Genomic DNA, 72,089 nt, shown 5'->3' on the forward strand with positions numbered 1-72,089 from the left:
CATCTACCTTGTAGAACTTGGTAAACGTGTGGACAGACGACCAGGTCGCCGCTTTACACACCTGAGCGGCAGACGCTTGGTGTGGGAAGGCCCAAGACGTTCCAATTGCCCTTGTGGAGTGGGCCGTGACCGGAAAGGGTGGCACCTGCCCCTTCAAGGCGTAGGCTTGTACTACAATCTGTCTGATCCACCTGGAAATGGTGGCAGACGAGACCGTCATGCCTTTCTTGGGACTAGCCACCGAAACAAACAGCGAGTCTGACTTCTCCTTAGGGTGTTTCAGCTTAGGACACAGAGATGGTAACACAATGTCTTCATTGATATGAAAAGCCGAAACCACTTTCGGCAGAAAAGATGGTTGCGGACGCAACACCACCTTATCCTTGTGGATAACCAGATAGGGTGACTTGCAGGACAAGGCCGCCAGTTTCAAAACCCTCCTGGTCGATGTGATGGCCACTAGAAAGACCACTTTCTGGGAAAGAGTCAACAGGAGAATCTCCTTGATGTTTTCAAACGGCGGCTTTTGAAGAACCGATAACACCAGGTTCAAATCCCATGGGGGCAATGGTGGATGCACTGGAGGGACTACATGTCATAACGCCTGAACCAGACGTGCAGAGGTTCAGAATGGAATCAGTTCGCTCAATGGAATCACGGTGCAGAAGTTTTGCCCACTCAGTCAGTGTCTGCGACACAAGTGCGGATGCCAGTACTGGTTACACGGCTGACCCCACAACCATAAACAAGGAACGAGCCACTGCCTCGGCCTTCCTGTCCATGGGATCCTTGAATGCAGGAGTCTCCTCAACCGGGATTGTGGTTACCTTATTTAACCTGGATACTGGGGGGTCCACGACCGGAGGGGCCGACCATTTTTTGAGAAGGCTCTTCTCAAAAGGGTAACACACCATCATGTATTTGGGGACCGAAAAGATCCATTGCAGGCGACCCCATTCCTTGTTAATTAACTTGTCAAAATAAGTCAGAAAAACGGGAACACCTTAGGTGAATGTGCTGGCTTGCGGGACCCAAAAGGGACCGGTACATCAGCAGAGGGATCTGCTGGCTCCTGTAGTGAGTGTGAATCTTCAGGGTATCACGCACAGCTGTGATAAATGCTCCAACAAGCGCTTTGTCGCGCACGGACCCGGACGGGGACTCATCCTCACTGTCTGAACAGTCCTGGTCAGCGTCATCTGACAAGACAGAGCAGGGGTCACCAGCCTCAGCAGGACCCGAGTCTGCATCAGAGCTCTCCCCAGAGGGCGGGGGGGCAGGGGCCACTTTATTGCACCTTTCTTCCCATGCACCGCCTCCATCTTGGCAACGAACGAATTGAGGACCCTTGTCAGGGTGTCTACGGGCACTGCACAGTCTGCAGATGACCAGGTTGCAATTGCCTGGATTTTGGGGGAAGAAACACCAGTTTCTGAAGCCATGCTGACCCTACCCTGTCTGCCACCCCGAAGGAGACTTAGGACAGTGACAGTCCCACCCTCCTTGCTGCCGCTGGCTGAGGGGCACTTTCCCGTTGCACTCACCACCCGAGGAGTTCTGGGCTATCCAACAAGCAGTGCCTGTAGTCCCTGTGGGCTCCCAGGTGCAGAGGAAACAAAAGCTGTGTCTATGGCAGCCACTGCAAATAGCACCAAACTTATCAGAAATGGCCGCCCAGCATCCAGTACAAAGACATAAAACAGAGGGAAAATGGCTGTGAGAGCACATGAGAACATGCTGCTGCTAGAGAACACTGAAAAAAGGTGTTCAGGCTTCCAGAAAATTGCCACCAGTGTCCTGTATAGGAAATCACTAGAAAATGGCCACTGAAGCCCAGGAAAGCATGCTGCCCTTGCCCACACCTAAAATGTCCGCCAGCAGCTCCATGAGGTACAGGGAGAAAACGATGGCAGTGAACACAGTGCTGTACAGGACATCAGCAAAACTTCACAGACACCTTTCAGGGACATGAAGAACAGGACCCAGGACACCGCTAGCCAGCGCAGCCCCCCCCCCCCCCCAGTTATAAGAGCCCCTGGAGAGCCCCTGCATAGGCACACACACACCACTCAGCAGCCACATGCAGAATCTCCCCAGAGAGGGGGAGGGAAGATAGGGACAGTGGAGAGAAGAGAAGGAGGTGAGGGATCCCCGAATCGACCTCCCAGGGAATGCCCAGCTGCTCAGGGAGAGCTTTACTTACCAGTCCTGAAGAGCTGGGAGACATTCCATCACAGACCCACTCACTGATCAATACAGGGTGGCTGCTGGCCTGGCATACTGTGACGCAGACAGTCAGTAGCCCGGTCATATGTATGCCCCTGGGCATAAAAGCTCACGACCACCTCTGGAGCTGAGGTTTTCGTCGTGGTCTGCCGAGCGTGTAGCTGCGGCCTGCACACGCTCGATGGCTGGACTGGGGAGACTACAAGGATAAGAGTATCCAGCCTGTCACCCAGCTGGCTGTTGATAGTAGATCACAGGATCATTCATCTTGCGCAAAAAGTCATGCTTCTGCATAAAAAAGCATGGTCCGATGGGCCTGCAGAGTTCCTAGGTCCTTCTCCTTCACTAGGCAAAATAAAACGGATGGCTGCATGGCAGGGTGGAGGGTTGTTGCCCAAGGGACCTCCCCCTGGGCATGACAAAGAGTTCTGAGTGTTGTAACACAAATAATGCCTAGTATCTCCTTGTAATAGGGCAAACAACCCAATGGCTAAGGTAGGAGCTGTGTCGGTCGGTGATTATAAGAGAAAAAAGAATGGCAGTAACTCACTGTATAAACGCTGCAAAGCTCAATGTATGAGCAAGCATAGCATCCCTTAAAGTCGCTGACTCACCAGACAAGGTATGATCCAGGTAATCAAAGCATTAAACACAAAAAGAACAAGGTGGGGAAGTACCTCACCTAAAAGAGATTACTAAAAAACCATGCAGCTTAAGATAAGTGAACTTTAATACAAAATTACAAATAGTAATACAAAAAAGTGGGTAAAAAATTCCCACCACCAGCACCTCAGCCAAAAGAGTTAAAACAAAACAACGTTGTCTAATCAAAATACAGCTGCAACACTCAGAACTGCTCACAAACACATATCACAATCATAGCCCATAGAGTAGTACACTGGCTTTATATAGCGAAATAAAGATCCACAGGATGTATGATGAATTATTGATGTCATTGCCCAGGTTTCAAACTCATAACCAAATGTGTGGATGTGTGACTCCATGAGTATATCAGTCAAGCTGAAGACAGTACCTGAATGGTTGCCATTCACAGCTGTTCCGGATTCTGTCTGCTCCAGTTTATCCATTAATATTTACCATCAAATGAAGGCTCAATTTTTCTGCATTCAGATGTTAAAGCAGAGGTGCGCCCACCACTGCAAAATTTAAAAGCCAACAGCTGCACATACTGCAGCTGCTGACTTTTAATAATAGGACACTTACCTGTCCTGGAGTCCAGCAATGTCAGCACAGCAGGTGATGTTTCCATCAGCTGTCGGGTGCATGCCGCCACCATTGCGAGTAAGGGAACCCGGCAGTGTAGCATTTTGGCTACCCTACTGCGCATGTGCAAGGCTCCGCTCCTCTCTCCTACTGGCTCAGTGACAGGGGGAGGAGGGAGCCCCATCCGTAACATCAATACCTGTGGTTGAGGTTCCTGGAAGTGGGGAAAGCATACCTGTGAAAGACAGGTATGCTGTCCCCCCCAAAAGGTGGCAAATGTGGGATCGGGGGAGGAGTACAATGAGCGGAAGATACACTTTTAGGTGGTACTCAGCTTTAAGATTTGTTTTACCTTCAGGCATTACGGGGTTAAAATGCAATGCATTCCAGCACTGTTAGTGCTTAATCACATGTTAATCCTCAGTCTTTTTTTAGTGCTTACACACAGTCTGCATGTTTTTCTATGGTACAAGCTTTATAGATACAGACACTACATACATAAATGCTTCCAGCACCTGCAGCATTATCACTATGGTTTCAGACCTTACAAGATCACAGCATGAAGCACAGCTAGACGTAGCAGTCTGCATTTATTTTGAAGAGCAGCAGAGTGACACAAAAGCATTGCAAACTGTTTGTGCCAATACAATCCATATGCTATAGGTATGATCTAGATTAGAAATCCAGGTGGCCTTGGAAGCCGCAGGAGCGAATTATCTGCATCTTAATATACAGGTAACACCACTGCACAAGACCTAATAAATATAATATATGAGCATCTATTTTAATATTGAAAAATGTGTTGCGCTATCAATATAAAGTGCATCAATTCATAACAATTAAATAAGTAAAACATTAATATATCAAAAACCGTAAATAAGAATGTGTTAAAAAAAAAATTATATATAATCCAGTCCATCCGAAAAAAGAAGAAAAGTGCTCTTGTGCAAAAAGTTAATTTCTACATGTGTATCAACAAAAATCCATATTTCCGCGCGGATAGCAAAATCTTCACACCCGAGATTGCACACCCAACTCTCAAGCAGCTTACCAGCTGCTCTGACCCCAAGATGGAAGTCTGGCTTCACTTTATCCCAGTATCACCATAGGATGGATGGATATCAAGAGCCAAGATTCCAGGATGGATTACCATACAACCAGAATGTTCAACATTGGGCTCAGCAAAAACAGAGACACAAAGGGGGAACTCATAGTGTAGTAATTAAAAAGCCAGGCTTTTTAATTAAGGTTAAACCTACTTACAAGAACGCAGGAGTAAAATTGCATATAAAACAATCAATCACATGCAGACACCCCAGCGGGTCTGATAAAGTCACCGCTATAGCTCCTCCCGTGAGTATCTATGTATGCATGGGAATGTGGGTTCATATTTATAGAGAAGTGACTGGTATATACATTAAAGGGGTTGTAAAGGTAAATGTTTTTTCACCTTAATGCATTCTATGCATTAAGGTGAAAAAACATCTCACACTGCCGGCGCCCCCAGTCCCCCCGTTTTACTAACCTGACCCCTCGAAAATCCCGCGCTCGCCCCCGCCGTCCTCTTCGCCACTCAGCCTGGCCGCTGATTGGCTGGAGTGTATGGATTGAAAGCAGCGCAGTCATTGGCTCACGCTGCTGTCAATCACATCCAATGACGCAGCGCACCAGGGGGCGGGGCCGCGTGATACAGCGAGTGGCTATAGCCGCCGGCTGTATCACGGGAGCGCGCCCGCAGGTGCTTCTCACCATGCGAGGGAGCTCGCATGAACGTGAGAAGTACCTGCGGAAGGAAGCAGAGACAGCTGCCGAGGGACCCCAGAAGAGCAGGTTCAGGGCCACTCTGTGCAAAACGAGCTGCACAGTGGAGGTAAGTATAACATATTTGCTATTTTAAAAAAATAAAAAATTTTACATTACAATCCCTTTAACCACTTTGTGCCCTTGCTATAGCCAAAAGATGGCTACAGCGTGGGCTTTCTTTGCCGGTAGCCGTCCATTTACGTCTTCCTGTTCTTGCGCCTCTCGCGTGCCCCAGGGAGCCTACTCTGTGATCGCTGAACCCTTGGGATCTATCAGTGCCCATCAGTACTGCTAATCAGTGCCCACCAGTGCCACCTATAAGTGGCACCAATCAGTGCCGCCTATCAGTGCCCATCAGTGCCACCCATCAGTGCAGCCTCATCGATGCCTCCTGATAAGTGCCGCCTCATCAGTGCCCACCAGCAAAATTTTATAACAAAATATGAAGAAAAAAAACTTTTTTTTTCTTCAAAATGTTCAGACTTTTTTTTGAAAATGTAAAAACACAGTGATGATTAACCGCTTAAGCCCCGGAACACTTGGCTGGCTTAAGACCATACCACTTTTTGCAAATTCGGCACTGCGTCACTTTAACTGACAATTGCGCGGTCGTGTGATGTGGTTCCTAAAGAAAATTGATATCTGTTTTTTCTCACAAATAGAGCTTTCTTTTAGTGGTATTTGATCACCTCTGCGGTTTTAATTTTTTGCACTATAAACAAAAAAAGCAGCCAATTTTGAAAAAAAAAGCATTATTTTTAACTTTTTGCTATAATAAATATCCCCCAAAAATATATAAAAAAACGTTTTTTTCCTCAGTTTAGGCCGATATGTATTCTTCTACATATTTTTGGTAAATCAAAATTGCAATAAGTGTATATTGATTGGTTTGCGCAAAAGTTATAGCGTCTACAAAGTAGGGGATAGTTTTATGGCATTTTTATTAAGAATTTTTTTTTTTTTACTAGTAATGTTGTCGATCAGCGATTTTTATTGTGACTGCAACATTATGGCAGACACGTCAGACAATTTTTACACATTTTTGGGACCATTGGCATTAATACAGTGATCAGTGCGATTAAAATTACATTGATTACTGTAAAAATGTCAGTGGCAGTGAAGGGGTTAACACTAGGGGGCAGTGAAGGGGTTAATATGTGTCCTAGGGAGTGTTCTAACTGCAGGGGGGAGGGGAATGTGCAGGGAAACTAACAGATCGCTGTTCATACTCTGTTTACATACACAGCTCCCGGTTCTCCATGTGCTCCAAGCGATCGCGTAAGATCGGCGGTGATCGAGAACACCGGGCACTTGCATTGGCTCGGGGAGCAAGCAGGGGCGCACGCATGCGCCTCTGGTGGTGCACAAGCGCCCCCTAGTGGCCGTTTATGTTACCGACATAACACAACGGCGATTCGCACAGCCGAGCCATGCTGCCGCAGTACAACTGCGGCGGCTGGTCGGCTAGTGGTTAAATACCACCAAAAGAAAGCACTATTTGTGTGAAAAAAAATGATAAAAATTTAATTTGGGTACAGTGTTGCCTGACCACGCAATTGTCATTTAAAGTGTGAGAGCGCTGAAAGCTTTAAACTGGCCTGGGCAGGAAGGGGGTATAAATGGCCAGTAAGCAAGTGGTTAAACGTGCACTGCAAATAAAATGACCACAATTTTAAAAAGATGCATAAGGAACTTACACAGTGAATATACTTCAGTGAATGCTTGGTGAATGTCGTATTCATTGCTTTAAAAATATACCTGAATATATTCATGCAGACCAATATTGTATCTGCATCATAACCTGTTCTAACAATAGAGGAGCTTTTATTAAAATTAAAATGTAACAAAGTGTTATTCTAAAGTAGTAAATTGTTAATTGTGATCAAAGAAAGAAGATACATGTTATGGGTGTTAAGTAATTACTTTTGGTTACCTCAGCATTTTGCTAAAAAAAAAATATAAAAATGAAATAATAATTTTGGAGAGCGGTTAGCTAATGTTTTATATGTATGTTAACCAGTGTTCCTCGTATAACTGTAATGTGTGCTTTATTGTGAATAGTGGGGTTTTAGGTCATAACATGGAATGGGATCCCAGGAAACTATTCTATTGGTATTTGCTCTGTAAATATGGCCTGGAGGTTTGAGAGTGGTCATGTTCACTAGTGACATTTGGGAAAAGCTAACCTAAATTTGATTGGACATTGGATGGAGTCAGTATTGTTTGAGCACCATTTAGTCAGAAGTTTGTTTTCCTGCTGCAGAGGCCTTTCCTCTGAACAAATAAATACAATTCAGTGCTTTTATTTATTCCTCAGGTTTTAGAATCCTTGGCAGCACACAGAATTTTAGACAATTGAATGTCTTTGGTGGCAGGCTGATGCGCCAGCAGCCCTTAGTGGGCAGGGGTCCTCAACTGGACAGGTTATAAACCATGCTCTAATTTGCCTCACCCACACTGCCAAGCGTTGACATACATTTACCAGATCAGCAAATCCAACGTCCATGTTTATAGTGCATTCTACAGCACTTGTGAAAATGGATGCCTTAAAAGCATAGTTTGATTTTTGGAGTCAAATTTGAGAAAACCTCACTATATGATTGTTATTTGTTTCCATTCATACAACATCCCCAAAAAAATGTACATTTTTTACCTTTTAGATGTTTCTGAGGGGAAGGAGTCATGGCGGATTTTAATATTTTCCAGAGAGTCTCACAGTGTCTTTGTCCCCATACTGACTGAGCTATCCCTCATTAACGTGAAATTAAGGATAGTGGTTTTTAAATTACTAACTCTTTGTTAGGACAGATAGGATTAAAAATCAAGTTTCAAGCTGATAATGAAGAACTGCAAACACAGTAAAGACAGCGTTATTTATACTAAACATTACCCCACAGCCCCCTCCTAAACATTAAAAAGAAGGAAAAACATGTAAGGATATTAAAGCGGGTAAAAAGCACTTGAAAATGTAACCAACATAATTTTTCTTAATTTTTTTTGTTTCATGATTGAATGTCTGATTGTATAAACTCAATAAAAATATTTGAAAAAAATAAATAAATAAAATAAATTGGGATTTATGCATTTCAAAAAAAATAAATAAAAAAAAAAGAAAATGTAACCAACATTTTTATTTTTGCTATGTAATGTCACCATAGTTATGTTATGTAATGGGACCATGTAACATGTAACGTTGGTGTTTACTCAAATCATTAAAAACTGTCAATATATGTTATATTACATTGTGTTCATACTTGCTCATCCATTAGAGCAGGGGTCCCCAACCCCCAGGCCGTGACCCACTACTGGGCCGTAGTGTCTCTGCAGCCGGGCTGTGGATGTGGTGGGCAGCATGAGAGCGCAGGGCGGGTGGGTGAGAGAGCCTGGTGGATCCCAAAGGCGGGCAGGCGAGTGAGAGAGCCTGGTGGATCACAAAGGCAGACAGATGAGAGAAGCTGGCAAACAGAGATGAAATCATCTCTCTGCACCTGCTCCGCGTCACAGCTCTTCTGCCCTCACAGCACAGGTGTCCGAGGTGCAACGGGGAGCAGAGAGGTGACATCATCTCTCATCACCCCCCCCCCGCATCACTGATCTCCTTCCCTCACTTAAGAACAACTGCTGCACAGAGGCCTGCCTCAGTGCTAAATTATCTTCTCATCTGGTGGCAGGCAGCGTGGCAAGTGGCATTCCTCATCTGGTGGCAGGCAGCGTAGCAAGTGGCATTCATCTGGTGGCAGGCAGCATGTCAAGTGGCCTTCCTCATCTGGTGGCAGGCAATGTGGCAAGTGGCATTCATTTGGTGGCAGGCAATGTGGCAAGTGACAATCCTCATATGGTGGCAGGCAGCATGGCAAGTGGAATTCATCTGGTGGCAGGCAGTGTGGCAAGTGGCATTCCTCATCTGATGGCAGGCAGCGTGGCAAGTGGCATCCATCTGGTGGCAGGCGACGTGGCATTCATCTGGTGGCAGGCGACGTGGCAAGTGCCATTCCTCATCTGGTGGCAGGGGACGTGGCAAGTGACATTCCTCATCTGGTGGCAGACAGCATGGCAAGTGACAAGTTGCATCTGGTGGCAGGTGACATGGCAAGTGACACGCTCAGGGCTCCCACTGATTCTGCATTATGATTAGTTGAACTTTTTCACTTTATATTACAATGTAATAATAGAAATAATGCGCTTCAATCAACCAGACACCATAACAACCATGGTGCCACGATGATTGAAGCTCCAACACCAGCTATTGCGCCGTTAAATTCCCCATTGAAAATCGCTTACCCTGCGCGCTCAATTTTCTTCCACGCAGCCAGTCCCTGGTGCCAAAAAAAGTTGGGGACTGCTGCATTAGAGCATTTGTTTTCTGTAGACCGCAGCAATCCTGCTGTTCACTGTTCCTTCTTGTATATGTCCAAGCTGCAGCCTCCAGCTGTTAACATCTACTGAGCATGCTCCAGTTTCAGTTGCCATTTAATCTGTTAATTTCCTCCTTTTCCTATGTGTCCAGCCCATGTGACTATAGAGTCACACATGTGGGTGTGTACACAGTGGAAAATGTCACTCCTCTCCCTCCATCCTCCTTCATGTCCTTACATTGTTAAACACTGTGAGGGCAGGAGATAAGATTGTTGAAATATAAACGTATAAATCTTCAGATTTTTCCTGACCTCTCACATGATCTAGGGGTTTTGCTAGATCATAAACTCAATAGCATGCAATGCCAAGCTGTGGCTTCCAAAGCGAGCAGTCTTTTCTTGTATTAAGAGAGGTATGGACTTCAGAGAGAGAGATATCATTTTCGCCCTGTACAAATCATTAGTAAGACCTCATCTGGAATATGCAGTTCAGTTTTGGGCACCAGTTCTCAAAAATGATATCAAGCAGCTGGAGAAAGTGCAGAGAAGGGCAACTGATAAGAGGCATGGAGGAGCTCAGCTGTGAGGAAAGATTAGAGGAACTGATTCTATTTCCTCTTGAGAATGGAGTTGCAGGGCAGGTAGAGAGAAGAAAGAGTAAAACAACATGAGAACAGTACATTTCTTAACTTATAATATGAGGATTATATACCCCAACAAAAAGACATAACGCCTTACAAGAAACCAAACGATACTCTGCAGATGTCATTTTTTTTTTTTTTTAATAGAAGATACATATACCACAAGATTCAACTGAAAATTGTACTCAAAACATCATCCGATAAAGGTATTATGGAGATTCCCCAAGGAAAAGAGCAAAAGAAGTAGCAATAGGTATGGCAAGACAAGTAAGGTTCCTTTTAGAAGAGAGAGGATGGTGGACCCAAAAGGACCATACATATTTCTGATGGGAAAACTGCAGTTAATGGAATCTACATTGGCTAATATATACTGCCCTAAAAGAAACCCTAAAAGTTACCTGAAAGAAGTTTTAGGAACGTTAATGGATTTTAAAAAAGGTAAATTAATTTTGGCCGATCTGAAATTCTTCATGGATGAATGAATGAAAGAAATATTTGTATAGCGCACAATGCGAACTGAATCGCCTCAAGGATCCACAGGTGAATAGTACATCACGTGCAAGGGGGACTGGGGAGTATCAACTTAGACAGGTGAAGAAAAAACTGTTTCAATGTCAGCTAATAGATGTGTGGAGGATCCAACATCCCACAGTAAGACATTATTCCTGCCACTCCTCAGTGCACGGGACATTCTCAAGGCTACGTTATGATAGAGCACAGACTGCTAGACTCAGTGGAAAAATCATTTATAGAAATCGTTGTCAGACCATTCCCCAGTCATAATGAAATGAAAGTTTACAGATCAGAACAGCTGCAAATAATGCGGCGCTAGGCCACATGCCTTCTATTTTCTTTATGTTTTAGTACTTTGGACTTCCCCAGTCTGTGAAAGGCAGCAAAGGTGTGCACTATCCACTTATAAGCATCAGAATAGAAGCACAATATTGCACCTAGGCCCACCTCACGGCGCAGGAGATTTATCTGTGTGTTGTTTTGGAGGTATTTGTGGCGAGTTGTAGTCCCATTTTGCTTGTCTGAGAATCATAAGCCATACCTTAAAAAACATTTCTAGTTAGATCATGTGCGTTCTTGTCGAACTAGGGATTAGCCCCTCTTAATACTTACCCGTGCCCCGTCTCTGTCCACAAGTCCCTTGGTCATCTGGGACTCTCCCTCCTGATTGGCTGAGACACAACAGCGATGCGATTGGCTCCCGAGGCTGTCAAAGTCAGTTACCCAATCAGGAGAGAGAGAGGGGGCAGGGCCAAATGGCAGCTCCGTATCTGAATGGACACACAACGCCGCTCAGGTGCCCCCATAGTACGCTGCTTGCTGTGGGGACACTCGACAGGAGTGAGGGGCCAGGAGCAGTGAAGAGGGACCCCAGAAGAGGAGGATCCAGGCTGTCCTGTGCAAATCCATGGCACAGAGGGAGTAAGTATAACATGTTTGTTATAACAAAAGAAAACAAAAAAAAAAGACTTTACAATCACTTTAATGCATCAGGTAATCAGGTATGACTCAGGCAGCATCTGGAGCCATTAGCTCTTTCTGCTGTCAATCAAATGGTGCAAGGAGGGTCCATGGGGCAGGGTTAAGCTGCGCTGTCTGTGTCAGGCAGCATGGCTTGGTAGTGTGCCCACACATGAGTCCCCATAGCAAGTGGCTTGCTATTATGGGGGCACACAGGGAAGAGAAGGAGTCTGGAGTGCCAGCAGGGGATCCCAGAAGAGGAGGATCCTTTACAAAACCATTGCATAGAACAGGTAAGCATGACTTGTCATTTTAATAAAACAAAACACTAGCCTTTACAAGTTCTTCACCTCTTTGAAAAAAATAAAATGAAAAAGGACACTTACCTGTCCAGAGATCCAGCGCTGACCTCACCTGGACTGATTCTTCGCCAACCATTGGGTCCACAGCCCTGGCATGTTTACTAAGGGAAGCAGCTTGTGACTTCATACTTGGCTTCCCACTTCTCATGTGTGAGACGGGTTGTGCTTTGTGAACGGTCCTGCAGCCTTCTGGGATATGTGACGCAAGCAGAGGGAGAACTTTCACTTGGATCGCCTAGGCCAGTGATGGCGAACCTTGGCACCCAAGATGTTTTGGCACTACATTTCCCATGATGCTCATGCAGTGTAGTTGAGCATCATGTAGTTCCAAAACATCTGGGGTGCCAAGGTACGCCATCACTGGCCTAGGCGATCCAACTAGAAGTGGGTACCAGGTACCTGCCCCCCCCCCCCCCCCCAAAAAAAAGAAAAAAGTTCCAAAAGAAGAAGGGGGATGAAGGTGAAGTTCCCCTTTATGGGGGAAATTCCACTTTGAGCCTAGGTTCACATTGGAGCAGGTTAGAAATCTTGCGCGTTCAGCTGAACTAACAAGGCAATGCAGTCCAAAATGGGTGGCGATTTAACAGACATCGCCCCCTGAAGTCGCAAAGTAGTACATGAATTACCTTTGGGAATCGCTGCACCAATTTGGACGGAGCTATTGTCAATAATAGACGCCGATTTGGCATGTGATTTGACATGCCAAATGGTACCGATGTGAACCTAGGGTAAACTATGAAAATAAGTTCCAGAAGTTGCACAGCGGCACCAGTCTTAGTGAATTCCCCCCCATCCAGGTACTCCGAGTCATATCACAACCTGCATAAATTAGAACCCTTTCCGCCATCAGAGGCAGAGGAAAGAACGCCCTCTGTACCGGTAAAAGCCGCCATAAGTGATGACAGGTGTTGTCACTCTGTATTGGAGTGCCCAGCTGTGCAGTGCCAGGCAGACACTGGTCACGTCCCTCCTCGTCACCCTTTGTCCTCAGCCCCAGTGTCACAGACGATTTGCACCCTGACATCTGACAGAGTACATGACGGCGGGACGTAACAGATGACCGGGCTCGTCACTACAACTAATTGTAGTGACACTCCCCGCCCCTAGCCCGTGAAGTCTCGCGCATGCGCGGTGGCCGGCCTGATGTTGCCATCCTTCCCAGCTTTCCTCGGTGGTTACCTTCTCTGGCACCTGGCCCACCTAGAGCGCGCCAGGCTGATGTGTGCTGCCAGTGGCGCCCCGGGGCTCAGCACTGGGGACACCCTCCTGATACAGGACTGAGCCGGCCGGACACGGAGCACACAGCCCGGGCACGGCGGAGGAGAGGAGCGGTCACTGGACGAGCAGTGACCGGGATTCTTCAGAGTAAGAGCCGAGGGTAATGGAGGGGAGGGGGGACTGTGTGTGTCAAGGACAAGCTCCATAGGAGACTAGAGAGGACGGGTTGGAATAGAGGAGCACAGTGCATGGCAGGTGAGCTGACACTTGGTCCCTCTCTGATCCCAGCCTGTGTGCTCGGCCCCCTGGGCTCCACTTCACAGGAGATTGGTGGCATTCAGCTCAGGCACATCGTGTGCCTTTCAGGAGCAGATGTGCACAGTCACCAATCGGCGTCTAGCTTCAGCTCCCTCAGTTAAGCGTCGAAAATGAAAGCTAGAAGCTGATTGGTTGCTTTGTGCAGCTGCTCCAGAGTGTTACCCACTAAATCAGATGGGACGTGCCAGCCCTGCTGTGACTGCTCTCTACATGACAAGTTACTTTCTGAGGAAATGTTACAATAGGAGTTATTGAGTGTGTCAACACAGATCTGGGAGAATAGACACGCGGGGCTTTGCTGAATCACTCCTCATCAAGTGATCACATATTAGTGATCCGTGGGATGGAAATGGGGGATCCTCCAGGGGTTCATTGAGCAAGTCATGCCTTGCAGATGAGTGATCACTGAGTGCAGCCATTGTTATCTGTAAGCCCCTGAAAATAATGTACATTTAGGTGATTTTGAGCCTTTTTTTTTTTTACACGTTATTAGGAGGGGTAGGACCAGACATTTTTGGCCCCAATAATAATTTTTTATTATGGGAGCGCATGAAAAACGCAGGTAACATTTTTTTTTTTTGCATTCTCCCAGTGAAGTGTAAAAAAAGTAACTTGTGTACCTTTCTGAACTTTAGGTGTAAAGCTGCTGGCACAATTTAAAGCATGGACATTTGGAGCTTTGATCTACAAAATGGTCTGGTGTGAAGGGGTTCATCCTACGGACCTCTGATGTGTCCGGAGACTTATTCTTCCCAATGCCCTCGGGTGTCCACAGCCTTATTCTTCCCAATAATGCCCTCGGGTATCCAGAGCCTTATTCTTCCCAATGCCCTCGGGTGTCCGGTGCTTTATTCTTCCCAATGCTCTCGGGTGTCCAGAGCCTTATTCTTCCCAATGCCCTCGGGTATCCGGAGCCTTATTCTTCCCAATGCCCTCGGGTGTCCGGAGACTTATTCTTCCCAATGCCCTCGGGTGTCCGGTGCTTTATTCTTCCCAATGCCCTCGGGTGTCCGGTGCTTTATTCTTCCCAATGCCCTCGGGTGTCCGGAGCCTTATTCTTCCCAATGCCCTCAGGTGCCCGGAGCATTATTCTTCCCAATGCCCTCAGGTGCCCGGAGCATTATTCTTCCCAATGCCCTCAGGTGCCCGGAGCATTATTCTTCCCAATGCCCTCGGGTGTCCGGAGCATTATTGTAAGTGACCATCACATTAAAGTACTATGGGCTGTACGTAAAGTAATTATTAGCAAGGGTTCCCTGAGAACAGAAAGTTATTTCAAGGGTTCTTCTGTGTTAAAAAGGTTGAGAGAGATTGACGTTGATCCTCTTCTATGCTTAATTGCTCCCCCCCCCCCCCCCCATTGTGTGTGTAGTTTTGTCCTTCTGTGTTTGGTAAATTTCTTTCTACACATTTACCTTTTTTAGTAATGCTAAATATTTTGTGTGATTTATCTGTTAGTGATTGCAAAGTTTAAAAATGGAGGGCCTTTTTTCATAATTTGAGTTATAAAAGTGCTGCCCCTACATGCTTTCATTACTGCGTTCTTATCGTTTGGTCATTTTTTTATCTTTTTTGATTTGCATGAGTTTTTTTTATTTTTTATTATTGCCTTTGTGTACAGTATAGACTGTTAGTCATGCTCTGAGAGGTTTCTTTGGGAGGAATGTTCCAAACTGATTCAAGCGTGCAGTTTTGAAAGTATTTTGTTCAGTCACTCTTGTAAAAAAATAAAAAAATAAAAATAAAAAGCTCCCAGTGATTTTACAGAATTAGAAAGTGAAAGGCCCTGTGTTAGAATTTAAAAAAAAGTTTTGTGTGGTTGGACTGTATGGCTAAGCCATGATGGGGATCCAGGCATTTGGCACAGTCTCTGGCAGGGCATCAGGAACGCATTCCAAGAATCTTTTTCAATGTCTGTTTGTGCAAGTTGTTCTGGTGAGCAGTACACGTAGCAGAATAAATCCATCACAAAAGGAAAAAATGCAGCACCAATAGATGTAATTATTCATATATACCTCTTTGATGGTGCGTGTTTTATGTGTATCATGTGTTTATTGTGAAGAGCTGCCAAAAAATTGTCTAATGTTAGTAAGGCTACATTCACACCGGCGATTAAGGCCAGTGCGAATAGTAGCAGCAGGAATCTTCTGGTTCTCAGCGGTTTGGTGCCGCTGCCGGTCCTGTTCAATATAACGACTGGAACAGCGGCTGCATCTATTTACGTCTCTACGCACAGCCAGTGATTATCTGCCATGAACTCTGCTGGATGCACACAAATTGTGTTATTTTATAGCAGTTCAAACTATCCTGACTGTATCTTGTATTATAAATATGTTCTTGTGTTTCAGCTTATAAAAAGCAGCGTTCTCTATTTTTTCAGCCAGGTGGGAATAAAAAGTAGGCAAGTGGTCAAAATAAAAAATAAAAATAAAAATAATTAAAAATATATATACACACACACAAGCATGATATGCTTTCTAAATTTCTGATTAAATGTTAAAGAAGAATTGTATCCACAACCCCCCCCCAGTTTATTTTAAATGACCTTGTTTGTTGGTTTATCAACAATAAACTTTTATGCCCAGGTCCCACACCTCCATCTGCTCTTTTGACATCATCGGGAGACGGCTGTCTCTTTTTGTTCTTGCAGCTGGTCCCCGATTGATGCACATGTCGCACATCTTCGTGTGTCCAGCTGCAAGAACCAGGAATAGACAGCTGTCTCCCTGATGATGCACTACAGCGGATGTACATTTTCACAGATTTGGCCCAAAGCCTCCTGGGATACGTGACACAAGTAGGCAAAAAATCTATTTTCATTTATAAAAAAAAAAAGAAAAAACAATTTGGGGGGCAATTGTGAGAAAGGGATTCATAGTGTGGAAAATGGATGAAGAGGACGAAAGTCCACTTTAATAAGTACCAAATATATCTAGATTCAAAATGTATATTTTTAAATATTTTAAAGCTATAATAAAGTAACGCAAAAAAAAAAAAAAAAGCTGTGCAGCACATTTCTTTAAAGTTAAATCTAAATGATGACCCTATCATTTTTTTTCTAACTAGGTGGCTAGGAATACCTAATACAAGGAATTTTTTTTTCCCTCAGAGAACAGGTACTCCCCCTTGTCTCTGCCCCCCATCCACCTCTGAGTATCATACCTAGGTTCCACACCCTAGAGTCCCAGTTACTGCCCCTTTTTAGAGGTGTTTTTTTTTTTTTTTTTTTGTGGTGCTAAGTAAATTGTATGGAACAATAACAAAAAAGTAATATAGATCCCCCTGCAGCCAGGAACAATAGAACCCACCTAGGAATAACAGTTCACTCCCAGCAACAATATATCTCCTAGTAGCCACCATCAGTAGGCCTTTCAGCAGCCAACATCACTAATAGTTCTTTCCCAGCAACATAAGATCCCCTACCAGCAACAATAGATTATCCTGCAACAATAAGCCCTCTCCCAGCGTAAATAGATACTTCAGCGGTCAGCATCAATACACCCTCCAGCACACTTCAACGCCCCTTGCCATTATATATATTAAGTGTTGGAAATTCCAGAACTGCGTTTCCACTGAAAATAAGCCCTGACCTAATATATACCATAAGAGGCGTTTACTTATGATATATATTGTAAATGTGTGCTTTCTTTTTTTATATATATTTTTTTTAAATCCTATTTTTCCTCTTTAATTAGTATTACGAGGGGGCTGAGAGGATTGGGGAGGATATAACAGTTGTGTAGGAGAGAAGAACAGAGGATATAACAGCAGGCAGTGTGTGCAAGAGGGTAGTGCTGGAGTGTGTAAGTGTGCATAGTATATGCAAGAAGGGAGAGCAGAGGGTATGACGGCATGTATTATTTGCAGAAGGGTATATTAGCAGTTCTATGTGCAGGGGAGAGATGGGGAGGATAAGACAATGGCCTGTATGTCAAACCAATCCATAGAACCAGACATCCAGCACTCAAGCTATAGACAAAATTTACTTTTCTTGTAAAAAGGTAGATGACTGCCTGCCACCCAAGCCATTATCATTACCCATGTCATGTAAAAGGTAGGCACAATGACTGATAGAAAGCATTGGGAAGGGAAGGCCAAGCTCAGACATTACAGGTGTATAGTCAACATTTTCATATAACTGTTTCTACCTTTTTTATCCTTGGATTTGATGATCATTTTAACATTTAACATCAATTTTCCCTGGAGGTAGCCTCTGTTCATGCTTTTTCAAGCTTAGCCAAGTGTGTGACAGAATTATTGTTAGAAAGCATTAGGTGATTTAACTCTGAAATTCAAATACCTGTTTTAGTTGGACCAAACAATTGCAGTAATAATGTCTTGTGTGTTTACAGCTGAAGTTCAAGGAACTAGCTAAATATACAGTTGAAATACATGTGCGTAATGTACAGTATGTAAACTGTTTTGCCTTCCATAGGATTTGTAATGATATTCAGTCTTGTGATCTGGGGTCCCCTTCCCAAAAACACAGCTGGGAAGGCCTGGTAGATTCCATTGCAGTTGAAGAATACAACTTGGTCTAAGCCCTTGTACACACGGTCTGACATTCCGACGGAAAATGTCTGATCGGACCGTGTTGCCGGATAATCCGACTGTGTGTGGGCTCCATCGGACTGTTTCCGTCGGAATATCCGACAGACAAAGTTTTAGAGCTGGGCTATAAAAATTTCCCACAACATGATCTGATCGGACTTCGTCTGATTGCTTGTAGAGAATTCCGATCTGACAAACTGCCACGCATGCTCAGATCAAATTCCTAGACCAAAGCTATTGGCTACTAGCCTGAACGTAGTCCCGTCGTAACGAAATAACATCGTCGCGTTACGTACGATCGGATTTTCCGACAACTTTGTCCGACCGTGTGTATGCAACACAAGTTTTGGACAAAATCCATCGGGCAAAATCCGACGGATATTGTTGTCGGAATGTCCGACCGTGTGTACAAGGGCTTAGCCTGAGTGTACTCCGTGATTGGAGGGTTATCTATAAGCGTTGTCCATTTTAGTGTTAGACTGTCAGCGCTGTGTAAGGCAGTAGATCCCTTAACACCCAGATATAATGGAAATCATTCATTACAATGTCTTCCCTCTCAGACATACTTCACAAGTAGGCTAATGGGGTTCTGGGGTTATTATGTTAGTAACTTCTTTCCTAATGCCTTGCATTATATGGCCAGATGTTGACCATAATGATAAGTTAGTTCCATGGTACAGTGGAAGTCAGGTCCTGCTTTTTGGAAGTGTGTGTGCTCCTGTCTCTTTTCTGAGCAGAAGGTCTGCAGGGAATACCTATTTATGATTAATGATTTCCAATATGCCTGCCGATTGTAAGGCATAGTGGTAATCATTAAACACTATACAACTGAAAACAGCTGCACCGCTGACCAGGGTACCAGAGTCTATTGATACATATGGGTAGGGCGTCTGATTCCCTGTGTCAATAGCAATCTTTTTTTATTGCATATCCATAGAGACCTCACACTCACCAGACCTGCTTGGGTATTGCAAAGCTCCCAACTTTCTAGGATGTTAAAGAGGAAACCTAGCACAAAGGACTTGCCATGCCCCAGTTATGTACCCCCATTAGGAACTAATACCCAAAAAATAGTTAAACTCACAAGTGCTTTTTTTTCACTACTCTTACTATATACTGGCTTTAAAATAGCACATTTAGTCACTTAGAAGTTGGATCAATTGTTTAGTGTTGTATACCACATTTGAAAGTTAAAATGCACATATTTTGTAAAGGTCTGTACATAAAACAAAAAGAAAGGACAACTTAGAAGAAAATAGGGACAAGATGTAATGTTAAACAAGGACAGTTGCAAGCCCTGTGTTGTATTGTGAATTGGGGCATGTGCATAGTTTACACTAAGGCCGGGTTCACACCTACGCAAATTAGATGTGGGTTTCTCCACATCCAATTCTCATAGCAGGAGAATGTGACTGGCTCCCTATGGAGCCGGTTCACATATCTCCCTTGAGGCTGCGGAGCGCACTGCACAAAAATGCTGTGCGTCTTTGACTCCGTTTCAGGGCCGAATTCAGGCATAGAATCATCCCTGAAACGGAACAGGGACGCACATCGCTCCTGTGTGATCCGCAGCGGGTTATAGTGTGAACCCAGCCTAATAGTGCAAACAGTTGATAGAGAGCTCCATTCTGTGCTGGTGGGAAACATAGCACAGGATCACTTTACAGTAGAATCTGCATATTGGCAACCATCCCAACAACTGATATACATATATAAACTGATAGTCTGTTATCTAAAGAGATCAAACAGAAGGAGCTTTAAAAAAATTATTTTAACCTGGAGCTTCTTGTTTTTGTGTCAGGTTATATGCATATAGAGCAGCTCTGTTTTCTTATTACACATACGTACTGTACCTCTGCTTAGTAATACAGCCTAGTGATTGCACTTTACTGCACCGTTTTTATCTCAGTGTAAGGATTGATGCCAATAACTATATACTTACAGTGGATATAAAATCTCTACACACCCTTCTTAAAATTTCAGGTTTCTGCAATGTAAAAAAATTAGACAAAGATAAATAATTTCAGAACGTTTTCCACCTTTTAATGTGACCTATAAACTAATCAGACTTTGGTCTGGGCACTGGCTGGGTTATTCCAAAACTTTAATTGTCTTCTTGTGAAACCATTCCTTTGCTGATTTGGATGTATGCTTGGGTCGTTGTGTAATGCTGAAAGATGAAGTTCTAATTCACGTTCAGCTCTCTAGCAGAAGCCTGAAGGTTTTGTACCAATATTGACTGGTATTTGGAACTGTTCATAATTCCCTCTACCTTGACTAAGGCCCCTGTTCCAGCTGAAGAAAAACAGCCCCAAAGCATGATGCCACCACCATGCTTCATTGTGAGTATGGTGTTCTTTTGGTGATGTGCAGTGTTGTTTTTGCGCTAAACACCTTGGTTTCATGAGACCATGACACATTTTCCCACATGCTTTTGGGAGACTTCAGATGTGTTTTTGCTAAATTTAGCAGGGCTTGGATGTTTTTCTTAACAAAGGTCTTCCGTCTTGACACGCTACCCCATATCCCAGACATATGAAGAATATGGGAGATTATTATCGCATGTACCACACAGCCAGTACTTGCCAGATATTCCTGCAGCTCCTTTAACGTTGCTGTAGGCCTCTTGGCACCCTTCCTGACCAGTTTTCTCCTCCTTTCATGAATTTTGGAGGGAAGTCCAGTTCTTGGTAATGTCACTGTGCCATATTTTCTCCACTTGATGAGGACTGTCTTCACTGTGTTCCATGGTATATCTAATACCTTGGAAATGATTTTGTACCCTTCTCCTGACCTTTTAACAATGAGATCCCTCATGGTTTGGAAGCTCTCTGCGGACCATGGCTTTTGCTGTAGGATGCAACTAAGAGAATGTCAGAAAAGACCTACCAGTACAGCTGAACTTTATTTGGAGTGAGCCCTGGTTCACACTGAGCTGCGGGAATGAAGCTGTGTGAGTTCAGTTGAACACGAACAATTTCACTCCCACATGTCAGTCCTGCTTTCGGCAGCGATATCCCAGACATCTGTGTGGGTTTCTGCACAGATTTCAATGGAAATCGCACCCCGAAATCACAAAAAGTTGTACAGAAAATACTTTTTAAAATTGGTGCCCTACTGCAAATGCAGCACTGCACCAATTAGGACGGTGCCATTGACGGCAATTGTCGCTGATTTGACATGTCAAATCGCATGTCAAAATGCACCATTGAACCGTGAACCAGGGCTTTTAATCGGAGGCACTTTAAATGATGGCAGGTGTGTACTGACTCCTATTTAACAAGAGTTGGAATGTGGTTCCTTAATTCTGAATACAGCTACATCCCCAGTTGTAAGAGGGTGTGCACAATTATGCAACCACATTATTTTATTTTTACTCCCCCCGCCCCCCCCAAAAGATTTCAGTTTGTTTTTCAATTGAGTTGTACAGTTTATAGGTCACATTAAAGCTAGAAAAAGTTCTGAAAAGATTTATCTTTGTCTCATATTTTTACATCACAGAAACATGACATTTTAACAGGAGTGTGTAACTATTTTTATATCCACTGTATATACTGTATGTAAAGTGCAGAAATGATGAATTGTTGCCCATAGCATCACCTTAGAGCTCTCATTACTGCTGTTAAAATTAAACAGGGATTCTTATCTCCAACATGTTCTGCCCCATTGCCTGGTTCTAAGGCAAACTTTGGTCATTGTTACCAATATAGTACTGCAGGAGATTGACACTCCTGGAAGTGTTGGTATCTGCATAGATTTTAGGGGCCGATTTCTCTGGGATGAAGAGGACTTAAGCAGTACAGGCAGTAGCAAAAGTGTGAGTATTTACCGTATTTATTGGCGTATAACACGCGCCCCAAGTTTAGGAGGTAATTTTAAAGAAAATAACTTTTAGGAGGGAAGTTTAAGGAAAAAAACTTACATTTAAATGCCCATTAATGCAGCCTGGTCAGTTTCTTTTGTAGGCTTTACGTTTAAAAAAAAGGCGCTGCAGAGATACGGAGCGGATGCCCTGTGTATCTCGATGGTGCTCAGTAGCTCTCGGCTGTTCTCGGCGGCTTCCGGCCATTCTTGCCAGCTCTCCGAAAATAGCCGAAAGCTGCCGAGAACGGCAGAAAAAGCAGAGAAGCTGTGTCACTGCTTGTGATTAGCGCTCCACGGTGCCGACTTCCTGGCGGGTTCTGCACGTGCTGTTTGCGAACATGCCTGAGCTCATCCTTAGTGATTATATCATGGGGATCACAGGAGGAAATTAACAACAAAAAAGCTTTTTGCTTGTGTTTGAAATGATTACAGCTTCACCTTTATTTACGTAGTCAATGAACATCCACTTTGCTAAGTGAACAGTCTATATTCCTTTAGTAAATCAACCTTAGTATCCCTATTTGTAGTTGTGTGCACCACGTTGATCACAGCAATACATCATTAGTCCAAATTAAAAACATTTTGATGGCAAACTAGAATAGGATATTTCTTATTGATGTTCATTTTCCTGTTTTCAAACATTCGTCTAACCTGGGAGTCTGTGCGAAAAGTAATGACATTGAATTGGCCTGCCTCTTTAGGAAGTGGTGGACCCTTGAAGGCAGTGTTCCGGGAACATATTACAGCACTAATTCAAGCACAGAGTATTTCTGTTTGAGACATTTGGCTCAATGCACTTTTTGGGCAACATTCGGCGGGCACCAGGAAGTGAAGACAAGAGTGCCAAATGCGCCATTTTTTATTGTCTGTGCATACAAAGCCTTTTGAATTTTTACAAATTTCATATCGCTGTGGATTTCTGTGTGTTATGATGTCAGCATGCCAACTGTAACACACTGTTTTGTTATATATTGTATCATGTTAAATGAAAATTGCCTGAAGTGTTCATATCTGTGCAGTTTTAAATGCAGACAGCTTTAACAGGCTCTACCACAAATGAAAACACTTGTGCGATTCAGTTCCTATGAAAGTATCCTTTCTTCAGTTTGTGTTTTGCTTACTAGTTCCAGGACATGGACTCAGGACTAGTATGTGGTAGTCAGGGAATGGTTATTCCCATGAGAGCCTAATCACACAGGTGTTTTGCTGCTGGCCTTATGATAAACTGATTAACAAGGAGGCATCCCTTGCCAAACACCAGCAATCTCCTTTAACTGTTAAGGGATATCAAGTCTTCCATAGTAACCAGATGGTCACAAGCCTGGTGCACAAAAAAAGAAATGGTCCAGATCCAGTTCATATTCTTGGCACTGTAAAAACGACCAGCAGAATCCCCCGGACAAACCTCGCATGGATGTTAGAATCTAGATGAAGTTCCCAAACCTCATCGTTAACGTCTATTAACAGTGCCCAACAGGGCCACTTTCTGCTCTGTTTCTCACTAATAATACTTTTATGTCAGAGAAGGGATGGGAATGAAACAGATCCATATAGAGAGCCATAGCTGTCTCCTTTGACAAATTAGTTGTACAGACAAGGCAAGGATAACGTACAGAAGACTACATCAAAGCCCATTGGCATTATCACAAAGAAAATTATTCTCTATGCAGGGCTGTTCTATCCTACATCTCTTTTTTTGCTTCTCTAGAACAAAAAAATTGCTTCTTCCAAATTCCTTCATATGAGCCTAAGCAGGTTAATTTACATTCTGTGGCTAGGAGCATTTTGTTTTTTTCAAAGAGTCTGTTGTTTTCAATAAGGGCCACTTCACACAAAGATGCAGTTCCGTTTTTTTCTGCACCAATTCAGTCAGTTCCGGTCAGTTTCTGCACCAGAAACTGACTGCATGGTGTGAACTAGAGCCATTGGAATACATGGAAAACACTGTCCATGCATTTTTAGCACAGAAAAAAAAACACACTGAGCTGAACGGAACTGTGTCTGGTGTGAACTGGCCATAAGACAGATTCTTTCTGGTGCTTTCCTAGTGTGATTAGATCAGATTAGAGCACTGCATATGTGATGAATATGGCTGCAAAAAGTATAAATGTGATTGGGTCCTATAGGAAACCATGTTAAATGAATTTTAGTCTTGTTCTGAAAAAAAACAAGCACGAGTCCCTTTTTCAGACCACTGTGTAGTGGCGGTGTGCGCTGAAAAAAAAGTATTGCATTCAGTACTTTTCTTCAGTGCAGCACAGTGTGAGGCAATTTACTGCCTCAGAATGTGGTGCCAAGTTGAACTTTATGAAATGTCTGTGTGACATTTCGATAAGGTTTATTTAAAAAAATGAACAGTGCAATGCCTGTACGGTTTAGGAGATATCCCCCTCACAATGAGCCGCTGACTTCAGCGGCGCATGTGCTCTGGGGATTCTCGGGTGAAAGTCCAGCAGATGACAGGCCTTGATGGAAAGAAGTCTCCCGTACGCATGCGTGGGAGTGATGACATCGTGGCTCTGGCCACTCACAGTGCCGGAGCCGCGATACCCGGAAGACACGCCAAGGGAAAATGTCAGTTCCTTCGGCGTGGGTCGGGTGAGATACCGACGCCTCGTTCTAAGGGAAGTATTTCATAATGAGCTAGAATGCCAGTATAATTTAATTTGCATACTAGCTCATTATGCCTTTTCCCTTACAGGTGTAGGGGGAAAAAAAAGTCAGCGGATTTACTACCGCTTTAAGTCTGTCCAACCACCTTAATTACAAACTGCTTGGATCCTTTTTTTTTTTTTTTTTTTAAATATGTATAATGTAGTGTGAAAGGGGCCTTATATACAATTTGTGCATTGATTATCTCGTTACAATGGCATCCAAAAGTGGGTGGGTAAATTAGGCAGTAAGTGAACATGTTTTCTCTGAAGTTGATGTGTTGAAAGCAGAAAAAATGAGCAAGTCAGAACAAGTCCAAAAACTGCTTGTGTGGAATGTTTATGGTCTGCAGTGATCAGGACTTGGCAAAAGTGGTCCAAGAGAGAAAAACTGGTGGACCAATGACGGGGCCATAGACAGCTAAAGCTCACTGATGCATGTAGGGAGCAAAGGCTGGCTTGTGCAGTCCAATTTAAAGAAGAGCTACTGTAGCTGAAATGAAAATGTTAATGCTGGTTGCATTAGAAAGGTGTTGCATAATGGGGCTGCGTACCCACAAACCAGTCAGGGCCCCCATGCTGACCCATGTCCGAAGCTAAAAGCACCTACAATGGACAGGTACGCATCAGACCTGGACCATGGAGCAATGTAAGAAGCTGATCAAATACAAAATTTGTGTGTCACTTCACTAAAGACATGAAACAAAACTATTTTGAAATAAACACTGCTACAATAAAAATACCAAAAAACACGTCATTAATATTAGTGTAAAACCAATACCAATTTACATTAATATTAATGACACTTTTTTGGTATTTTTGATTTTTAAAGCAGCAGCATTTATTACACTATAGTTTTTGTTTGTCAGTTATGCACACAAATTTTCGACTGGGAAATGAATTATTGGTTTAACACTAATATTAATGACACACATGTTTTTTTAATGTAAGAAGGTGATCGGGTCTGATGGACTTCAAGAATGGTTTTAGGAACACGAGTGTGGGGTGTTTAATTGGCCTCCAAATTCTTATGATCTAAATCTAATTGAGCATCTGTGGGATGTGGTAAAAAAACAAGGCCGATCCATGGAGGCCCCATCTTGTAATTTACAGGACTTAAAGATGCTACTGATGGCTTGGTGCCAAATACAACAGCAAGCATACATTCAGAGGTCTATTTGTGTCCATGCCTCAACCGGTTGTAGTGGGAGGTAATATTAAAAGATGCATTTGTTTAAAATCCATACATGTTCATTTCTTCCTTTATTTATTTATTTATTTTTTCTAAGTGTGGTCAGGGAAGCCCCTTCCACAAACCATAACCCCCCCGCTGAGATTTGTTGTTTACAAGTTAAAAACAGTTTGTTTTTTTTGCTAGAAAATTACTTAGAACCCCCAAACATTATACATTTGTTTTCTAACACCCTAGAGAATAAAATGGCAGTCGTTGCAATACTTTCTGTCACACCGTATTTGCGCAGTGATATTACGAGTGCACTTTTTTGGGAAAAAATACACACTTTGGAATTAAAAAATAAGACAACAGTAAAGTTAGCCCAATTTTTTTTTAGATTGGCAAAGATAATGTTATGCCGAGTAAATTCCCGCTGGTGGAATGGCAACAAACTTTTACCATTAAAATCTCCATAGCTCTACCGATCGTGGCGATACCTCACTTGTGTGGTTTGAACACCGTTTACGTATGCGTTCGCTTCTGCAAGCAAGCTCGCTGGGACGGGGTGCGTTTAAAACATTTTTTTTTCTTATTTATTTTACCTTTTATTTTTACAGTTTAAAAAAAAAAAAATTATCACTTTTATTCCTATTACAAGGAATGTAAACATCCCCTGTAATAGAAAAAAGCATGACAGGACCTCTTAAATATGAGATCTGGGGTTAAAAAGACCTCAGATCTCATGTGGGCCTGCAGTGTCATATAGAAGGGTGGGGGCCATCTTCCCCTCACTCGTCTCCATGCACAGCAAGTGACAAGATGTGATTGCCTCCACTGCTGTTGACGGCTCCGGTAAGCGGCGAAGGCCACCGGATTGCGGTGGGGGGGGGGGGGTCCCTCTCCCGCCACCGATAAAAGTGATCTTGTGGCGAATCCACCGCAGAGACCACTTTTATCTTATGGCGGAGCGCCTGCTGAAAAGGAGGATACCGGGGCAGCTAACTGCTGTCATAACAATATCCTCCTTCAAACAGCTGACATAAAATGGTGGCAGGCGGTCCATAAGTGGTTAAAGTGGACTTCTACTAATTTCATTCAAAGCTTTGCTATAGGAATGCTGATTTTATTCAGGCAGCACCCTGAAAATGTATTATTTGTGGGTCTTAAAATCCTCCTAAAAAATAGCAGTGTACTTTTTGGTATGTGAGGATGTCTATGCACTCCTGTGCCTACAACCTCATGGCTGTGGAAGGAATCTGAGACGACACGGCAACCTCTGATTGCTAATCTCAGAGTTTTAGTGACTAATACTGTGCACAACTGTTGTGTCACTGTTCATGCAGGAGGCTCTGCTGCCCGCAGAATAAGGCAGAATGAGTCAGTAATCGGTAAAAGATGAGCTGCAAAGAGACCACAGGCAATGCTGGTGGCTTGTCCTTTGCCCTCTGCCTGCCTCTGCTTCCAGAGTTCAGTTCCCATTTTAATTGAACCTACTCTGAGAAAACCGGTTTGATGTGTTATGGGCGTTCAGTAAGATGCTCAGTAGCGTTTCCAATACAGATTTAAAAATTAGAATGGCCAACTGTTGATTTTCATTGACAACAGAATTATTTATTCTTCTTTTATATGTGTTTTTTTTTTTTTAAGTCCTTAAGCCCGGCCATAAGCATTTCATTATTTTTTTTTCTCTTTCAGCCTGCGAATCTTCCACTCCCGCCTATTGTACTTTAACAGTTTGCACCCTGATTGGCTGCAGTCACTGTTCAACAAAATTCTTCTGCCCGACTCCTGTCATTTCTCACACGAAGCTCATTGAGCAGGGTGATGTTGGCTGAGCCACCCAAGCCTGGAATATCTGTTACCTTGTGAAGGCTTAATATTGACAGGGTTAGTTCATTTGTAACGCCACTCCTTTGGTGTTTAGTGACTGTACTGTGAACTACAATTTGTTTACATCCATGTAAACTGCCTGTAAAAATAGAGCTCAAAATGAATACAGGTACATTTTGATTCAAACACATTTGGGCTGACTAACTAAAGGAGTGTGAATGTTCGTTGTAATTTTCCCATCATGTGCAGATGAAATAAACAAGAATGAATTTGCTTTTCACGTGAATAGATGATGATGAAAGTGAATATTCATACAATTTAGTGTGTGAAGATTGTCGGCTTAGTAAATCAGCCCATGTGAATTAACAGATACAGTCATGTAAACATAAAGTGCAGTTACACTTGTACTGAAGCTCCCCTACCATTCTTATCCGCACCTATCCCTGATTCAGCAAAGTATTCTCTATGGGCTCATGCACAATGCAGGAGTTTACAGGCAGAAAAAAACAAAGGGTTTGGGGGGTTTTTTTTCTGCCTGTAAACTCATATGCCAGAAAACGCATGGGCACTTTGTCTAACATGGAAGGGAGTTTCCAGGCATAAAAAAAGGAAATGAAAGCTCAAATGCCTGTAGGTGCATCTTCTTTGAGCTGCAATATGCATGAGTCCTATAGGATTTAATGGTGAGCACAGTGGGGCTGATTTACGAAAACAGGGGGGTGCAAATTCTGGTGTAGTTCTGCATAGAAACCAATCAGCTTCCACATTTTGCTGAAGATAGAAGCTGATATGTTTCTATGCAGAGCTGCACCACATTTTGCACTCTCCAGTTTTAGTAAATCAACCCCAGTGTGTGTGCCTGGCTCAGTAAAGGTTTTCCTCTGATCCATCCTGCCATTTTTCTAAGTTTGAGAAATGAATAGGGTTGGGGGCCATCCACACCAGAGGGTGCACTTATGTTCCGTGCAATGCATACTTTCTGGTGTGCAATATGTAGGTTTGGTGCAATGCACTGTTATATTGTACTCCACTGCTTTTCTTCACAGGGCACATTTGCGATGCCATTACTTGTTAACCTCTTAAGGACCAGCCGCTGCAGTTGTAATGTGGCTGGTTCCCGCTAATAACCGTCATTGTATGTTGGATCGTTCGGGGGGGAGCCAATCAGTGGGTGGGGCGGACTCTATGTCCTCTGGCCACTCGTAATCATTCCCTGCAGTGACAGAACGGGGATCTGCCTGTGTAAACAAGGCAAATCTCAGGTCTGACAGGGGAGATCACACAGATCCTGTCTTTCTGCTATGCAGGAAGACAGATCTGTGTATTTCTCCAGTCACACAGTCCCTGATACAGTTAGTAAACACACTGAGGGAGCACATTTAACCCCTTGATCGTCCCTAGTGTTAACCCCTTCCCTGCCAGTGTCATTAGTACAATAACTGCATATTTTTAGCAGTGATTACTGTAATAATTTCACGCATTCCCCAAAAAATGTCAGGTGTCTGATCCGTCTGCTGCACTGTCGCAGTCCTGCTAAAAAATCACCAATCGGCATTACCAGTTACTACTAGTTACTAATTACTATTTTTTAGACGCTATAATTTTTGCGCAAACCAATCAATATACACTTATTGTGATTTTTTTATTTATTTTTTTGTCCCATGAGGCATTGCAAGTCGCTGACAGTTACAAGCTTGACTCCCAAAGGCAGAAGCTTGATGGGAATTTGTAGTTTCGCAACAGCTGGAGGGCCACCAGTTGAGCACCAATGGCCTAAGCTGATGAAGAAATTCATTTTTTTTACATTTATTTTTGGATATTTTATTATAGTTAAAAAAAAACTGTTTTTTTTTTTCAAAATTTTTGCTCTTCTTTTTTTGTTTATAGTGCAAAAAAAATAAAAACCGCAGAGGTGACCAAATACTACAGAAAGAAAGCTCTATTTGTGGGGGAAAAAAGAGCATCAATTTTGTTTTTGTACATAGCCACAGGACCACACAGTCAGTTAAAGCGACGCAGTGCCGTATTGCACAAAATGGCCTGGTTATTAGGAGAAAAATCTTCTGGTCCTTAAGTAGTTAAAGAGGAAGTAAACCCTGATGAGTTTACTTCCTCTTTCATTCCCTGCAAAGGTAAAGCATAATGGACTACTATGCATCGCATAGTAGTCCATTATGTGTCACTTACCTGACACAGGAGCCAGCGAAGTCACCTCTGTCCCCTGTAGTCCGGTGCATCCATCTTCTCGGTGGATCTCGCCTCTCCGCCGCTGTCATTCGGCGAAGCCACGATGACGTCACTCCCACTTTCGCACGGGAGCCGCCGCTCGCGGCATAGCGTCGTTGACCGCGGCGCGCTCAGTGCGCCTGCGCACCGCTGTCTACGGCGCATGCGCCGTAGACAGCGGTGCCTGTCTTTCAGCAAATATCTCCTTAACCGTGTAGGTTTAGGAGATATTTCTTGGACCTACAGGTAAGCCTTAATCTAGGCTTACCTGTAGGTCAAAGTGTGTTGTAAGGGTTTACAACCACTTTAATGGCACCTGAATCTCAATGCGATAAAATTGCAATGATTATTACACAAAAAGGAGCAGGAGCTTATTGTGTTGCGGTTTATCGCGTTTGCAGTGCAATTTATTGCACCAAAATCGCACTGCAATTGGGGGTGCCATTAACAAGTAATGGCATCACAAATGCATCTTGCTGCAATTTGAAATCAAATCGCCTAGGTGTGAATAGAGCCTAAGCCCTTGTACACACGGTCGGAGATTCCGACAGAATGTGTCCGATCGGACCGTATTGTCGGATAATCCAACTGTGTGTGGTCTCCATCGGACTGTTTCCGTCGGAATATCCGACGGACCAAGTTTTCCAACTTGTCTATAAAATTTTCCAACAACATGCTCCGATCGGACATGCTCCAATCATGTGTAGCCTACTCCGATGGACAAAGCGCCACGCATGCTCAGATCAAATTCCTAGACCAAAGCTTTTGGCTACTAGCCTGAATGTAGTCCCGTCGTAACGAAATAACGTCATCACATTATGTACAATCGGATTTACCGACAACTTTGTCCGACCGTGTGTATGCAACAGTTTTGGACAAAATCCAACGGATTTGGTTGTCAGAATGTACGACCGTGTGGACAAGGGCTTAGACATGAGGAAAAAATGTCTTGTGTATGCATTGGGACTGCACTGCACAATGCTGCCCAATGCAGCCCAAAAGGACTGGTGTGTTCAAGCCCTTACTTTAGGCATTCGGCTACCCTAATGAACGTCTTATTGTGGTAATCGGTTTTCTCAGCACAAACCACGGCACTTCTATGGAAACCTCACTGACACATCAATGTAAACACTTAGGGATGTCAACTTGCATTGCTGTTCATTAAAATGAGCGTTAAAAATGAATGTACTAAAACTCTCCCCAACGCATAGAAAAATAGGGCAGGTTGAACGTTCCTGCAGTGCAAAGCACAGGACTCTGCATTTATTATGATGCATTACCGTGCACATGTGCTTTTAAGGTGCATTGGGGTGCCATTCACAATGAATGGCAGCGCACTGCAGCAGAGCATGAAATGTGCATTACCATGCATTGCAGTAACACATGCCCTCATGTGCACTTTACCACAGCACAATGGGGCAAATGGGCCCCTGCCCTGGATTCACATATGCACATTGTGGTAATGCACACTAAAATGCATGTTGTACCTTTGCATTTCTGCAGTAAATGACAAACAATGGGGTTGATTTACTAAAGGTAAATAGTCTGTGCACTGCAAGTGCACACACAAGTGCAGTTTCTCTAGATCGGAGGGGGACGTGCAAGGAAAATAAAAAGCAGCATTTTTGCTTGCACATGATTGCATGATAGAAATCTACAGAGCTTCCTTTGAAGATCTTCCTCTCAGATCTAGAGCAACTGCACTTCCGAATGCACTTGCAGTGCACAGTATATTTGCCCTACAGTAAATCAAACAATGTGTATTGCAGTGCTATTCACCTTCCAAAAGCACCGCAATGAACATGCATTGTGGCACACCACAATGCACAGATTGAAACCATCTGTGCATTGTGCGTTTCCAAAAAGTGAATGCCTGGCTTTTGGTTTGTTGTGGTGCATTGGAAGGTAAATTCAAAATGAACTGGCTGACATAAATGGTCGATAAGAGTGGAATACTGCACATTGAAGTGTGTGCAAATGTGGCTCTGAGGCGCTTTACAGGAGCTATAACGCTAAAAATAGCACCTGTAAAGCACCTCTGCTTTCACTCCAGTGTGAAAGCCCTCGGGTGCGCTGGCAGGATGCTAAAAAAAAAGTCTTGCCAGCAGCATCTTTGAGCCGGTGTATACATTGCTCCTAAAGTGCCCCTGCCCATTGAAATCAATGGGCAGCCCCGCTTTGCGGCCGCTTCTAAACCTTTTTCAGCCGTTAGCAGGGGTTAAAAGTGCCAATGCCCGGGCACTGCCAGTTGAAAAGTGCCCTAAAGGTATGTTTTATTGCATTGTGTAAAAATCCCTCTAAAATGTATTTTATGTACATGACTGATTTACAAGTCTTCCTGCGTAGTTGTAGACTAGGTTGCTCTAGAAATATGGCATGCAGTATTTTACAGTCTACTTATAGACATCTTAGTGAAGATGCTGTTCATTAAGCCGAAAACTGCAGGTCAGAATTCAGTTTTCTAGCACATAAATACAGACGTGCTATATGTATTCTATATGTACTCATTCACTGCAGTGCATGTGAATACTCCAGGTCATCACTGGCTTGTGTTTGAGTGCCTTTTGTGCAATGATGAAAGCCACCTTGCTGTTAATTTTAAAGATATAATATGATTTCCTATGAGAATTTCCTCTTTATACCTCCTTCTTTTTTTTGTTTTGTTTTGTTTAGTGATGAATGTATATTTTACGCCATTCATCCGTGCAGACTATATTCTGGCTTTGATCTTTTAATTTATCGCATAACATTTTATTTTGAATATTCTCATTATAAGGTTTCATTACGTGATATCATGTATATGCATTGGCATTTATCCCTTGGTGTTCAACACTCATCGCATCCTCCAGCAGCATTTGCTAAATGCTATTGAAGGAGGAATTCCCCATATTTTGTTGTTTCTTGTTTTTTTTTAATATGTACTGGTCTTACTTATACACTTTTTATATATCTGTTTTTTATTTGATTTTATTCTGACACAGAAAACGCATCTTTCTGCATTTTCTCGTTATAATATGAAATAACAGTCCAAGTACCATAGTCCTGTTATGAAGGAATATTTTTCCTGTACACATATTTTAACTATGTGCTTTAAACACGAGAAAATGTGCAGTTGATGACTTGATAGAAAAAAGAAACAAAAAGGTTATCAGATTAAACCTTTATTTCAAGGTGATACTGGCTCCTATAAATTAAGCTGAGCCAAGTCCCATGGCAAGTTTTATGCTTATTATAAGCAGATATATCTTAATGTCTAAACAGTCTTTTTTAAAGTCTGTGTTGTTTAGACAATTCTAGAATCAGCTATTTTGACCCAAATAAAAAAAAAAAAACAACTCACAATCCACTTACCTAATATTTTGTTTGTGTTTATGTGGCTCACACAGATGTGAGGCTTATGAACACAATAGAGATATGTACACCTACTGTAAAAGGTTGCAGTGCTATTTCATCAGCCACATGCAGTAGTAACAACTGATTTTTTTTCTTTCTACGCACACTCATCACCAGTTATCATTATTGTTATCAGAGGAACACTGTACTTTAACATGAAGGAAGGGAATCATATACATCTTTTGTGTTTGTTTAAAAAAAGGAGTGTGCTGTAACAATAGCTTTCTTATAATTGTGAAATATAATTTATGAAATGTATCTAATTTTTACAGGCAGGAACTGCAGGGAAAAATAGGAATGTGAAAAAAAAACTGGTTAGTCACATGTCTATACATTTTTATTTATTTTTTATATATTTTTAAGCAGCATGTTGTGGGAGTGCATACCTTCAATGCATAAAACCATCAAGAATGGTGTGAAGTTGTTAGAAAATTCCATAATTATAATAGTCCATATGTTAAGTTGGTATGTGAAGAAAGTTTAGAGAAGAGGAAACTTTGAAGTTTTTGTTTATACAAACTGAAGAAAAAAAGTTCTCCAAAGAAAAAGCTGGTGGCAGGAGTGTAGAGGAGCAGCATATGGCATTAAAAGGAGCACAGCTGGAGGTAGCATTTCCATCTGAACATGATGTCAGAGCAGCTGACAGCTTGCCATCCCTCAGCCTTTTATTCTAACACACAGCCAGGGAGTTAGTGTGTGCAGAGCTGTGTGGGGAAAAGGTATCTTATTCCTCTCTAACATCCTCTCCACTTTGCATCTGTTTGTCAGGTTTTTTTTTTTTTTTCTTTTCCGTTTTTTAATTTCTTTCTTGAGCCGATCTCTACAGCCATCATACAGCACTTCTAAGGGGAAAGAGCATAATACAGGTCTATGTATAAAAAAGGTAGGACTTCTGGTAAAAGAAATATATCTATTAAACTTTAATACTGTTTTCTTAGTTTAAATTAAACAGTTTCTTTCATTTTTATCAGTGTATGTTTGAACATATTTTTATTTGGTGGGGGGAAATGCAGATGTAAAATTATTAATAATAATAATAATTTTCAGAAAATGTTATGTATATTTTTTAATTAATATAAATGCCAGATCAATCCTGTGTAACATGTTGTCATTTTTTTTAGTTATGCTTTATTTGTTGTATATCAGTCATAACGGTACATAAAAATGTGTTTGTCGTTTCAAAAAAAAAAAAAAAAAGTTTTAATGTTCATTTAAGCCATACACTTTTTACTGTATTCCTTGTAGCGCATTATTTAAATGTGATGTTTATTCTGTTTTGGAAAAGTGTATCATTATTGTGAGTGAGTCATTACTTTGCTTTCTAGTTTATATACAAAATGCTAAATATTTTTGCATGTATCTGTGTGTAAAGCTAAAACGAAGAATGGCCTGCAAAGAACATATATAGCATGCAGCAAGATTTAATAAATGTATTTTGTTAACGATACCGTTGTTTCCCACCCCTCCACATGTATCGCACTTTCATTTTGCATGGTAACAGGAATCAACACTTTCCTGGATGCACCCAACATGAATATTTTTTTTTTTTATTGTGTTGTGTTTTTTTTGTTTTGTTTTAATTCTTTGGACTGGTTTATCTTACTAGCAAACTAATTTAGAACTTGTAGATTTGAGCAGCTTGAATTGGCCAGACAGCTGTAATCGCACTCCTCTATTCTTAATCTCTTTATCTGGGCAGCAGCTGCCATATGGCCACCGTCAGCTGGATCAGATGTTTATAAGCTTCCTTCTTCGTCCCTCTGTCCTTTCAGCCTGCTAATTTGATCACAGCTACCTTGTGAGCTGCCCTCCAATCTTTATTTTTAGCCCTCTTAAGGATTAGGATTGATGTGGGTTACGGGGCACTTAAAGTGATTGTAATTGTTAATCTTTATATTCTTTAGCATGTTCTGTAACCAGAATATAACAGTTTTACATTAAGGGTATATTTTAATGTAAACTTTTATAACTTGGTATTAAAAATTACATTCACAAATGATTTTATGTCCCTGCCGTATTTTCTTTTTTTTGCCAGAGGCCCTTTCTTTTTAGACAATATTGTCATCACTTATGATGTTTAGAAAATAAATTCTGTGTACGGTAGACATGAGCAAAAGCATTGTGTTTTTAGCATTCCCGTATCTATTTCTATGCAACATTTTAAGATTTCAGAATCTACTATAGATTGTTTATAGTCTATGTAGCAGTTGTGGCAGAAGAGTTTATTGTGTCGTTTTGCATTAGTAAATATTACCACCTTTCTCTAATACAATGGGTTTTTTGTGTTTGTTTTGTTTTTAGGTTATGAAGACAGTATGGATTTTCCAGAACATAGCAGACATTTGCTACAGTGCTTGAGCGAGCAAAGAGATCAAGGATTTCTGTGCGATTGCACTGTCCTTGTAGGAGATGCCCATTTTCGAGCTCACAGGGCTGTATTGGCTTCATGCAGCATGTATTTCCACCTCTTTTACAAGGATCAGCTAGACAAAAGAGACATTGTTAATCTGAACAGTGACATTGTTACAGCTCCAGCCTTTGCTCTGCTGCTTGAATTCATGTATGAAGGAAAACTCCAGTTTAAAGATCTCCCCGTTGAAGATGTACTAGCAGCTGCCAGCTATCTACACATGTACGCTATAGTAAAAGTCTGCAAAAAGAAACTGAAAGAAAAAGCTTCAACAGAGGCAGACAGCACAAAAAAGGAAGAAGATTATTCAAGTTGTTCAGATAAAGTGGAGAGCCTTTCAGATGGTAGCAGCCATATGGCAGGTGATCTAGTGAGTGATGATGAAGACGGTGAAGCTGAAAAATTGAATATTCTGTCTGGTAAAAGTGACTTGACTGTGGAATCTGAGAGTATGTGGATACGAATGCCCTCGGATTCAACAAGCACGACACAAAATTGTGCAGACACAGAAACACACACAACAGCTGGAAAAACAGTACCTAGTCCTTGCAGCTCAGCTAGCTCATTATCTATGAGATCTAACACTTCCTTAAGGAACATAGCAGATTCAGACTGTGTCTTGGACCTTTCAGTGAAATCCAGTGTTTCAGGAACTGAGCCTTTAAGCAGCTCCTACCTTTCTTCACCAGATACAATGAGAAGCAGTCTAATTCAAATAAAAGTAGAAAAAGACGTTTCTTGTGATGAAAATGATATAGATACCAATGAGTATGATATAGAGCACAGCACTGTGAAAGGTGTAAACACTGATGTAAGGACACAGTATGAGTCAGTTCACTTGGGTCCAGTAAGGGAAGATGCAGTCTTAAGAGAGTTGGATCATGATCAAAAAGCAAGTGATGATGAGATGATGACTCCGGAGAATGAGAGAGTTCCAATGGAAGGCAACATGGACAACAGCCTACTTCCTTTTGTTTCAAACATACTAAGTCCTGGTGGACAAATCTTCATGTGTCCACTCTGCAATAAGGTTTTCCCAAGCCCACATATTCTTCAAATCCATTTAAGCACACACTTCAGAGAACAAGATGGCATTCGTAATAAGCCCACCAATGATGTCCACGTTCCCACTTGTTCCCTGTGTGGTAAAACTTTTTCATGTATGTACACACTTAAACGTCATGAAAGAACTCATTCTGGAGAAAAACCTTTCACTTGCACTCAGTGTGGAAAAAGTTTCCAGTACTCCCACAATTTGAGCCGGCATGCTGTAGTTCATACAAGGGAGAAGCCCCATGCATGTAAATGGTGCGAGCGAAGGTTCACACAGTCTGGAGACCTATATAGACACATCAGAAAATTTCACTGTGAACTGGTGAACTCTTTATCTGTTAAAAGTGAAGCAATAAGCTTGCCAGTGGTGAGAGATTGGACCTTAGAAGATAGTTCACAAGATCTTTGGAAGTAAATAAAATGTGCATGCATTTGTGCAAACACATTTTATAAACCTATGTATATGCTTATACATGTATTCACTTATGCACTGTCAAATTATTATATGACTGCCTCTCCCTCTGCTATAATTAATTTACTTCGGATGTTACTGGTCTTCAAATATAAAATGAGCCATTTTTTATAAATAATAATTATAATGATTGTCTTGTTTATGTAAGTATCCAAAATGCTTCTTCAAAACGTAAAAACCTTTTTATCCCCAAAACTGCAGTTACTAAATATCAGAATTGCACGTTTCAATATTTTCATATTATAATTATTAAAACTGGCTAATGTTTTATGGGATTTCCTTTATTTTAATATTTATTATTTGTCAGGAAGACATTTGGTCTTTAATCTACTGGTTAGGCATGTAGCACACTGTCAAGAAATGATGACCGTGTGATACAAATGATAGGTTTATCCATAAAATACTTTATTAAATTTAAACTTGCCTCTTAAACATTTAAAAAATAAAAGCTTCACATATTTGTATCCAATTTGGTAGAAGTTTTAAACTGTTGCATAAGAGAGATTTTTTTTTTTGTTTTTACCATTAAATGGTAAGGGATTAACAGCACATTTTTATGAGAGAGCCTAGTTTGATATATACATATATACATATATATATATAAAGATTGTGAATCTGAGGTGTTAAACTTCAAATTTAAATGTTTAACTTGTATAACTTGATGAGGTGATGTCATACAAATGCTGCTTTTATTTTATTATAACAAATGCATGGTTATTTTTTTCTTTTGATTATTGACATTGCATATATGCAAGATAAGTATATGTTTTCTTTGAAACAAGCTGTTACAATTGCAACTTGGTGGTCTTAAAAACACACCATGAACCGTGTTGTGTGGGTTGTTTTTTATTTTATTTAAAGGGTAGTCTCTCCCCACTGTAAGTGATAAGTTGTTAAATTATTTTATCTGACACACCTTGCTTCCAGGAAAATATACCTGTTTACACCAATTTGAATGTGCAGTGCTTTTTCAATAGAGAAGATCTGTGCATCAAAATGTAGCAGAACACTGATTATGGCACTTTGTAAAACAAAACAATTCTTTAATTATAGTTGATTTATCTTAAAAAAACACCTGAGTGAAGCTCTAGCTGACATGTTGTAGAGGCATAGATTGGTTTATGTCCAAGCAGCTTGGTGCCTGGCCACTCAATACATTTATTAGCCAGCACTTAAGATGACAATAGTCTCCTGTTACACATTTTTATAACTAAATTTGTGTATTGGGAAAACCTACTGATAAAAGAGTATTTATTTATTCTTAAGACTGATTTGTCTATTTATTTATTTATTTAAAAGATCTCTCCAGTATTGTATATCAGTTAATATAAGGGGCATTTTCCAAAGTGGGAGGTGTATGCTGTATTTCGTTGTATTTCTTAAAAAATCTAAAACATTCTGAAATAAATATGAAAGATGTGAATTTAATGTATCATCGCTTAGATACTTTTGTAGTAACAATTTAATAAAATTACATTTGTTTAGAAAAGACAATCAATGGATAGGCAGATTTGTTTTGACCTAGCATAATTTTAAAGCTTGCTCTGTACTAAATTTAAGAATGACTGCTGTCTAGCTTTGACAATCATTGTGTGATTTATTTTCCAGGAAATGGGAGGGTAATTTATTATGCTGTTTTAAATTTTGTACTTTGTGTATGTTCAGTAAATTTTTTTAATTTGTGTGCAAACTTCAATAAATTATATAAAATGACAAAATGGTCATATTATGTTTGCAATACTTTTAGCAAAATGTAAAACCTTATATTGTATACTCCGTAATCCTATTGGTATTGTGTGGTTTTGTAACTTTTAATGCAATGGGAGTTAAAGTATGACGGGTAGAATTTTTATTAACATGTACCCAATTAAAAAAAAAAAAAAATACCTTAATAGGAAATGGTTAGAAAACAAACGGGGTACTTTTTATTTTTCTTGTGCTAGCACCATATCTTTTAAGTATTAGAAATGTTGATTCCTCCATGACAAAGAGTGTTGTTTTTATTTTATTTTTGTTTCTATAGAAATACTTACAGATTTTTGTATTCTTTTTGTATACAAGAACAAAGTCTGGATAGACACTTTTTAAATGCAAAACTAACATTTTAACCCAAATGTTTGACATGAAACTGTAATCAAAGAAGGTGTAAATGTTTCAGTGCTGAAATAAAACTGTCACTGTAAGTAATATATTATATTATATATTATAAAACACTAACCTGATTATAGCCCATTTATACATATTTTGGAAGTAAAGAATAAACTTTTTCCTATACGTTCAGACCTAAAATCAGAATTGCGTCATTTAAATAAACAAAATTACAAAACAATTAACAAATTACATTACAGTATTACTACTATTAAAATTACCCTGAGGTATGTTTTACATATATTTTGTCCCTGTACATATTAATTTTTCCTGAAAGTAATTTTTGTTGAAATACTTTTAATTATAGCAAAAGTACTGCATACTTTGTCCCCGCAATGTTTACAACAATTTATTAAGCAGCTAATCAATTTATTGCAGCTCAACATTAAAATAAATTAAAATATATATAAATGTGTGTGTGTGTGTGTGTATGTGTGTGTGTGTATATATATATATATATATATATATATATATATATATATATATATATATATATATATATATATATATTTATTATATTAGAGAGATATATATATTTCTGAATAAGAGATTTAGACGGGAAAAAAAACCTGAATTTTACACACTGCTGATAGCGTTGAAAAAACAAAACAAAATAAAATGTATGCACCTGATAGTAGTAGTTACTTTCAACACATATAGGCTAAAAATAAATACATGATCACCTATTAAAAACATACACACTAACTACAGCTAACAAATATAGATATGTTTTCTTATACATGCATCCATAATATTTGAGGTTTTTTTCTTTTATTTTTTTTTTATTAGAATACATTCAACCGGTTGCTTCCCCGGCCCTCTAAGAATTAGCTTATAGAAGATGCAAACTGCCTTAAAATACATTTCTCCAAATACATTATTTTGGGCACTAGCCAGTTAATCTGCCAATGGGTTTTCAGGTGGTGGGAGGAAATGTGCAACATATTCCATCTACATTGTGCTTGTTGTAGGAATTGCATCCTGAATCTCATACAGAAAAATGTTTTAACTACTAAGTCAGAGTGTAACACTCTGCTACATATTTGTAAAAACAATTAACTTTTTATTTTTTAATGATATGATAACATCAGCATCCTATTTCGTCCATTTCAAATGGCGAGCCACCATTCCAGCAATACATTTTTGTCTTTGTGCAGCTTGTAGATAAAAACCTATTGCTATGATACTCCTAGGCAGCAATAATAAACTATGTTTTTACTACACAGTTGAGAATCTTCACTCAGTAGTTTGAATATTTATTTCAGTTATCAAATCATGTGCAGGGGACATAAGTAAATAAGCATTTTGCTTTTCACTTGATTGGATAATCAAAGTGAATCTATTGTGTGAAGTTTCTCAACTCTTTTGGTAAATCAGTCTTAATGTGGGAGGTAGAGCTCTATAGCATTTTGAGTATGGGTGGGTTACCTGCAGGTGTTGAATGGGTATTTTAAGGATGCCATGATGTGAATTTAAGGTTAGGCTGTAATTTCTACTTAACATAGCAGGAGTCTCCTGTAATTGCAAAGATGCATCTACCTGTAACATGGCAATTTCAAGTAATATGACCGTTGTAAAAAGAGACATTTGATTGAGATAGTGTTAGGAAAGCAGGTTAATAGTGCAAAAGCAGCTTATGATTAGCATTACAGGTTGTTGTGGGTGTACAGAAACAGGCACAGGTAAGTCTAGTAACTTTCTCACAGACATGCAAATGTGTTTGCGTATATAGCGTAGTAATCAAATTTTTCCCATGAAAATATCCATTCTGTTCACATACTGTAACATTTATACATGAAATATGTTTTCACATGACTGTAATCATTACATTTGATGATGAAACCACTATTCATTGAGGGTTGATTTACTAAAGGAGTAGAGGTTTCCTCTACAAAGTGTTTGTTCTTGTATAGTAAACATAATTAGATTGTGTTCATTTTACATACACAATCAAGTGCAAATAAAAAAAAAAAAAAAGTTTTTTTTTTTTTTCCTTGCACACATCTCAACTTTACCTTATTGGCTAAACTCTGTGTATATTTACTTTGTAAAGTCTGTTTATGCTTTAGAAAGTGCACACAAATCTATTATGCATTCTCCCCTGCCTTCTGACTAAAGGTGACCATACAAGCACAGATTGGTGATCAATTTAGGTACGAGTGATCACAAAAAGCAATTAATCACCAATTAAAATATTGAGTGGAGCAACACGCATGCAGATGATAATTCGTTCATGCCACATCCGCAAGTTTAATTCCCTCGGGGGCCTTCACAGTGTTAAAATTGAACTTTAGGTTTTTTTTTATTTATTTTTTTATTTCCTTAATTCTGCGCTGTAAAAGTGAATTACATTTGAAGATGGTATAAACAACTTCATCAAGGCAGTATCAGTTTGGTTCCATATTGCTTTTTTAACCAACAGTTTTCTTTCACACCACAAACTTTTCTAAATTGATGAAAAAGCCAGGAAAATATAGCAGCAAAACAGGGCAAGGTTTGTTAAATTGTAATTTATAGTTAGACTCTTATAATTAAAGCTAAACCCCAGGAAATGTTTTCTTCAAATTCTGCTCCGCACAAAAGTTATCTATAAGGATGGTAATCCTAGGCCCTGCTTTCTGCTGTGTAGTATTAAAAAAATAAAAAAATAACTTTACTGAAGCTCCTCTCTCCTTGTTGATTATCAGAATGTCTGTGCATCTCATAAAATTAGAATATCATCAAAAAGTTAATTTGTTTCAGTAATTCAATTAAAAAATTAAACTCCATTTTATATACCTGCGTTACCCACAGAGTGATATATTTTAAGCAGTTCTTTCTTTTAATTTTGATGATTACAGGGGTTGTAAAGTCGGAAGGTGTTTTTTTTTTTTTAATCTTAATGCACTCTATGCATTAAGATAAAAAGCATTCTGTGTGCAGCAGCCCCCCTAATACTTACCTGAGCCCCATCTCTGTCCAGCAACGTCCACGAGTGTCTCGGCCATCCAAGACTCTCCCTCCTGATTGGCTGAGACATGGCAGCGGTTCTATTGGCTCCTGCTGCTGTCAATTAAAGTCAGCCGATCAGGAGAGAGGGGTTGGGGTTTGGTCGTGGCCCTGTGACTCGGGTGCCCCCATAGCAAGCTGCTTGCTGTGAGGCACTCAACGGGACAGAGGGGCCAGGAGCACAAAAAAGGGATCTGAGAAGAGGAGGATCCAGGCTGCTCTGTGCAAAACCAACTGCACAGAGCAGGTAAGTATAGCAACATGTTTATTATGTTTACAGTGCCTTGCAAAAGTATTCACCCCCTTGGCATTTTTCATGTTTTGTTGCCTGGAATTAACACGGATTGTTTGAGGATTTGCATTACTTAATTTACAGAACATGCTCCCAACTTTGAAGTTTTTTTTTTGTTTGTTTTTTTTAAATTGTGAAGCAAACAACAAATAGGACAAAATAACAGAAAAGTCAATGTGCATAACTATTCACCCCCTAAAGTCAATACTTTGTAGAGCCAACTTTTACGGCGATCACAGCTCCAAGTCACTTTGGATATGTCTCTATGAGCTTGTCACATCATACCGCTGGGATTTTTGTCCATTCCTCCCTTGCAAAACTGCTCCAGCTCCTTCAAGTTGTATGGTTTGCACTTGTGAACAGCAATCTTTAAGTCTGACCACAGATTTTCTTTTGGATTTAGGTCTGGGCTTTGACTAGGCTATTCCAACACATTTACATGTTTCCCCTTAAACTACTCAAGTGTTGCTTTAGCAGTGTGTTTGGGGTCATTGTCCTGCTGGAAGATGAACCTCAAAGCTGGAAGGTGTCCTAGCCTCAAATCACACACAGAGTGGTATAGGTTTTTCTCAAGAATATCCCTGTATTTAGTAACATCCATCCAGCTCCTCCAGGGTTACCTTAAGTCTCTGTGCTGCCTCTTTGATGTCCTCCTTGCCCCGTCCGTGAGTTTTGGTGTGTGGCCATCTCTTGGCAGGTTTGCTGTTGTGACATGTTCTTTCCATTTGGTTATGATAGATTTGATGGTGCTCCTAGGGATCATCAAAGATTTGGATATTTATTTATAACCTAACCCTGACTTGTACTTCTCAACAACATTGTCCCTTACTTGTTTGGAGAGTTACTTGGTCTTCATGGCAGTGTTTGGTTAGTGGTGCCTCTTGCTTATGTGTTCTCTCTAGGGCCTTTTAAAAAGGGGTGTGTATATGTAATGACAGATCATGTGACACTTAGATTGCACACAGGTGGACATCATTTCATTAATTATGTGACTTCTGAAGGTAATTGGTTGCACCAGAGCTTTTTATTGACTTCATAACAAAGGGGGTAAATATATATGCACATGCCAATTATCATTTTTTTATTTCTGAAAAATTGTTTTATGTATATATTATTCTAATTTTACTTCACCAACTTAGACTATTGTGTTCTGATCCATCACATATAATTCACATTAAAAAAAACATTGAACTAAAGGCTGTAATGGAACAAAATGGGTAAAAAGCCAAGGAGGGTGAATACTTTTGCAAGGCACTGTATAGAAGAAACAATAAAAAACAGACTTTACAATCACTTTAATGCTTACAGCTTGTGAAAACCACAAATTTAGTATCTCAAACTATAAAATGTTACATGAGACCAATTTAAAAAAAAAAGGTATTTTTAATACAGAAATGTTGGCTTACTGAAAAGTATGTCCATGTACAGTATAGTATGTACTCAATACTAGGTTTGTATGAATTACTGAATCAATGTGGCGTGGCATGGAGTTGATCAGCCTGTGGCACTGCTGAGGTGTTATGGAAGCCCAGGTTGCTTTGATAGCAGCCTTCAGCTCGTCTGCAATGTTGGGTCTGGTGTCTCTCTTCCACTTGACAATACCCTACATATTCGCTATTGTTTAGGTCTGGTGAGTCTGCTGGACAATCAAGCACAGTGATCATTAAACCAGGCATTGGTCATCTTGGTAGTGTGGGCAGGTGTCAAGTCCTGCAGGAAAATGAAATCAGCATCTCCATAAAGCTGGTCAGAGTTTCCTCTGGAATTTCCTGATAGAGGGCTGCGCTGACTTTGGACTTGATAAAACAACACCAACACCAGCAGATGACATGACTCCCCAAATCATCATGGACTGTTGAAAATTTTGCATTTGATTTGGAAATCAGGATTCCAAAGTCTGGAAAGAAGAGCGGAGAGGCACAGAATCCATGTTGCATGAGGTCCAGTGTGAAGTTTCGACAGTCAGTGATGATTTGGGTTTTTGCTAGCTATAAGCCATAATCATCAAAATAAAAAAAATAAAAAAGCCTTGAAATGTATTACTCTGTGTGTAACGCATCCAATATAAAATATGAGTTTCACTTTTTAAATAGAATTACAGGACTAAATGACCTTTTTGATATTTTAATTTTATGAGATGCATGTGTGTGTGTGTGTGAAATAAATATATATATATATTGCCTTGAAAAAGTATTTGCACCCCTTGCAGTTTACCACATTTTGTCATGTTACAACCAAAAATGTAAATGTTATTGGGATTTTATGTGATAGACCAACACAAAGTGCCACATGATTGTGAAGTGGAAGGAAAATGATAAATGGTTTTACTTTTCAGATTTGTAAAAAAAAAAAAAAGTTTAGCGTGCATTCAGACCCCCTGAGTCAATACTTTGTAGAACCACCATTCACTGCAATTACAGCTGCAAGTCGTTTTGGGTATGTCTCTACCAGCTTTGCACATCTAGAGAGTGAAATGTTTGCCCATTCTTCTTTGCAAAATAGCTCAAGCTGTCAGATTGGATGGAGAGTGTCTGTAAACAGCAATTTTCAAGTCTTGCCACAGATTCTAACAAATGAATATGCTTTGATCTAAACCATTCCATTGTAGCTCTGGCTATATGTTTTGGGTCGCTGTCAGGCTGGAAGGTGAACCTCTGCTCCAGTCTCAAGTTTTTTTGCAAACTCTAAAGCCCCATACGCGCTATCAGATTTTCTGCTGATTTTTTTTTTCCTTCAGATTTACCAAAACCATGTAGTGCAAGGGCCTGTCTGACTGCATACAAACTGAAACTCCTAAGGTTTGACCTCCTATTATATGGTTTTGGTAAATCTGAAGGAGAAAATCTGATAGTGTGTATGGGACTTAACAGAGTTTCTTCTAAGATTGCCCTGTATTCGGCTCTATTCATCTTCGCATCAACTCTGCCCAGCGTCCCTGTCCCTTCTGAAGAAAAGCACCCCCACAATATGCTGCTTCCACCACCATGTTTCATGGTGGGGATGGTGTGTTCAAGGTGATGAGCAGTGTTATGCTAAGTACACACTATCGGACTTTCTGACAGGAAATGTTCGATGTGAGCTTGTTGTCGGAAAGTCTGACTGTGTGTATGTACCATCGAACATTTGCTGTCGGATTTTATGCACACAAATGTTTGAGAGCAGGCTATCAAATTTTCTGACCAAACAAAACTTGTTGTCGGAAAGTTTGATCGTGTGTACACTAGTCAGTCACACAAAAGTTCACATCTGCTCTGAATCAAGCAGAAGGAGTTGCACTGGCTATTGAGCTTCCTTTTTCTCGGTTTGTCGTACGTGTTGTACCTCACTGCATGCTCACGTTTTGGAATTTTTGGCCAACATTTGTGTGACCATGTGTATGCAAGACAAGTTTGAGCCAACATCCTTCTGAAAAAAATCCACGGTTTTGTTGTCAGAAAATCCGATCGGGTGTACGAGGCATACGTTTTCCACCATGCATAGGGGTTGATTTACTGAATGCAAATCCACTTGCGCTACAATTGCACTTGAAAGTGCAGTCTCTGTAGATCTGAGGGGAACATCTGAAATGAGGGGAAGTACTGCTGATTTTATCATCCAATCTCTGCAAGCTAAAATGCTGTTTTTTTTATTTTCCTTGCATGTCCCCCCTCAAATATACAGCAACTGCACTTGTAGTGCAAAGTGGATTTGCCTTTAGTAAATAACCCTCTTAGTGTTCAATTTTGGTTTCATCTGGCCAGAGCACCTTCTTCCACATGTTTGCTGTGACCCCAACCCCCCCCCCCCCCCCCCCCATGGCTTCTCGCAAAACTGTAAACAGGACTTCTTATGGCTTTCTTCTAATAACTAATACTTGTCCTGTACACAGATTCTCCCACCTGAGCTGTGGATCTCTGCAGCTCCTCCAGAGTTACCATGGGCCTCTTGCCTGCTTCTCTGATTAACCACTTCCCATCCGGGCCAATTCTGGCACTTCACTCCTACATGTAAAAATCATCAATCTTTTTCTAGAAATTTACTCAGAACCCCCAAACATTGTTTTTTTTTTTTAGAAAAGACCCTAGGGAATACATTTTTCAAACAAGTTTCATAACTTAAAAAAAAAATCAAAACCATAAAGTTAGCGTTTTTTTTTTTTTTTTTTTTTTTTGTATAATGTGAAAGATGTTACCCCGAGTAAATGGATACCTAACATGTCACACTTTAAGATTGTGCACACTTGTGGAATGGCGCCAAACTTTGGTACATAAAAATCTCCATAGGCGATGCTTTAAAGTGTTTTGCAGGTTACATGTTTAGAGTTACAGAGGAGTTCTAGTGCTAGAATTGTTTCTTTTGCTCTAACGCACAGGCAACGATATCTCACATGTGTGATTTGAACATCGTTTACATATGTGGACGCGACTTGCGCATACATTCGCCTATGTGCGCAGGGACGGGGGCGCTTTAAAAAAAATTTTTTAGAACTTTTATTCCTATTACAAGGAATGTAAGAGCATCCCTTGTAACAGGAATAGTGCATGACAGGTTCTCTTTATGGAGAGATTGGGGTCAATAAGACTCCACATCTCTCCTCCAGGCTGGAAAGATAAGTGATAAGATAAGAGATAAAAAATAAAACCCTCTCGGTTTTTCCAGCTGCGTCTTTGGCTTTGTTTACTTCCTCCAGCCTGGACGTGATGTCATAACGTCACGCCCGGGCCTCCGAGGGTCATAGAGATGACTGGAGACCATCTGGTCACCAGAATTCTCTATGGTAAACTTCTGGCGATCGACTCATTCTCTGGCTCGTGGATTGCACGGATGAGTCGGGAGAAGCAGCGGAGGGTGTCCTGTAAGAACCATCAAGTGGCTAAAGCCTGTAGCTGCAGATATCCCCACTCAAAGTCCATGGTGTCATATGACGTATGGTCAGCGGGAAATGGTTAATGCTCTCCCTTGCCTGGTCTGTCAGTTTAGGTGGACGGCCATGTCTTGGTAGGTTTGCAGTTGTGCCATACTCTTTCCATTTTTGGATGATGGATTGAACAGTGCTCTGTGAGATGTTCAAAGCTTTGGATATTTTTTTTAACCACTTGCTTACTGGGCACTTAAACACCCTTCCTGACCAGACCAATTTTCAGCTTTTGGTGCTCTCACACTTTGAATGACAATTACTCAGTCATGCAACACTGTACCCAAATGAATTTTGTGTCCTTTTTTTCCCACAAATAGAGCTTTCTTTTGGTGGTATTTGATCACCTCTGGGGTTTTTATTTTTTGCGCTATAAATGAAAAAAGACCGAAAATTTTAAAAAAAAACGCATATTTCTTTGTTTCTGTGATAAAATTTTGCAAATTATAATTTTTTTTTCATAAATTTTGGCCACAATTTATACTGCTACATGTCTTTGGTAAAAATAACCCAAATTAGTGGATATTATTTGGTCTTTGTAAAAGTTAGAGAGTCTACAAGCTGTGGTGCGAATCGCACAAAATTGATCACATCTGATGTACTGGTGGCCTATCTCATTTCTTGCGACCCGAACAAGTCAAGAAAGTACAAATACCCCCCAAATGACCCCTTTTTTGAAAGTAGACATTCCAAGGTATTTACTAAGATGCATGGTGAGGTTTTTGATGTTGTCATATTTTTCCCACAATTCTTTGCAAAATGAAGATTTTTTTTTTTTTTTTTCTCACAAAATTTTCAATGTAATAGGTTATTTCTCTCACATGGCATGTGTATACCACAAATGACACCCCAAAATACGTTCTGCTACTCCTGAGTATTACGATACCAAATGTGTGAGACTTTTACACAGCCTGGCCACATACAGAGGCCCAATATTGAAATAGCACCATCAGGCGTTCTAGGAGCATAAATTACACATTTCATTTCTCAACCACCTATTACAGTTTTGAAGGCCCTGGAGCACCAGAACAATGGAAATGCCCACAAAGTGACCCCATTTTGGAAAGCTAACACCCCAACGTATAATCTATGAGGCATAATGAGTCGTTTGAATGGTTCATTTTTTTCCAGAAGTTTTGGGAAAATGTGGAAAAAAAATGAAAATGCATTTTTTTTACGCAAAGTTGTCCATTTATAAGATCTTTCCAACACATAGCATGTACATAGCAAAAATTACACCCCAAAATACGTTCTACTACTCCTCCTGAGTATAACGATACCAAATGTGTGAGACTTTTACACAGCCTGGCCACATACAGAGGCCCAATATTGAAATAGCACCATCAGGCGTTCTAGGAGCATAAATTACACATCTTATTTCTCAACCACCTATTACAGTTTTGAAGGCCCTGGAGCACCAGGACAATGGAAATGCCCACAAAGTGACCCCACGTGGCACTGACGACACGTGGCACTGACAGATGGCACTGGAGGCAGATGGCACTGGAGGCAGATGGGGCTGGCAGATGTCGCTGGCAGATGGGGCTGGCAGATGTCGCTGGCACTGGCAGATGGTGCTGGCTATTTGCTCTGGCTAATTGCTCTGGCAAATGGGGCTGGCAGATGACACTGCGGCTGGCATATGGCGCTGGCAGGTGGCACTGGCAGGTGGCACTGGGGCTGGTGGCACTGGTTCTGACGGATGGCACTGGGGCTGACGGATGGCGCTGGCAGGTGGCACTGGCAGGCGGCACTGGCGCTGGCAGGTGGCACTGGGGCTGGCGGCACTGGGGCTGACGGCACTGGGGCTGACGGATGGCGCTGGCAGGTGGCACTGGCGCTGGCAGGTGGCACTATCAAGTGGCACTGGCGGCACTGGTGGTGGCAGGTGGCACTGGCAGGTAGCACTGGCGGCACTGGCACTGGGGCTGACGAATGGCGCTGGCAGGTGGCACTGGCGCTGGCAGGTGGCACTGGCGGTACTGACGGCACTGGGGCTGACGGATGGCACTGGCAGGTGGCACTGGTGCTGGCAGGTGGCACTGGGGCTGACGGCACTGACGGCACTCGGGCTGACGGACGGCACTGTGGCTGACGGGCGGCACTGGGGCTGGCGGCACGGGCTGACGGCACTGGGGCTGGCGGCACGGGCTGACGGCACTGGGGCTGACGGCAGGCGCTGGCAGGTGGCACTGGCGGCACTGGCACTACTGGCAGATGGCACTGGGCTGACAGATGGCACTGGCACTGGGGCTGACAGATGGCACTGGGGCTGACACTGGGGCTGGGGCTGACACAGGCACTGGGGCTGACACTTAGATCGCTCTCCCTCCTCACACGCTGTCTCTGTGTGAGGAGGGAGAGACACGGCAATGGGAGATGATCTCATATGTTTACATATGAGATCATCTCCCATTGGCAGCTGCGATCGCGCTGTGAACGGCCGCTTTGATTGGCCGTTCACGGCGATCTGTATTTGCCTGTCTCCGGGAGACACGGCGAATACAAAACTTCCGCGATGCGCGCCCCCGGCGGCGCGCATTGCGGAAGTAAACACCAGGCCGTCCAGGGACGGCCAGGAGAAGGAAGCCGCCCGCTCTAAGGCCGTCATTCGGCCATAGGGCGGGTGGGAAGCGGTTAACCTAACCTTGTTTTAAACTTCTCCGCAACTTTATCCCTGACCTGTCTGGTGTGTTCCTTGGCCTTCATGATGCTGTTTGTTCACTAAGGTTCTCTAACAAGCCTCTGAGACCTTCACAGAACAGCTGTATTTATATTGAGATTAAATTAAACACAGGTGCGCTCTATTTACTAATTAGGTGACTTCTGAAGTCAATTGCTTCCACTGGATTAGAGTTAAGGGAGCCGAATACAAAAAATGCACATCACACATTTCATATATTTATTTGTAAAAAAAATTGAAAATCATTTATCATTTTTCTGCCACTTTGTGTTGGTCTATCACATAAAATCCCAATAAAATACATTTATGTTTTTGGTTATAACATTACAAAATGTGGAAAATTTCAAGGGGCAGGAATACTTTTTTAAGGCACTGTATGTACAGTATTTCGCAAAAGTAAGTACACACTTCACATTTTTGTGAATATTTTATTACTATACTACTATCTTTTCATGTGACAACACTGAAGAAATTACACTTTTCTACAATTTAAAGTTAGTATACAGCTTGTATAACTGTAAATTTGCTGTCCCCTCATAATAACAACACACAGCCATTTCTGTCTAAACTGCTGGTAACAAAAATGAGTACGCCCCTAAGTTAAAATAACAAAATTGGGCCCAGTTTTCACTCCCTGGTGTCATGTGACTTGTTAATGTTGCAGTGTCTCAGGTGTGAATGGGGAGTGGTTGTGTGTTATCACTCTCACTATCATACTGGTTACTAGAAGTTCAACATGGCACCTCATGGCAAATAACTCTTGAGGATCTCTGCTCTGCATAAAGTTGACCTAGGCTTAAACTGAGCTGCAGCATGGTGGCCAAGGCCATACAGCGGTTTAACAGAATCTGTTCCACTGTAGAGGTTGAAGGGGTGGGGGGTCAGCCCATCAGTGCTCAGGCCATATGCTGAACACTGCATCAAATTGGTCTGCATAGCTTTCATCCCAGAAGGAAATCTCTTCTAAAGATGATGCGCAAGAAAGCCTGCAAACAGTTTGCTGAAGACAAGCATGGATTACCAGAACCATGTCCTGTGCTCTGATGAGACCAAGATAAACTTATTTGGTTCAGACGGTGTCAAGCATGTGTGGTGGAAACCGGGGGGGAAGTACAAAGACAAGTGTGTCTTGCCTACAGTCATGCATGGTGGTGGAAGTGTCATGGTCTGGGGCTGCATGAGTGCTGCTGGTACTAGGGAACTACAGTTTATTGAGGGAACCATGAATGCAAACATGTACTGTGACATACTGAAGCAGAGCACAATACCCACCCCTTCGGAGACTGGGACTCAGGGCAGTATTCCAATATAAGGACCCCAAACACACATCCAAGATGACCACTGTCTTGCTAAAGAAGCCGAGGGTAAAGGTGATGGACTGGCCAAGCGTGTCTCCAGACCTAAACACTTTTGAGCATCTGTGGGGCATCCTCAAATGCAAGGTGGAGGAGTGCAGGGTCTCTAACATCCACCAGCTCCGTGATGTCATCATGGAGGAGTGGAAGAGGACTCCAGTGGCAACCTGTGAAGCTCTGGTGAACTCCATGCCCAAGAGGGTTAAGGCAGTGCTTGAAAATAATGGTGGCCAAACAAAATAATATTGACACGTTGGGCCCAATTTGGACATTTTCACTTAGGGGTGTACTTACTTTTGTTGCCAGCGGTTTAGACATTAATGGCCGTGTGTTGAGTTACTTTGAAGGGACAGCACATTTACACTGTTTATGCAAGCTGTACACTTACTAATTTACGTTGTATTGTAGCAAAGTGTAATTTGCTAACATGAAAAGATATAATGAAATAGTTACAAAAATGTGAGGGGTGTACCCGCTTTTGTGAGATACTGTATGTATATAAAAAGTCTACACACCACTCTTAAAATGTCAGGATTCTGTGATGTAAAAAAATGAGACAAAGCTAAATCATTTGAGAACTTTGTCTACTTTTAGTGTGCCCTATAAACTGAACAACTCAATTGAAAAACAAACTGAAATAATGTGGTTGCATAAGTGTGCACGCCCTCTTATAACTGGGGCTGTAGCTGTGTTCATAATTAGGCAATCACAATCAAACTCTATGTTAAATAGGAGTCAGTACACACCTGCCATCATTTAAAGTGCCTCTGATTAACCCCAAATAAAGTTCAGCTGTTCTAGTAGGTCTTTCCTGACCTAGTGCCCAGACCTGAATCCTATTGAAAATCTGTGGGGTGATCTGAAGAGGTCTGTGCACAGGAGATGCTCTCCCTATCTGACAGATTTGGAGTGTTTTAGCAAAGAAGACTGCAAATATTGCCAAGTCAAGATGTGCCGTGTTGATAGACTCGTACTCAAAAAGACTGAGTGCTGTAATAAAATCAAAAATCTAAATATAATATAATGTGTGTGTGTGTGTGTATGTGTATGTATATATATATATATATATATAGATATATATTATACACCAAAAAAAAAAAAGGGCAGCACTCGCAGGTATTGAAAGGTGAACGTGCGTGTGTATATATATTCCTGTTCCACCACATCCCAAAGGCACTCTATTGGTTTGAGATCTGGTGACTTTGGAGGCTATTGGAGTACAATGACCTCATTGTCCTGTTCAAGAGACCAGTTTGAGATGATTTGAGCTCTGTGACATGGTGCATTATTCTGCTGGAAGGAGCCATCAGAAGATAGGTATACTGTAGTCCTAAAAGGATGAACATTGTCCGCAACAACACTCAGGTAGGCCATGGCATTTAAGCGATGCTCAATTGGTACGAAGTGTGCCAAGAAAATATCCTCCGCACCATTGCACCAACACCAGCCTGAACCGTTGGTACAAGGCGGTATGGATCCATGCTTTCATGTTATTTACACCAAATTCTGACCCTGCCACCTATATTTTGCAGCTGGTATCGAGACGTGTCAGGCCAGACGTTTTTCCAATCCTCTGTCTAATTTTGGTGAGCCTTTGTTAATTGTAGCTTTGGTTTCTTGTGCTTTGCTGACAGGAGTAGCACCCGGTGTGGTCTTCTGCTGCTGTAGCCCATCTGCTTCAAGGTTCGATGTGTTGTGCATTCAGAGATGGTGTTCTGTATACCTTGGTTGTAACAAGTGGTTATTTGAGTTACTGTTGCCTTTCTATCATCTCAAACCAGTCTGCCCATTGGGTGTTCACACCATGCGATCCGATTCCTGTCCGAGTTTGCAGAACGCACTGCGATATGCGAACTGATCTGGGGGTGTCATTAACATTTCACTGACACTCCCAGCAGTTCGCATAGGGCAGTGTGATGCGGGAACCCGCCGCGGATTCGTGGCATTCCCGCATCGCTCCAGTGTGAACCCAGCCTAATAAGCGATCGTTTTTCTGATCGCTGTATTAGTGTCACAGGTGACGCTAGTTAGGCAGGTAGGTATTTAGGTTCACCGCAGCTTTTTATAGCGCCAGGGACCCCCATATACTAACACATAAAGCCCCCTGATTGCCCCCTAGTTAACCCTTTCACCAGTGATCACCATATAACTGTTACAGGTGACGCTGGTTGGTTAGTTATTTTTTTATAGTTTCAGGGCACCCGCCATTTATTACCTAATAAAGGTTTAACCCCCTGATCACCCGGTGGGTGATATAAGTTTGAGGGTCAGATAAGGTCTGCGTCGCCCCAGGCAGCGTCAGGTTAGTGCCAGTACCGCTAACACCCACGCGCAAAGCATACACCTCCCTTAGTAATATAGTATCTGATCAGATCTATATTAGCGTCGCCAGCAGTTTAGGTTTCTCAAAACGCATTGTTAGCGGGATCAGCCCAGATACCTGCTAGCACCTGCGTTTAGCCCCTCTGCCAAGCCCAGCCCAGCCCACCCAAGTGCAGTATCGATCGATCACTGTCACTTACAAAACACAACACGCATAACTGCAGCGTTCGCAGAGTCAGGCCTGATCCCTGCGATCGCTAACAGTTTTTTTGTAGCGTTTTGATACAGTCGCTGACAGCCTAGGTGCTTTTTTACCTGTGAGTCTCACTAGTGTACCCCTAAATTTAGGGGTGTCTACTTTCCAAAATGGGGTCATTCGGGGGGGGGTTTGTGCCATCTTGGCATTTTATGGCCTTCAAAACTGCGATAGGTAGTGAGGAGTAAAATCAAAAATTTACACCCTTAGAAATCCTGAAGGCAGTGCTTGGTTTTCGGGGCCCCGTATGCGGCTAGGCTCCCAAAAAATCCCACACATGTGGTATCTCCGTACTGAGGAGAAGCAGCAGAATTTATTTTGGGGTGTCATTTCACATATGCCCATGGCATGTGTGAGCAATATATCATTTAGTGACAACTTTGTGAAAAAAAAAAAAAAAAGTTTGTAATATTCCCGCAACTTGTGGCAAAATATAAAATATTCCATGGACTCAACATGCCTCTCAGCAAATAGCTTGGGGTGTCTACTTTCTAAAATGGGGTCATTTGTGGGGGTTTTGTGCCATCTTGGCATTTTATGGCCTTCAAAACTGTAATAGGTAGTGAGGAGTGAAGTCAAAAATTTACGCCCTTAGAAAGCCTGAAGGCGGTGCTTGGTTTTCGGGGCCCCGTATGCGGCTAGGCTCCCAAAAAGTCCCACATATGTGGTATCCCCGTACTCAGGAGAAGCAGCAGAATGTATTTTGGGGTACAATTCCACATATAACCATGGCATGTGTGAGCAATATATCATTTAGTGACAACTTTGTGTCATTATTCAATCGCTTGAGGCAAAAAAATAAAATATTCAATGGGCTCAACATGCCTCTTATCAATTTCCTTAGGGTGTCTACTTTCCAAAATGGGGTCATTTGGGGGGGTTTTGTACTGCCCTGCCATTTTAGCACCTCAAGAAATGAGACAGGCAGTCATAAACTAAAAGCTGCGTAAATTCCAGAAAACGTACCTTAGTTTGTAGATGTGATAACTTTTGCGCAAACCAATAAATATACAGTTATTGACTTTTTTTTTACCAAAGACATGTGGCTGAATACATTTTGGCCTAAATGTATGACTAAAATTGAGTTTATTGGATTTTTCTAATAACAAAAAGTAGAAAATATCATTTTTCTTCAAAATTTGCGGTCTTTTTACGTTTATATAGCAAAAAATAAAATTCGCAGAGTCAGTCAAATACCTTTAAAAGAAAGCTCTATTTGTGGGAAAAAAAGGACGCAAATTTTGTTTGGGTACAACATTGCATGACCGCGCAATTACCAGTTAAAGCAGCGCAGTGCCAAATTGTAAAAAGACCTCTGGTCATTGACCAGCAAAATGGTCCGGTCTGAAAGTGGTTAAATTTCTTGGGTTGGGGGGGGGGGGGGGGTGTCTATAGTATGCCTGTGAAGGGGCTCATGTTTCTGGTGCTTAGAACTGTCCCTGCACAAAGTGTCATTTATGCAGGAAAAAAAGTCCTTTAAAATCACTCGCAGCTATTATGAATTGTCGGCTCCCGTAATACAGAGAACACTCATTGAAAGTCATTGATAAAAAAATAAATAAATTTAAAAAAAAGCGTGGGGGTCCCCCAAATTCAATTACCAGGCCCTTCAGGTCTGGTATGGATATTAAGGGGAACCCTGCCTCAAATTTAAGAAAAAATTTGACATGGGGTTCCCCCTAAATATCCATAACCAGACCCTTCAGGTCTGGTATGGATATTAAGGGGAACCCCGCGTCAAATGTAAAAAAAAATTGACGTGGGGGTCCCCCTAAAAATCCATACCAGACCCTTTATCCGAGCACGCAACCTGGCAGGCCGCAGGAAAAGAGGGGGGGACGAGAGAGCGGCCCCCCCTCCCTCCTGAACCGTACCAGGCCACATGCCCTCAACATTGGGAGGATGCTTTGGGGGTCTGTGACCCCTCAAAGCACCTTGTCCCCATGTTGATGAGCACCCATACGTCACAGGGAACCCCGGGTTTCCCCTTGCGTCAGAGGGGGGCGGGGTCAGGTGACGGGTGGCCCCGCCCTCCGTATATAAGAAACGTCAGGCCGCCGGAATCCTTGCAGTGTCTCCTCCGCGGAGACAGAAGAAGGATGGATACGCTGCGCTGGATGAGATGAGCCATCGCTGGAGAGATGACCGTCCGTCGCTGGATAGCAAGAATGGATTACCACCGCTGGAATCTTTTTTTTTTTTTTTTATTTCTAATAAAGGAATTTTTCAAAAGTGTGTTTGTCTTATTTAACTATTTTTTACACTTTCTTTGTGAAATGGTAGGGGTACTTTTGTACCCCCTTACCATTTCAAACAGGGGGGGCCGGGATCTGGGGGTCCCCTTGTTAAAGGGGGCTTCCAGATTCTGATAAGCCCCCCGCCCGCAGACCTCCACAACCACCGGCCACGGTTGTGGGGATGAGGCCCTTGTCCTCATCAACATGGGGACAAGGTGCTTTGAGGGGTCACAGACCCCCAAAGCATCCTCCCAATGTTGAGGGCATGTGGCCTGGTACGGTTCAGGAGGGAGGGGGGGCCGCTCTCTCGTCCCCCCCTCTTTTCCTACGGCCTGCCAGGTTGCGTGCTCGGATAAAGGGTCTGGTATGGATTTTTAGGGGGACCCCCACGTCAATTTTTTTTTAAATTTGACGTGGGGTTCCCCTTAATATCCATACCAGACCTGAAGGGTCTGGTTATGGATATTTAGGGGGAACCCCACGTCAAATTTTTTCTTAAATTTGAGGCAGGGTAATATCCATACCAGACCTGAAGGGCCTGGTAATTGAATTTGGGGGACCCCCACGCTTTTTTTTTAATTTATTTTTTTATCAATGACTTTCAATGAGTGTTCTCTGTATTACGGGAGCCGACAATTCATAATAGCTGCGAGTGATTTTAAAGGACTTTTTTTCCTGCATAAATGACACTTTGTGCAGGGACAGTTCTAAGCACCAGAAACATGCGCCCCTTCACAGGCATACTATAGACACCCCCCCCCCCACGAAATTTAAAGGAATATTACACTTTTATTGTTTCACTTTAATCATTATTAAAATCACTGCTCCCGAAAAAACTGAGATTTTGTTAGTTTGCCTACTTACAGAGAAATGAAGGTCTATAATTTTTATCATAAGTGTGTTTAAAATGATAGCGACAGAATATCATCCCAAAATCCCAAAAAAACACATAAAATGAATGTTTTAAATTAACCACTTGACCTCCCGGAGGGTTTCAACCCCCTTCCTGACCAGAGCATTTTTTGCAATTAATGGCACTGTGCTGCTTAACCACCTCAATACAGTGCACTTACACCCCCTTCCTGACCAGACCAATTTTCAGCTTTCAGCGCTCTCACAGTTTGAATGACAATTACTCAGTCATCCAACACTGTACCCATATGAAACTTGCGTCCTTTTTTCCACACAAATAGAGCTTTCTTTTAGTGGTATTTAATCACTAGTCGGTTTTAAATTTTTTGTGCTATAAATAAAATAAAACGTACATTTTGTGAAAAAATGCCTTTTTCTTTGTTTCTGTCATAAATTTTTGCTAATTAGTAATTTTTCTTCATACATTTTGGCCAAAATGTATACTGCTACATATCTTTGATAAAAATAACCCACATTAGTGTATATTATTTGGTCTTTGTGAAAGTTATAGAGTCTACAAACTATGGTGCCAATCGCTGAAAATTGATCACATCTGATTAGGCCTTCAGTACATCAGGTGTATCTCATTTCTTGCGACACTAACAAGTCAGGAAAGTACAAATACCCCCCAAATGACCCCTTTTTACAAAGTAGACATTCCAGGGTATTAAGTAAGTAGCATGGTGAGTTTTTTTAAGTTGTAATTTTTTCCCACAATTCTTTTCAAAATGAAGATTTTTTTTATTATTATTTTTTTTTACAAAATTGTCATATTATCAGGTTATTTCTCACACACAGCATATGCATACAACAAATTACACCCCAAAATACATTCTGCTACTCTTCCCGAGTACGGTGATACCACATGTGTGAGACTTTTACATAGCCTGGCCACATACAGAGCACCAACATTGATGTAGTACCTTCAGACGTTCTACGAGCAAAAATTACGCATCTCATTTCTCAACCACCTATTGCACTTTTGAGGGCCCTGGAGTACCAGGACAATGGAATTACCTAAAAATGACCCCATTTTGGAAAGCAAACACCCCAATTTATAATCTGTGAGGCATAATGAGTCTTTTGAACGGTTTTTTTTTTCCAGAAGTTTTTGGAATATGTGGAAAAAAATTAAAACGCATTTTTTTTTTACACAAAATTGTCAATTTATAAGATATTTCTAATACATAGCATGTACATAGCAAAAATTACAACCCAAAACACATTCTGCTACTCCTCCCGAGTATGGCGATACCACATGTGTAGGACTTTTAAACAGCCTGGCCACATAGAGAGGCCGAACATTGAAGTAGTAGGTTGAGGCATTCTAGGAGCATAAATTACACATCTCATTTCATTCCTACCTATCACACTTTTGAAGGTCCTGGACCACCAGGACAGTGAAATTACCCACAAAATGACCCCATTTTGGAAAGCAAACACCCCAACGTATATTCTATGAGACATGAGCTGCAAATAGGTACTCTGGTACTCTGATGGCCTGGTGACAGGTACTCGGGTACTCTGATGGCCTGGTGACAGGTACTCGGGTACTCTGATGGCCTGGTGACAGGTACTTGGGTACTCTGATGGCCTGGTGACAGGTACTCTGATGGCTTGGTGACTGGTATTTGGGTACTCTGAAGGGCGGTGACAGGTACTCATATGGACTGTGACAGGTACTCGGGTACTAAGATGAACTGTGACAGGTACTCAAATGAACTGTGACAGGTACTCAGGTACTCAGATGGACTGGGACAGGTACTCAGATGGACTGGGACAGGTACTCAGATGAACTGTGACAGGTACTCGGGTACTCAGATGGACTGGGACAGGTACTCGGGTACTCAGATGGGCTGTGACAGGTACTTGGGTACTCTGATGGGCTGTGACAGGTACCTGGATACTCGGATGAACCGTGACAGGTACTCCGGTACTTTGATGGGCTGTGACAGCTACTCAGGTACTCGGATGAACTGTGACAGGTACTCAGGTACTTTGATGGGCTGTGACAGGTACTCGGGTACTCTGATGGACTGTGACAGATACCCGGGTACTCTGATGGACCGTGACAGGTACTCGGGTACCCTGATGGACCGTGACAGGTACTCGGGTACTCTGATGTGCCGTGACAGGTACACGGGTACTCTGATGGGCTGGGACAGGTACTCAGATGAACTGTGACGGGTACTCAGATGGACTGGGAAAGGTACTCGGGTACTCTGATGGGCTGTACCAGGTACTCAAATACTCTGATGGACTGTGACAGGTACTCTGATGGACTGTGATTGACAGGTACTAAGAGGGGTGGTGACAGGTCCTCTTTATTGGGGGGGCAATCAGTGTGATTGGTGTACACTGTTGGCGGTAAAAAGATGTTACCGCAATCTCCTCCTCACACACGATTGGTGTGTGAGGAGGAGAACCCGGTAACATCTCGTTACCGCGGTTTGTTTACATTTTAGTGATCGGCTGTGAAAGGATCACAGCCGATCACGTGGGTAAACAGCCAGCCAATGGTTGTTTACCAGCGTCGGTGATGAGCGGTGTTCCTGTGGAACACGCCGCCACCGACGTGCAAGCGCTCGCCATCGGGCGCATGCGCCGTGCACAGTCGGGGTGTGACCATCTGTGATCGCCCGTGACTTCATCACGGCCGATCACGTGGTAAACAGCCATAACCAATGGCTGTTCACCCCCTTCGGTGGCGAGCGGTGTCTCCATGACACGCCGCCACCGAAGAAACAGGGATGCTCGGGCTCAATCGCGCGCATTCCCTGTTTAAACGATAATAGGTGCGCCACCTGGCCGTCATTTGACTGCCGGCGGTCAGCAACCAGTTAAACTGGTAATTGTGCGGTCATGCAATGCTGTACTCAAAATTTTACGTCCTTTTTTTTTTCCAAAGTTTTATTTATTTTTACACAAAGTTGTCAGTGAAATGATATATTGCTCACACATGCCATGAGTATATGTGGAATTACACCCCAAAATACATGCTGCTTCTCCTGAGTACAGGGATACCACCTGTGAGACTTTTTGTGAACCTAGCCACATACAGGTGCGCAAAACCAATCGGCACCTTCAGGATTTCAGAGGGCATAAATTGCTAATTTCACTTCCTCACTACCTATCACAGGCATGGTAAGTATTTAGCAGATCTCGTTTTTTGTCACAAAGTTTTGAAAATTGAAAAAAGAAAAAATTTATTTTCCTTTTACTTTCTTAATTTTCCAAAATATTGGGGCAACAAATGAGATTTGTAAAATACCCACCATGCCTCTAAGCAAAAAACCTGATAGGTAGTGAGGAAGTGAAATGAGCAATTTACGCCCTTAGAAAGCATGAAGGCTAGAATGCCAAAAAGTCTCACATGTGTTATCCCCATAATCAGGAGAAGCAGCAGAATGCATTTTTGGGTGTAATTCCACATATACCCATGGCATGTGTGAGCCATATATCATTTAAGTGACAACCACCTAAACCATCCTGCCATTTTATGCCCAACCTTAGAAGCTTATGCCACACATCACCCACTCTTCTAACAACTTGAAGACCAAGCCTTTTCCGACACTTTTTTTGTTTTACATGAAAAAATTTATTTGCTAGAAAATTACTTTGAACCCCCAAACATTATTTTTAAAGCAGAGACCATACAGAATAAAATGGTGGGTGTTGCAATTGCTGTTTACATACCACACGGGATCAAAGCTTATGTTCCCCTAGGCGCGCAAGCACAGGGAAACAGGTGCTTTAATTTAATTTTTTTTATTCATTTATTTTGCTTTTTTATTTTTACACTGTCCCTTTTTAATATTTTATTTTTTATCGTTACCACAGGGAATGTATATATCCCCTATGATAGCAATAGGTAAAGACTGGTACTCCTTTTTTTTTATTTTATTTTTTAAATGTGAGGTCTATTAGACTCTAGATCTCTCCTCTGTCCTTAAAGCATCTGACCACACAAAGATCAGTGTGATAAGATGCTTTCCCAATTTAAAAATGACGCTGTTTATATTCGGTGAAACCAAAGTGATGAAATGCTCGTAGCTTTGGGTTTTTTAGGCCATAGAGATGCTTGGAGCCATTCTGGTCTCCAAGCAGATCTATGGTCAGCTGGTGGAACCACCGGCTGCATTCTCGGGTGGGACAGGAGAGCCAGAGAAAACCGCGTGGGAGGGAAACGTCCCTTCCCACTGCTTGTAAAAGCATTCTAGCGGCTATTTAGATGAAATTCATGAAAGCCGACCCCTGGCTGACAAAAAATATACCAAGATGATGCCTAAACCTGCAGATATCATTCCGGTAAGTCCAGCGATGTACCAGTATTGTTGCTTGTCCTTGTTGGGCATATATCGTAATGTTATTTTTTCATGCAGCCCGTGGGATGAACGAAAAAAAAAGAGAACCTAGCAGATTCCTCCATTCAGATTGATGTGGATGAAGAAATCTGCCAGAAAAATTGTGTGGCCCACTATTAAAATATACTGCCCTGCATCCACCCACTTCTAATCATGGGCATACATGCAATATATTCCTCTATTCACATCTGCTTAAAGGAAATCTGTAGTGAGAGAAACATGGAGGCTGAACTTACTGGACTGTCTTCATGAAAATGCTAATAGCCTAAATGGGATGTTAACCCTTTTTCCTTCAATGCCTTAGGGCACTGGCCCAAAACAAAAACGCACATAGGAATTTCTGGCAACCCACATACTCTTTTTAATGGCAAGTTTACTTTAATAAATGTAACCTAAAGTTGACCTTGTAATTCTATTGAATTACCAACTATGACTGCCTCAGTATACATATGGAATTACAAACTACAGTATACCTAAAAGTCATGTTTTCATAACAATAAAGAGACAGTGTTACCTTGCCTAGTCATGGTAAAGTGACCATAGTGGCCCATCCACTCACTGATACTCAACTTACCAGCGCTAGGGATGAGGTTCATATTCTCTGAGACCTTTGGTTTTGTGGCAAATCTACTAGTTTTAGATTTGTAGCCCCATCAAATTTTAACTTTATTACAAAATGCTTTGCATGGATTTTGAATTAGCAAGCAGGCTTTGAAGGGTCAGTAAGGAAGCTTTTATAGAGCGGACAAACTGTATAGGGATAGACATCAGCAAACTGTGTTTTACTTCTGTAAATTGCAGTGGTGGGGTCTTGTTTGCTACCCCCCAACATCCCCACCTTGCAATTGCCGTTCTTGATTTAACCCGAAATTCATGTTTATGTGCCTTTTGCCTTAAATTTTTGTTTATTGTTGATTTTAGCTGCTGTCCAACCCATATCAAAGTTTTTTTTTACAGGTAGTAGAATTTTGAGGTTTTAACTTATTTGGGGTGGGGGTCTTAAATTTCGCATTCTAGCATACATGTTCATTTCATGTTTCCCCTATTCCCAAAATAGAAATAAAAGTTAGGCACACATCAGTTAGGCTTAATCTAAATGAATAGTATTATCCCACCACTGGCCAGTTTTACACTGCTTTACTATCTGCACTCTCTCAATTTATGAATGAAAACACCTGCCTGTCAGGGGGGGGCTGTCATAAGCAGCGTACTAAGGTGGTCACGCTCCTCCACCACTGGCCACATCAGCTCAAAATAAGCAGCCTGGAAAGTCCCCATTCCCTGCTTGTGTAGATATGCCTCCCCCCACGCCTCCTGTGGGTCTGAATGGCCGCAACTCAGGCTTCCTCCACTAGAGCCGCCGCTCAATAAGACTCTGGGGCCTCCCCTCTGGCCACTCCGCCAGAAGCCCTGGCCTCCAGCATGGAGCCCTCGCCTCCCCTGCTATCAGGTGAGCCAGTGAGCAGGTGTTTGAGGCACACCTGTCATGTCAGTCACCTGCTCTGACGGATGTGGACCTGCTGGCATGGTTCAAGACCATGCACCATAGTGAGCTGTCAACATCCACTTCTAAATTGGCAGCCCACCTCACAAAAGAAATTCCGGAGCTGGGCGCTAATGCCCTGGAAGATAAAATGGATGCTGCGGTGACAGTCCTATACCACCATGAGCAGGATCTGCAAGACCTGTGGAAAAAATTGGATGAGGCTTTATTAAAGTTGGAGGACTTTGAGAATAGGTCCCGCCAGGGGAACCTTCCGGCGCGCGGCCTCCCTCATTGAATCCATCATTGACTTCACCTCCACATCGCTGTTTCAAGAACTAGTCCCAGCGATGCCTATGGAACACATGGAATTCGACATCCACAGAGCCTTGGGGCAGAGGAGATAGGAGAGTCCTCCTAGGGACGTTATTGTCAAATTCACATGCTGCCACACTAAAGATACACTGCTCAGGGCGGCACGTGGCAAGTCTGACCTGTGCTTCCAGGGACACAAGTACCAAATCTTCACAGATCTTGCTCCTTTCACGGTGCAGAAACGTCGTCAGATGAAACCTTATACTTCAGTCCTATTGAACCGTCACATCAAATATGCTTGGTGCTTCCCCTTTCGCCTCACATTTACCTATCAAGGCCGGAGCCATATTATATTCAATGTGGAAGAGGCTAAAACAACCTTGTGAGGCACTTCACCTAATGGTCCCACAGGATATCACCCAACCTACTCCTAAGCAACTGGGTCACCTATGGTAGTCAGTAGGAAGGTGGAAGTGCTCTCTTCCTGGCACCCCACAGCTGTCAAGATCTCCTCACTCTGACCCAGGGTGAATGGTGGAATCGGTGAGCCTGTTTGATACTTGTCTTGAGTGAATTTGAGACTCTTTTTTTGCCGCTGTCTACTCTTCAACGGGTGACCCGTTTTCGTTCAGTTCCGACTGACAATTCATGACCCCTGAACATGGTGTGTACCAATGAATCCGGTAGGGTGCTTGATTGTGATAAGCTGCAAGAATTTGCTGTTTTTATCTGTTTTTTTTTTGGAATAAAACTGTGACGTACTTCACTTTTTAATTTTTCCCACTAACCATTGGAGAACTCTCTTCAAATCATTTGTTCCTGGGACAAACAATCTGAATTCACTTTGGTGTGTGAGTCCTGGAGGTCAGTTAAACGCTGGGATCAATATTGGGATCGTGCACAACTCCTGCTGAATATACCCATATGTGCTCTATGTCTACCTGTAATAGGGGTCATGGAAGTCTGGTGATTAGGATGTGTGACAGGTGATGGTGGTGGAAGATATTTCAGTAAAACTTACCTACTGTCAAGCAGGGATTTGAAGACTGTGTACAATACCTGAAGAAGTTGATACATTGCCTGAAGACTTTGATACATTGTTTGGCATTGTTTGATATTATCATGTTGGGGCTCAGTTGAAAACACTTTTGCATGTTTGCACTTTATTAGGGAAGGAGCGCGGTTTAATCAATTTAGTATTGATTTTTACTTATACATTTTTCTTTTCTACAACATGTTGCTCCTTACCAACTTTCACCTGTTTAATTATTCTAGTTGCACTAATTATCCTTCCACTTTGCACTGGTTCTGGGGGTTTTAACCCCTCATTCACACATTTTTTAATTCTGACTGTACTTTTTCCTACACTTGTGTGTCGGCTGGCAAGACCTACCCAGATGACCAATTTTTTAGGCCTATATTTGACCCTTGCTCTGGACATCACTGAAAGGGATTGTGCTTTCTGGTTGGGCCACACCATTTGACCAGAGACCTGGCCTCAGACACTGATGCAGGAGTAGAAGAGACGCTGTATCCTGGCTTACTTAAAACTGGGCCACTTTATCTGCCTGATACTTATAGACTTGGATCCGCAACTATTGTGAACATAGCCCTAGTGGGAGGTCCTATCTACCAGCTGGGAGATTTTTGGGCTCCCTACCCCTCCTCCTTGTCAGAAACTATGAATCAGACTGAGACAGAAGTACAGTTAAATCTCACTTTAATAAAAAAAAAAGGTAAACCGAGTAAACGTAGTCAAAACATAGCCAGTGATCAGGAACCAGAACGGATAGTCAGACAAGCCAAAATGCCAGGGAGCCAGAGATGAGCGTAGTAGAACAGCAAGCAGGATTTGGAGCCAGAAGGAATGTCAGCCAAGCAAGTCTTTAACAGGAACACAGGAGAGCGTCAATAGAGATGTGACCAAGGCAAAGGCAGAGATCATCTGGGCTGGACGGCTTAAGTAGCCAGGACTTCATCAACTTTCATCAACAGGTGAGTCACTGTGAAGAGATTGGATCTGGCAATTAGTTGACAGCTGAGCGGCCAGCTCAGAGAAGGAAGGGCTGAGCCCAGCCCTGACACTCCTACCCTTGAACCATTCCCCCTTCCCCACCCCTTTTTTGAATATTGTACTGTGGCTCATCATGTGAGTATTAGAATGGTTACATATATCGTGTATCATGCTTTACAGTGTGATTATCATGCGACTGTTTACATTTCAGACAATCAGAATTAAAGTCACCCAGACATAATCTTGCCTGATGAAGGAATACACATTATTCATTCCGAAACATGAATAAGAAATCCCTATTGACCGACCACAGCTCGTCTCTGGCAGTACAGGGCATACTTGCCTTTTGTTGGGTCTGACAAATATGTTATGATGTACCACCGTTACCAGGGTATCATCAACAGGTGAGCCACTGTGGAGAGATACGAGCTGGCAATTAGCCGACAGCTAAGCGAACAGCTCTGAGAAGGAAGGGCTGAGCCCAGCCCTGACAGTACCCCCTCCTTAATGACCCCCCCCCCCCTGAAGGACCACCAGCCTTGAGGGGAAAAGGTCTATGGAAATCACGGATTGTATGTGCCCACGGAACCTACAGGAGTTTACAATAGACTGTACGTCCTACTCCTCATGGTTTTCAACCTGTACAGGGTGAGGATTAGGCACTGTGGTAGTAAAGCGGTTGCAGACCAAAGGTTTTAATAAGGACACATGAAATACATTTGAGATATGCATATTAGAAGGAAGGTATAATTCTGCAAAGAATACAGAAAGGCCCAATAAACCGAGGTGCAAACTTCAAAGAAGGAACGAAAGGTTGCGAGATGACAGCAAGACCCTATCCCCAACCTGGTAGGAAGGCGCAGGCAGGCGTCTGCGGTCAGCATGGAATCTGTACCTATCATTAGCATGTCGCAAAGCCTCCTAGACTGCACAGTGGTGTAGTGGTTAGCACTTTCACCTAACAGCAATAGGGTTGCTGGTTCAAATCCCAACCACGATACCATGTGCCTGGAGTTTGCATGTTCTCCCTGTGCCTGCGTGGGTTTCCTCCGGTTTAATGCTGGTAGGTTAATTAGACCCTGTCTAAAAATTGGCCAAAAGTATGTGTATGTGTTTGTAAGCGTGTCGGGACCCTATGGGGTAAAGGACCATACTATACTGTAAATGGATGCTGGTGGCAAAGTGCCCTCATTCATTCATTCACTTGTACCCAAGTAGAACAAAGACCATGGAGATGCTCCTCTAACACAGGAATACTCTGAGTATGAGTCAGGCAACATGGAAGGTTGGAAACCATAGTTTCCCATAAACGGGGACAATCAAGAAGCAAAATTCAAGGCACTATTGTGAGCAAACTCCACCCATGGTAAGAGGTCTGACCAGTTGTTATAATGGCATAATATAGCAATGTAGGAATTGCTCCAAGAACTGATTGGCACGTTCTGTGGCCCCATTAGACTGCAGGTGTCAGGTACTCACCAGGGCCGAGTTGCTGAGAGCGGCTCCCCTTGTAGCTGGGTGCACAGTACCCCTGAGGGTGGAACAGTGGGTACTGGGCACAGAGAGGCATGGGTCGCCAGCAGGTAGGTGAGGCTCTCTAGAAGGTCTTCTGGTAGAAGAGGGACCCATGCAGGACGAACTTGACACTGGGTTGGAGCAGGCCCGACTGGGGCTCAAACAGCTGGAGATGGAGCCTGAAGAAGGCTCAGATGAGGAGGCCAGGGATCAAACACAGGAAAGTCCAAACAGGAACAAAGTCTTGAAAACAAGCCAGGGTCATACACAGTGGTCAAGCAGCAGGCCGAGCATCAAACACAAGGAGCAGTCAAACACAGGTATCAAGCAGGTAGAGAAGTCCTTGAGGCAAGCGGAGGGTCAGGTGCAGGAGAGATTCAAGAGTAGTCAGGTCAGTCAAGGTAGGGACAGGAAACACAGGCAAGGTACAGGAACACTGGAGCTAAAAAGACAAACCAGCAATGATACAGGAAACAGAGCTGCCTTTTATAAGCCTGCCAGGGGGAATCACTTTGTGCACACAACCGCGCACATGCCGTTGCGCCGCATCGCGCACCCCCTGTATTGTGTGTGCGCGAACCCACTAACTCGAGCATCTGTATGTGCAGACCCGCTGCATCGTGCCCTGGGAGTTGGGTAACTCCACAATGAAATCCATAGACTGGTGGGTCCAGGGCCTCTCTCCATTGGTTATGGGTTGTAGGAGGCCCACTGGAAGGTATCATGGAGCCTTACTCTGAGCACACACGGAACAGGCAGCTACATCAGCACGTAGACTAGGCCAGGAGAATTGTTGGGACATGGGCAAAAAGAGTTGATTCTTCCCAGAGTGGCCAGCAGCCTTGGGAGACTGTAAAGTCTGGAGCACAGCAGTATGGATACTCTCTGGGACAAAGCAGCGGTCACAAGGTTTCTTAGGAGGAGCATGAACCTGAGTAGCAAGAATTTTGTCACCCAAAGGAGAAGTGAGACTGGTGTGAACCGTAGCCAGAATACGATTAGGAGGAATCACAGGAACCGGAACTACTCCATCTTGGAAGTGGAGGAAAATTGTTGTCACAAAGCGTCAGCCCTTATTTTCTTATTTCTGGGTAAGAATGAGAAAATGTAATTGATACTAGACAAGAAAAGAGCCCATTGCGCCCTTCTGGCATTTAGCCTCAGACAAGAATGTGAGATTCTTATGGTCAGTAAGAATGAGAACCGACACAGTGGTACCTTCAAGGATATGTCTCCATTCTTTCAGGGCTAAAATGATCGCTAACAGCTGTCTGTCACCAATCTCATTATTGCACTCCGCAGATGACAATTTCTTGGAAAGGTAGCCACAAGGATGCATAGTGCTCTCGGAGGTAGGATGTTGAGACAGAAGGGCGCCAACTCTAGTCTCAGAAGCATCAACCTCAAAGATAAAAGGTAACGTAGGATCAGGATGTGCCAACATAGGAGCAGAAACAAAGGCAGCCTTGAGACTCTCAAAGGCCTTAATGGACTCCGGAGACCAACACTGTGGGTTACCCTCCTTTCTGGTCATATCAGTCAGAGGCTTCACCAGAGACGAGAAGTTACGAATAAACTTCCGATATGGTTGGCAAAGCCAAGAAAACGCTGCAGAGGATGTAAACCCACAGCTCGGGGCCACTGTAGGACTGCTGAAAGTTTCTCTGGGTCCATCAAGAAAATAGCAGTGAAAAAGACATAACCCAGGAATTTAACCTGTTCACGATGCAATTCGCACTTCTCCAATTTACAATAGAGATTGTTCTCTCTTAGCACACGACAGACATCTGAGTGGTGGCTCTCCAGGGTCTTGGAAAATTAAGATATCGTCGAGATGAACCACCACACATAACTGCAACAAATCTCGGAGGACATTGTTAATTCCTCGAAAAGTCCCAAGGTGTTACAAAGGTCAAATGGAATTATGAGGTACTCATAATGGCCTGTTCTGGTATTAAATGCAGTTTCCCACTCATTTCCCTCCTTAATCCTTACAAGATCGTATGCCCCTCTCAAATAAAGCTTTGTGAAAACCATTGCTCCCTTGAGGCGGTCAAATAACTCTGTAATCAATAGAATCGGATAGGCATTAATGATTGAGACCCCTATAATCAATACAAGGTCTCAGTTCATCTCGAGAAAGTGTGTCTGCAACATACTCCTCCGTGGCCTTATCCTCCAAGACCAACAAAGGGTAAACCAGCCACAAGGGGTATGGTACCAGGTGGAAGGCCAATTGCACAATCATACGACCGGTGTGGAGGCAAAATACCAGTTTGACTTTTGTCAAAGGCATCGCTAAAAAAATCGCAGGACTCCTCCGGCAGGGAGGAAAGAGAAGAAGTGCACAGGACCTTGGCTACCTTCTGGAAGCATGTCTCACTGCATTGTGGTGAACAGAAGAGAACCTCAGCATGGAGCCAATCAAAAGAGGGTTGTGCCTCTGTACCCAAGGATAACCAATAACCAGCGGAAAGATAGGTGAGGAAATAACTTGGAATTGGATTATCTCATGGTGAAGAGCCCCTACAGCCATGGAAAATGGAACTCATGAGTCACATGGGCAAACTGTAGAGGTCTCCTGTCAAGAGCCTCAATGGCAAGTGAAGTGTCACACAGCTGCAGCAGAATCAAATTTTTTGATACAAAGGCAGCATCAATGAACAGGCCTGCAGCCCCAGAGTCGATTAGAGCCTGTATCTTGATGGACAACTCAGCCCAAGAAAGGGTAACAGAAACCAGGGGCTTATCCTTCTGGATAACTGGGGATGAAACAATGCGACCTGAGGTCCTGTAACGGAAAGACCTTAAGGTTCGGACGTTCCCTGGATGGGTAGGACAGGACTTTAAAAAGTGACCTGACTGGCCACAATAAAGGCACAATCTCTCCCTCCTCCTAAATGTTCTCTCATCCGCAGAGAGACACGTGAAACCTAAGTGCATGAGTTCACCTTTGACCGACTTGGTACCAGGCAGCATGAGAGGTAAGGGAGGCACAGGTGGGACTGCAAATCTTGGAGACAAGCGTACAGGAGGCTTCCGCAAGCAATCCTTAAAAGAGAATCTTTCTCTGAGTCTGGAGTCAATGAGGATGGCAAACGTAATCTTCAGCTCAGTGGGTATATCTCAGGCTGCTATCTCATCCTTGATGATATCTGAGAGACTGTGAGAAAGAGCAGCCATGAGGGCCTCATTGTTCCACGCATCCTCTGCTGCCAGAGTATGGAATTCAATGGCATAGTCGGCAACAGTTCTTGTACTCTGTTCGATGGACATGAGGCACTTGGCAGCAAAAACGAAGTCTACGGGAACGTCAAATACATTTTTAAACAAAGCCACAAACTCAGGGTGGCTCAAGACGACAGGTTTTTGTGTCTCCCATAGAGGATTTGCCCAGGCCAAGGCTCTCTCAGAAAACAGATATCACGAAACATACTTTGCTTCTGTCCATGGGAAACGCCTGGTGCAGCATCTCAAGGTATATCCCAACCTGGTTGAGAAACCCTCTGCATTGGACTGGATCACCCCCAAATCACTGGGGAAGCAGAGCTGAACCAGACATACCTCTTATAGAGGTAATATTCGAGGCAGATGCCTGCACAGAGACTGGAGCAGCAGCAGGGACAGCCTGTAACACAGATTGTATCGGAGCAGCCACAGTGGGAGATTCCAGGTGAGCCACGCAACTCAGGAGTGTTTGTAACGCCATGTCATACTGATCCATGCGGTGATCCTGCTTATCCAATCTGTAAAATATATTACCAACAAGTGGATTGACTGCATCTTCTGAATTCATGGCCTTCGCCTACTGTCAGAAACCATGAATCAGACTGAGACAGAAGTACAGTTAAATCTCACTTGTTTAATAATAAAAAAAAAAAGGTAAGCAGAGTAAACGTAGTCAAAACATAGCCAGAGTTCAAGAACTGGAACGGATAGTCAGACAAGCCAAAACGCCAGGGAGCCAGAGATGAGCGTAGAAGAAAAGCAAGCAGGATCTGGAACCAGAAGGAATGTCAGCCAAGCAAGTCTTTAACAGGAAAACAGTGCAGCGTCTCTAGAGATGTGACCAAGGCAAAGGCAGAGATCATCTGGGCTGGATGGCTTAAGTAGGCAGGACTGACGAGCAGGATATCATCAACAGGTGAGTCACTTTGGAGAGATAGGAGCTGACTAGGGATGAGCCGAACACCCCCCTGTTCGGTTCGCACCAGAACCTGCGAACAGACCTAAACTTCGTGTGAACTTTAGAACCCTATTAAAGTCTATGGGACTTGAACGTTCACAATCTAAAGTGCTCATTTTAAAGGGTAATATGCAAGTTACTGTCCTAAAAAGTGTTTGGGGACCTGGGTCCTGCCCCAGGGGACATGGATCAATGCAAAAAAAAGTTTTAAAAACGGCCGTTTTTTCAGGAGCAGTGATTTTAATAATGATTGAAGTGAAACAATAAAAGTGTAATATTCCTTTAAATGTGGTACCTGGGGGGTATCTATCGTTTGCCTGTGAAGGGGCGCATGTTTCCCCTGCTTAGAACTGTCCCTGCACAAAGTGTCATTTGTGCAGGAAAAAAAGTATTTTAAAATCCCTTGCGGCTATATTGTCGGCTCCCCGTAAAACACTCAATGAGTGCTCTCTGTATTAGCCGACAACTCATTCATTCATTGATAATAAAAAAAAAAGCGTGGGGGTTCCCCTAAATTCAATTACCAGGCCCTTCAGGTCTGATATGGATATTAAGGGGAACCCCGTGTCAAATAAAAAAAAATTGACGTGGGGGTCCCCCTAAAAATCCATACCAGACCCTTTATCCGAGCACGCAACCTGGCAGGCCGCAGGAAAAGAGGGGGGAAGAGAGAGCGCCCCCCCTCCTGAACCGTACCAGGCCACATACCCTCAACATTGGGAGGATGTTTTGGGGGTCTGTGACCCCTCAAAGCACCTTGTCCCCATGTTGATGAGGACAAGGGCCTCATCCTCACAACCCTGGCCGGTGGTTGTGAGGGTCTGCGGGGGGCTTATCAGAATCTGGAAGCCCCCTTTAACAAGGGGACCCCAGATCCCGGC

At 42.5% G+C, this 72,089-nt stretch overlaps 1 protein-coding gene across 2 annotated transcripts; it reads left to right on the forward strand.

Annotated features, from left to right (window-relative positions):
- The first annotated feature begins 13,208 nt into the window (after window positions 1-13,208).
- On the forward strand, window positions 13,209-38,962 carry ZBTB18 (zinc finger and BTB domain containing 18). 2 transcript variants are annotated; one of them, XM_077486573.1, is made up of 2 exons: window positions 13,209-13,449; window positions 35,611-38,962. In XM_077486573.1, the coding sequence occupies exons 1-2, from the start codon at window positions 13,209-13,211 to the stop codon at window positions 37,185-37,187; spliced, it is 1,818 nt and encodes a 605-aa protein (XP_077342699.1). In that variant the 3' UTR covers window positions 37,188-38,962. The 2 variants fall into 2 exon arrangements, with proteins under 2 accessions (XP_077342699.1, XP_077342700.1); XM_077486574.1 differs by lacking the exon at window positions 13,209-13,449 and adding an exon at window positions 33,987-34,192.
- The last annotated feature ends 33,127 nt before the right edge of the window (window positions 38,963-72,089 follow it).

The sequence above is a fragment of the Lithobates pipiens genome, unplaced genomic scaffold, assembly GCF_037356315.1.
Source record: "Lithobates pipiens isolate NorthernLeopardFrog02 unplaced genomic scaffold, aLitPip1_a1.2 Scaffold_18, whole genome shotgun sequence".
NCBI classification, from domain to species: Eukaryota; Metazoa; Chordata; class Amphibia; order Anura; family Ranidae; genus Lithobates; species Lithobates pipiens.

Excerpts from the sequence above, each read along its gene's own strand:
- ZBTB18 (XM_077486573.1), top strand. The coding sequence starts at position 13,209 with ATGCGCGGTGGCCGGCCTGATGTTGCCATCCTTCCCAGCTTTCCTCGG. Across the intron at positions 13,450-35,610 it reads AGTGACCGGGATTCTTCAGA|GTTATGAAGACAGTATGGAT; the intron begins GTAAGAGCCGAG and ends TTTTGTTTTTAG.